The 72,089-nt window shown below is 35.5% G+C and overlaps 1 pseudogene; it reads left to right on the top strand.

Annotated features, from left to right (window-relative positions):
- The first annotated feature begins 11,247 nt into the window (after window positions 1-11,247).
- On the top strand, window positions 11,248-50,052 carry LOC143555302 (large ribosomal subunit protein eL8y-like; annotated as a pseudogene).
- The last annotated feature ends 22,037 nt before the right edge of the window (window positions 50,053-72,089 follow it).

Raw genomic sequence — 72,089 nt, forward strand, 5'->3', positions numbered from 1 at the left:
GGCTCATCTGGGGACTGAATATTTGATTCAAACTCGAACTCGTGAGAAATATCATCAAAAATCTGGTCTTAAGTTTGATGTTCAGCAGTAGACGGACTTGCATCAACGTGAGCTTGAGGAGTTTCATGCTCATGTTCCTTTTGTTGGCTTGAAGGTGTAGTTTCAGTAACCAGCACACCCGGTCTCGGATCATTCTTTCTCCTTTTCATGGAATGAGATCGGTGGCTGGTTTTCTGTAAGATCTTCATCTTGTGTCACAATGATTAATTTAGGAGGTTTCAATGCAATCGACTGGAGCTGATCTTTAAACATCTCAAAGTCTTTCAACTGATCAGCAGTGGGTACAATATGTTCATCTTGGTGCTCAATCTCCATGTTTTGTGATGGAGAACTATTTGGCTCATCATCATCAGAAATAGTCTCATAAGATGCACTGAACCTCTGAGCAGGTGTCACGTGCTCATCAACAATCGAAGAACTGGCAATAGCAGAAGCAGCCTCAGTTTCAGCAAACATTCCAAACTTGACAAGTTTGTGAAGTCCTTTGCATACAACTTTCGCCCCCTTATGTGACTGCTTCATCAACCCAAATGTGTTGGGACCCATAGATTTCAAATCGAGCGTTTCTACATATTTGAAAAGGTCAGGATACTATGAGTCGAATATCATCTATAGAAACCTCGGGTGCCTCAGAAAGATCTCTTTCTTCTTTCCATTAAGGTTGCTCATCATCTCATCGAGCACGAACTTGGAGTAGTTATAGTTTAGTCCATGATCAGAGCAACCACAACAGACATCTGAATGTGGCTTATCTCGTTTGAACCCCATTTTCGTCCTGAGACACACGTGAAGAATGTGTGAATCAAGAACCTCCAGTAAGGATGGAATAGTTTCTTGATGGATGGAGGGTTGGAGCTTTCATATCCCATTCTTAGAGCGATTTCAGCAACAACAACATCAGTGGAATATTCAGTTGGGTAGTCGGGTTGATCACCAAACAATAGAACTTCATGAATAATAGCCTCTAATATGACAGCATGCTTTTTCTGAATCTTTGAAGCTATTGTCACAGCTCCACCCCTTTGGCTAATGGAAGCATTGTTCCAAAACTCCGTCACCATATTCTTGCAAATGACAGTGGTTTCTCGTATAGCATGAGAAATCCTACACGTGTTAAGCCCCACTATCATGGACTTGAACTCTTTGTGTACAAGAGGTGGATAATATAAGCATCCGGTAATATTGTGAGTATCCACAAATTTCAATGGTGCTTGATCACCCATGACTGCAACACACAAGTCAAGTTAATAGTGTGTTCACTTAACTGGATATTCACTTAGTATTATAGATAAAGTTGACAACTAGGCTAAAGAACAAGGACCAAAAATGCAAATTTAGATAATAATAGTCCTTATTTGTAAATTAATGTCAATTTTAATATATAATAAGTGGTTTTCGGTCCGTAAATTGAGTTTTCTATCAATAAATGGAGGTCCGGTACAAAAGGGAGTTTTCTGTCCAGCACTGTTCATTTAAAAAACCCTGTATTACCGAGAACATGAGTTCTCGGTCACGAATGTTGGTTCTCGATCAAACCTTGACCGAGACCTCTAAGGATCTTAAACTTTCCAGTCACTCATCCCGAGAACCCAAGATACCGAGATCTATAAAGATCTCGGCCTTGAAAACCCTTGGATTCCATCTCGAAATACGTGTTATCTTCACCAAATCACCAAAACCACCATTGAAATCAAAACCTGCAACGTTAAACACTCATAACATATTAAAACACAACCCACAAACATCATTATTCCTTTTTATCCTAAGAAATATCCACAACATGATTATCAAAAGGATCCAACTGTTAGTTCCATCCATAGAACATCCACAGTGACCTGAAACCCCCTTTCTCAAGTTTTCATTTACCTATTTATCAACGTAGATCACGTTAGTTCTTGAAGAAAGCAAGAGTGAATAGCTTAGAGGCTAAGTAACTTGAGGGTTTTCGGCTTAGAGAGAAAATTACTGATTTGAGATTTAAAGTAAAGAGGCCAATAATGCAGATGTGAGCCTTTTAAACTTCAAAAATTTTAGATTGGGCCGAAAACCCCGATGGGCCGAAAACATGTGATGAATATGGGCCAAACATTAGATCAAATCGATGTTACATTCACCAAACCTTTTATAGGCCATACAGACATGGGCCGAAAACAGTTTTTCATGACCAAACATGGGCTTGTACCATGTTTTAAAAAACCGATCTCTTATAGCATTTGTTTTCAACAAGAGTAATCATGAGGTAAAAATAAAATTAATAACAACTAATGATAAAACAAAAATAAAGGTAGAAATAAAATTAATCACTCGGTCTTCTTGTAATTTTACAAATTTTGGTATTTGATTTCAGTTTTGATAAACACGCAACCTCTTAAGAAAAGATCCGAACATGGAATCATATTGATTAAGATGCTTTCGCAATGATTCATGTTCAGCATTATTATGACCTAGAGATACAGATTGATAGCAGGTATAATAGACTTAGCATGATTTTCATTGCATCAGTGATACGCGTTATGTTCATTTAGGCATAAATCTCATATGGACTTCACTCATGGACCTGTGATGCCTCCTATCTTTTCTCAAAGCGTATTTGGTTTTCCCCAGATCACCTCAATTTAACTCCAACCCCCTAGTGCTTGATCAAAATGTATTCTATATATCAAAAAAAAATTTAAGCTTTAAGGTTGAACGTTGAACTTACATGCCTTCCATTCAAAGTGTTTAGGACTTATTTGAATACCCCACCCTTGTAGTTCTAGTTTGACCCTTTAAGCTTTTGAAAAAAACGAATTTTAGTAACACAATATTATATATTAAAATAAATAATTAATTTTTTTAATATATATTCAAAGGCATAATATTTTGGAGATCAATACACTAATGGGCTCGTGTATGACTGGGTAATTACTTTTCTGCCTATCATTCGGAGAGATATATTTGGAGACATGCACATTTCTTCAAAATGACTTTCCACAGTAAGTTTAGCAAATTTAGCTTATATCACTTCAACTTTTACGCATAATGGAAAGCTACATTCAAATCAATGGCTGTTCTAAAGCCTTTTAAAACAAGTAACTCCACAAGTTAGGCACACAGAATCAATTTTATTATCATTTTCCAAAGGTTGGATCAATTTTCATTTGAAAATATTTAAAGCTTCTAAAAAGCTCTTAACTGAACAATCGTATCACTTCCCAATTGAGTTACATAAGACAATTTTAAACTCAGTCGCCCAGTCACTTTTAGTTCTCAGGTAAATGGCTCTGCCGTATGTCTATAGATAGATAACAGGACTAAACACACATATAAATACATGTCCCTCAAACTTATAATAACCGACAAAAGTCTAAGCGAAAGAATTAAAACCAATAACATACCACAACTGCCCAATTGCTTTCAGTCTTAGGTGAATGGCTATCCTGTATGTCTATAAGTAGATGACAAGACCAAACATATACAAGTATATGTCCTTCAAACTTGAGTAACCGATGTAATTTTAAGCGAAAGTGTAAAAAATATTTTTCAAATATTAATTTTTTTATATTTAATTTTTTTAATAAAACACACACACACACTCTCTCTTTTTGAATTTTTTTAATTTTCTTCCCTGAAATTTGTGCAAACTTTCAAAGAAAATAAAAATAATTATGTACAAATTTAACCTTAAGAAGACTCAATCATCAAAACGAAGCATTTTAAGAAATCCCACAAGCACATTAAATCTGGAAGTTCCAACCGGTTTTGTAAATAAGTCCGCCACATTATTTTCAGTGTGAACTTGCTCAAGATGAATCAATTTACGGTCGTAACAGTCACGAATAAAATGAATTTTAATGTCAATGTGCTTGGTTTTTGAATGCTAAACAGGATTTTTAACAATAGCAATCGAATCATCATTATCACAAAAGATTGGGGTATTAAGAAATTCCAAACATTAATCCAACAATTGATGTTGCATCCAGATGACCTGTGAACAACAGACTGACGCAGCAACATATTCAGCCTCGGTAGTGGACGTAGACACCGTTTGTTGTTTCTTGCACTGCCATGAAATGAGTCTATCACCCAAGAATTTTCATCCAACAGATGTAAATTTCCTATCAATATAATCTCCACCATATTTGCTATCAGCAAAAGCATATAAATCAAAATCTTAGTTTTTGGGATACCAAAGACCTAGCTTCGGTTGCCATTTCAGATATCTAAAAATACGTTTAACAGCAATTAAATGAGAGAGTTTAGGAGTAGCCTGGAACCGGGCGCATTGAAAGACATCAAACATGTTATCAGTGCGACTGGCGGTGAGATACATCAGGGATCCGATCATTGATCGATAGTAAGTTTGATATACGGGATTCCCTTCCGGATCGAATGAAAGAAGATGCCTTTCTGCCATAAAATTTGTCGCGCTCTTAGAATATTGAAATTCGAACATTGCAAGCATGTCTTTGACATATTGTCCTTGATGCAACAAAATTCCCATTGAACTCTGACGAACTAGGAATCCCAGAAAAGTTTTCATCTCCCCCAACGAACTCATTTCAAATCTTTTCTTCATCACTTCTTCAAATTCAGTACATAGAGTTGGACTAGTAGACCCGAAGATGATGTCATCCACATAGATCTGAAAAAGGATCAAATCTTATACAACAGTTTTAAGAAACAATGTCTGATCAATGGTTCCTCTCTTTTAGCCATGCCCCAGTAGGTGAGCCGTCAAGGTAGCATACCATCCCCGTGGGCTTGGTGAAGACCGTAAAGGGCCTTGTCTAGCTTGTAAACATGAGTTGGATGTTTTGAATCAACAAACCCTAGTGGCTGATCCACATAAATCTCCTACTTTACTTCCCCATAAAAAAACGTTGTTTTGACATCCATCTGGTAAATTGTGAATCCGATGTAGGAAGAATACGCCAGAAAAATCCGAATGGCCTCAAGTCGAGCCACAGGCTCATACACTTCAGTGTAGTCAAAGCCTTCAACCTAACGAAAACCACGAACTACGAGCCACGCTTTATTTCAAACAATAACACCAGCATCTTCTTGCTTGTTACGGAAAACCCATCTTGTATCGAACGCTTTCTTTTTGACTGGCAATTCAACCAATCTCTAAATCTTGAGTTTCTCAAACGGATTCAACTCCTCATGCATGGAATCCACCCAACTTGGCCCTTGCAGCGCCATTTCAACTGACATAGGCTCTATATGAGAAATGAAACAGGAAAATAAATAGCTGTTGATGTGTCCGGTCTGACTTCCGGTTAACACGCATGTTTCCAGAGGACCCATGATATTTTCAATTGGATGATCTCATTGAATTCTTGTTGGAATATAATGCTCTAGAATATAGCTGGTGGATGGCAAATTAGTTGGATCTTCAAGAATTTCAGAGAGTGGATTCTTCCATCTAGATGTCGTCGTACTGTGTGAGTACGAAGTACTGGCAATGTATTCGTTTGGTATGACATCTGGGAATAGTGTGCTTCCAAATATTTGACAAATCGTACTCTCCCCCTCAACTGATGGAGCATCGACTGTAGGTGCTGGTGAAGATATAGTTTCGGTAACATTTTCTTGTTGACTAGCTGACAATGGCTGAGTGGTATCCAATGATTCTGAAGGATCAATACCCAGCAGTAGAGACATATGAGATTCAGAAGGTATGTCTTCTTCGTCATCAACAGAATTTGAAGCACCAGCGCCCGGAATTTCTGTATCGACAGCTGGAAACACATTAAAAGGCTTGAAAAGTACAGTATAATCAAATAACCAGTCAGAACCGACCCGAGCATCAGTCTCATTCTCTTCTAGCCAGCGCACGTCATAAGATTTCACTATCTTCTTCGTTGACTTGTTGTAAACTCTGCAGGCGGTACGACCAGCATATCCAACAAAATAGCAATCGTCAGCTTTGGTTCCAAACTTTCGTGTCGTTTCAAGATTCAGCAGAGTACAAGGACACCCGAAAGCTCGAAAATGTGCAATCGTGGGCTTGTGACCATATACTATCTCATATGGAGTCTTCATATGAGATTTGTTGATCAGCACTCGATTTTTGACATAACATGCCGTATGAACAGCCTCTACCCAGAAGAACAAGGGCAGCTTTTAATCACACCACATAGTTCTTGCCGCCTCAATAAGAGTCATGTTCCATCTTTCAGCAAATCCATTTTGTTGTGGTATCCGAGCTTAACTGTAGTGTCAAAGCACCCCCCTTCTCGGCACAGAAATAATTCAGTGTTAAGTTGAATTTCGTGCCATTGTCACAACGAATACCCTTCATCTTTAAATTGAGTTGATTCTTCATGAGCACCACGAAGAGTTTTATCAATTCTGCAGTCTCACTCTTATTTGACAAGAAAAACTGGACCGAACAAATCCATATGCAGCAATTGAAAAACTGATGAAATGGTATTAACAAGTTTTGGCTTGTGATATTTACAATTGTGTATACCCAAAGCACAAGCCACACATTTTTCAATAGTAACAAAATCTTTGATAGGTAAACCACGCACCAAGTCGTTTTTAGCAAACGGTTTTAATTTTTATTGTTTGCATGACCTAGACGACGATGCCAAAGCATGGCGTTATGACACATTTGAAAACAAAGACGTGATTTCATCATGAACATTTTTGTTCATATCAATCACAGAAGCATTATCTTTTCTTTGTGATCTAACAAGAACCCAATCTTTTGGTATGATGATACCAGGTTTTAAAATCAACAATTCTTTGTTTGTAAAATGAGTTAAAAAAACCTTTATCGCAAATATGCAAGACACTAAGCAGACTGTGCTTCAACTCAGGAACGAATTTAACATTTTCAAATTTGAGCACACCATTACTTACAGTACCCTTTTATGTAATCTTCCCCTTTTCTCCTACGCACAGGAAACATACCCACCGTTAAAGATTGAATGTAGTGTAGTTGGGAGATGTCTCCTGTCATGTTCCTGGAACAGCCATTATCAACATACCAAGGTCTGATGATATTCCTCCATAGTTGTTCCTGCATGATGTGGGAGATCAGTTAGTTTTTGGTACCCAGTCCATAGTAACAATGGGTAAACCTGATTTGTCCAAACTAGTCATGGGTTGCTATGACATGTCTTCCCGATTATCTAAGATGGAACTTGATAGCTTGATTACCGAAGATTTAGGCAACCATTCATATCTTGTTTTAGAAGTTTTGTCATTTATATGAATGGATGACTTAATCTCTGGTGTCTGAGTTGGAGACACAAAGAGCTTTGACTTATGACCTTGTTTTGGTTCAGAAACTGACTTAGTTCTTGGGACCGAAGCATGGTTTCTATCATTTTTCGAAATGTGTTAGGCTTGGTCTGATAAGGATTAAACCTGTCAGCCTTGTTTCTTTTACAATCACCGTTAGAGGGATTTTCCTTATGATACCTTGATTCTTTTGAGGGGTATTTCGAGGCATATTCCTCTGATAATATCCATAATATGGGTCATATGGATGGTGTGGACAGTTTCTAGCGATATGACCAGGAATTCCACAATTAAAACATGTTTGACGTTTTATGTAAAATTCAATGTGGTCTATTCCTGGTCCAGACCTGTTGTGTGAGCTAGTATGCTTTACTTGGCATCTACCACCTGACTTATAACTTGATTTATCACAATTTTGGCCATTTGAACTTCCTTATTTGATAAACTTAGGTGATAAGTATTTATGAGAGCTCTTATTTTTATCAAATTTATTCAAAGACACACCACTAGATTTCAAAGTTTTAGAGGAATCAACTACACAATTGTCTTTGCTATTAAAAACAGAGCCCACACAAACATTTGAAGTCACAGAATTCAAAGTAAGTAAATTTAAAGAAATATGACAATTAAAGTCTTTATTATTCAAAACAAGAAAATTATGATCCTCATCAGTCCAATCCTCGACAATTACTAAATCTGCACGTAAAGTAAACACATTAGTATCATTCACCCCTGAGGTTGATTCAGTAGCTTTTACTGAACCAAGGGCACTTTTGCCATTCTCAGCAGATTTACAATACTGCATGGTTTTGACCTTTTCTTCCTGCTCCTTGGTAAGAGGAGGACCAATGTAGTTGTCGTTATATGGAGGGGGTACGACACTATACCATATACCCTCACTTGAGTTTTCTTTCCACCATAATTGATTTTCAATAATGTAGTTAACAACAACACTGGAGCCATCGAATTTCTTAAAGTATAATACAGCTCTTTCAAATTTATTAGTTAAATTTATGGTCTCTAACTAGAGGCTTCCCGTTCAGAAGTTAATTTAGCAATTTGCAATTTGGCATCTAAGTGATGACAACATTTTATGCAAAAATCAAATTGAAGTTTAGAAAAATCCCTTTTCTGTGCCTCAATTTTATTTTTGAAAGCTTTCTCAGTTTTCTTAAGAGTAAAATTTTCAGATTTTATTCCTTTCATTTCTCTAAGAAAATTACTATTGTGGGATTTGTATAAATCTACTTTATTGGAACTTACCTCATGAATGCAAATTGAAGTTCCTTCACTTGTTCCTCAGCAGCATTCTCTTCTTTAACAACTTCAATTTGGGCAAAATTTGCAGTCTAATTATTGATGTTGAGAGCGGCCATCTGATCATTCCAAGAGAATAGTTGAGCTACCAAACCTCGCTCAACTTCACCCGTACCTGCTACATTTTCTCCTCTAGCATTTCCCACTAGGACCATCGCTTTTTCTCAGTTTCTTTCCTTAGCTGGGTTAGTGTACTCACGAGCAAAATGACCCGGTTCGTGACAGTTGTAGCACCTCGGAGTATCTTTGTTAAATCCCACTTTCTGATTAGCTGGCACATTCTAGTTCTTTCTGCCCGTTCACTTTGTAAACTTCTTCGCACGAAAAACTGCCATGGTTATTGGTCAAGAGATATCAATTTCCTCCACAACATCAGGATGGATTTTATCCATCTTAGCAGCTACAACTGGTTGAACTATATCTCCAGCAAGAAAAGCGTTGTATCAATTCATGAATCCTATCATTAAGGCGATGTTTTCTTAAGTCTCCATTTCTATAGAGGGAACTTGGTTTGGAGACTGACTGGAAGATGCAGCAGATGGCTGGGACTTTGCAGCTGAAGCAGTTTGTTGAGCAGGTTGAGGAAAGAACACGGGAGTTGGTTGTGGTGGTGCCTGTGAGAATTGACCCTAAGTAGACTTAAAAATAGAAAAGTTATTTTAAGACTGCGGAATGTACTGCCACTGAGAGACTTAAACATTGAAAAGTTGCCTTGCGAGATGAGGGCATTGTTAGAATCAACACTATAGTCGGCTACATTGTAGGAGTTTGCATGATTTATGGCACACTGCTTGTCATCCATGTCACAAGCCTTGATGATTGCCATGACTTCTGCCAGAGTTAACCTGTTGAGATCCTTCGTCTTCTTGATCACTGCAACATTCATATCTCAGCTTTGTGGCAGGGAATTGAACAGTTTATTGTTTGTCTCAACTGTTGTCAGATCCATATTAGCATATCTCATCTAAGTCACAAGAGATATAAATATCTGCAGCTGTTTTTCCAAAGGTTCACCCAGAACATGATTAAACATATTGACTTCCATCGTAAGTGATCTTGACGGCTTCTCCTCATGTCCTCATTACCTTCATACACCTCAATCAGGGCTTCCCATAATGCCTTAGAAAACTGTAATTCTCTGAATCCAAAGGCGATTTCGGGTGAAAGTGTCATGGTTAAAGTAGCAAGCACCTTGTCGTCATCTTCAACATTTTCAAGTCTGCATTGTCATACAGTTCAACAGGCTTCACAACTACTTCTTTAGAGTTTTCACGTTAATAAGTGATAGCTTGAGGGCCTCGAACAATACTTCTCCAAATATTGGCATCTTTCATCTTCACATACTTTTCAAATCTAAACTTCCACTTAGCAAACCCCCCATGAGACAACAAACATGGTACACGAGTAGCAGTTCCCATTATGGAATCCAGTTCTTGATGAAGTGCAACATTTGATGAGCAATTGGTTATTTGGTCTATTTTGGATAAAAAGTTAATGGTCTGGTCCAGAAAGTAAGTTTCAAATAATTTATCAGTTTTCTTAAGGCCCAATAAGAATAGGCCCAGATGTATAATCACAGCCGAGAACTAACGTTGACCGAAAACCAAGAAAGTCAACCGAGAACTCTCTTAGTTGACCGTGAACAGCCAAAAGTCAACAGAGAAAACCAAACAGTGACCGAGAACAATCCATAACCACCGAGAACACTTGAATTTTGCGAAGAAAACACAAATTTCACCGAGAACGAACAAAATTCACTGAGAACGACCAGGTTATGGCCGAAAACGATGAAAATTTCCCGAGAACTTCCAAGAATACCAAAGAAGCTTTGACCAGGTAACTTTGGTAACAAATCAAATCCCGAAATCTCTGGGATTTGAATTTTAACCAAGATTAAGTCAAGCTTCAAACCAATAAAACTTTTATCCTTCTCCGACGATAGTATCACCGGAAAAGCAACCACTGCAGCCACAAAAACAACCAGAATAATACAATACTTGAATCTATGATTTAACAACCGAGCCTAGAATAGGTCAATAGGCTCTGATACCAATTGTAAGTCCTTTAAACGGTTCTTTCAATGTGATATCACACGATCTCATGATTATGCGGAAACTAACACGAGATGATTCAGTATTATGTAAAAACACACTTGGAGAACACAAAGAATAAGCTTCAAAACACATGTATATTAAACGTCTAGTTCTTAGCACAACTGGTTATACAAACATACCAATATATATCTCGTCTATATTATGAACGACCAACCTATAATAAACCTAAACACATTGTTTATATAGGTAGTACACAGAAGCCAAAAACAACTCAAAAGCCTATCGAGATCCTATAGATATCGGTTTACATTATGAGCCCAATAACAAGTACAAACCATATAATACTAGCCCAACATAACCCCCTTTGATAAGAAACTTCTATTTAAATTGAAGAGAAGACAATTTCCGGTTGAAGTGTCAGTCTTTGGCAAGATTTGGTATATATCTCAAAGACCCGGTGTTTACACCTTGACAACTTTATGTAGCTTTATCAAGAGTGAATAGTAGAACAATGTTAAAATGTTTATATTAGACAAGAAAGGTAAAGTTACAGATAAAACAAAAAATATGGTTTATAAGGATGTCTTTTGTAGTTTATGAATTATACATTTTATAATAATAATAATAATAATAATAATAATAATAATAATAATAATTGTATTTGCAACAGCATGATAATGATAAGAATGAATATGTTTTGAAGAATGGATTGTAGGAGAAGGTAGTGAACCCGTTGTTCGAGAAGAGGCCGAAGCAGTTCGGAATCGGTGGAGCATTGCCATTGAATAAGGATGTGCACAGGTTTGTCAGATGACCGCTGGTTGTTCGTATTCAGAGGAAGAAGAGGACCCTCGAGCAGAGATTGAAGGTCCTACTAGCTTTGAACCAGTTCACCAAAACCCTTGACAAAAATCTTGGTAATCTTTTTTTAATATATATAATTTATTGTGCTTGAATTATTATATAATGTTTCGTTCTTTAATTGTAGCAACCAATTTGTTCAAGATGCTCCTCAAGTACATGCCTAAGGACAAAGCAGCAAAGATAGAACGCCTAATAAAATGAGCTGAGGCTGAAGTTCATCGAAAGAAAGTGGAAGAAAAGAAGCCCATTGTTGTGAAATACAGCCTCAATCATGTCACATGTCTCATTGAGCAGGTTAACTTTCAAATTTAATTTTTTACACATCTATTAATTGGTCACAAAACTAATAAACTTTTTATACCATTTTATAACAAAGCACAATTGGTTAACATTGATGTGCACAGGTTTGTCAAATGACCGCATGCTATTTGTATTCAGAGGAAGAAGAGGACCCTCAAGCAGAGGTTGAAGGTCTCACCAGCTTTTAAACCAGTTCACCAAAACTGTTGACAAAAATCTTGGTAATCTTTTTTTAATAAGTATAATTTATTATGCTTGAATTCTTATAAAAAGTTTCATTCTTTAATTGTAGCAACCAATTTGTTCAAGATGCTCCTCAAGTACATGCCTGAGGACAAAGCAGCAAAGATAGAACGCCTAATAAAATGAGCTGAGGCTGAAGTTCATCGAAAGAAAGTGGAAGAAAAGAAGCCCATTATTGTGAAATACAGCCTCAATCATGTCACATATCTCATTGAGCAGGTTAACTTTCAGATTTATTTTTTTACACCACATCTATTAATTTTGTCACAAAACTAATAACCATTTTATACCATTCCAGAACAAAGCACAATTGGTTACCATTGCTCATGATGTGGACCCCATTGAGCTGGTAGTCTGGCTTCCCGCATCTTACTACATTGTCAAGGGAAAATTTCAACTTGTAGCTGTAAGTTGTTTTAATCCGCAACTTAGTGGTAGAGGTAGTATTCATGGGGTTGGTCTGGGTAGGTTTTGGGAGTTTTTAAAATTTTTGGTTTTGGGTTTTTTGGTTTTACCTTTTGGGCGTGAGAATGTAACACCAAATAAACTTAAAAATGAAACATTTGGTTTTTGGATCAAACAAAATAAAAAATCAGTGGCTCAGTTTTTGAGTTTTTGAAAATTGTTTGTTTTGGGTGGGTTTCCTTTGGTTTTATTTAGTGTAAAGCTCCGGCACCGGTGCCCTATTTTGGTGTTAGATTTACATTGATGGGATGAGAAAATACCTAAAGAAGATTTAAATCTTCTCACCCTCTCTGAAAATGGCTAAGTATGGAAACCGAGCAAACTCAGACATTCCAACAAGCTTTTACTTAATCTAGCAAGGTATTTTGCTTTCCCAGCAAGGTTATCTTCTAGAATTTCTCTTAAGTAATAGAACGAGCAAGTTTCACTTTGTCTAGAAAGGTTGTTCTTCTAGTCAAGCAAGGTTTGTTTCATAGCAAACTCTTAACTAAACCAAGCTAAAACCAAGTCTTATGAAAGATCTAGCAAGGTTTATAAATAAATAGTGGTCCCAGCAAGCTTGAAGGAAGTTGATGAAGAATTTACTTAACGAATTCTTACGAGCAAGGTTCAACCTCGAGCAAGCTACAAAGCACACTTGGGTTTGTTCAAATAAGTTAAGTTAACAAAAGGTTGAAGGGATCTCTGAAGAACAAGTTTGCTCGTAGGACTTTATCGAGCAAAGTTTGATATGGTCAAGAGGATTGAAGTATGCTAGATGAATATTTTCTAAGGAAAATATTCTAGGTAAAGTTTGCCCGGAGAACTGTTCCCTAGCACACTTAATGGTTACCAGGTCTGCTCGATAATGACAAAAAACTGCAAAGTTTGCTCGAATACCTGTTTACACTTAGAATCTTTTGTAATATGTTTTGAATATGTTTCTATCAATAGGGTTTCTATAAAAGGAATAATTTAGGGCACACCTAAGACAACGACGTGACAACGATAATATTGTGATTTGACGGCTGTCTCACTCACGTACGGAAAGCTGCCATAAATCCAAACATTCCACCTAGAAATTGATTTTCATTGTATCTTTCGCAATATTTATGATAATCTTTTGAGTTACTTTGTGTGTTTGTTACTTTCATGTCCGTTGAGCAACATTTAGATTATTATTGATTCCACCTTTAATATTCTATTGTTCTTTATCAAAAATAGTAAGTCATTAACCTTCATGTCAACACTTATGTGTGGGTTACGACAATGAGTGAGTGATCTATTGAGTGAGCTATACGGAACCGAAAAGTGGTATCAGAGCTTGTTTCAACTATTTTTGTGAAGAACTATTGCTGATTGTGAAGATGAAGAGTGACGTCAACTGATAATTGTTACCTTGGTTTGTGACGTCAGTTGCCCTGTTTTTTTATTTTTATCAGATCTACAATATTTTTGAGGTTTAAAAGTGTCTTCTTACTTAGATCTATCTTAAATTTCTTATCATTATTATAGATCATGCTTAAATCCGTCCAGATATATCAGATTTGAGAAGTTTGTACACAGATTTGATTATTTTTAAAAAAAAATCTTAAGTTTTATTTAAGTTTGTTAAGTTTACATATTTCGTAGTACCTAATAATAATAATAATAATAATAATAATAATAAGTTATATGAAGTAAATTTTGATTGGACAATACAAGAAACCATCAAAACTTTACTGTTGATGCCAGTGATCATTATTTTTGGTGTTCTCTTCGTTCAGATCATTATTTTGACTAGAAGATATTTTGAACTCATCGCCATTATTATATGAACCATTTATTATATAAATCAAGGCATGCTTCTGTTAGCCATACAACTTCTTCGCCTCAACTTCCATGTATCCTCTGGCCTTCCTCTTTACAAGCAGCAAAGTGAAAAGTAAAACCAAAACAAGCCCGTCTCCACTTCCCTTCACTATGCACCGCTACTCTCCACACTTCTAGTGACCGTGACAGACTTTTTTGCCAATTTCCTTTCACACGCTTAACTCAAAACTTACATCACCATTTGTCACCCCTATTCCATGACACCAAACGCAACCATAAGAACAGGTGCACGTTCCCTCACAAGCACTACATGCGTTTTTCAAGTGTCAATAACATCACCTCTGGCTAACTCTATCGTTGCGTGCATTAAACGCAAAACCAAACACACATTCGTTCGTCTCCATCCCCTACTTTTGTCCGCTGACCATCAGCATCGTCGTAGTTTATGATATGGCAGCAGCGAACCATATGTAACTTAAAACTGAGGTAATCCACATGCGGGCTCCTAAATATTTACCCACGTTATATACCGTTGTACACATCTAACTTTTGATAACCCATAAATCAAATTATATGTCATATGTAGTATACTTCAAGAACCGGTAAAATATAAAATATAGGTAGGAGGAGGACAACTAGTCTATCTTTTGTGTACTAACGTCAATAACAATAAATGAATAAAAAAATTAAAAAAATGAAATTGTAAAGAGAAAAAGAAATTTGATTACAAGGTTATAAACCAAAGAGTAGAGTGGATCAATGTGGTTCCGTAATGAAATAAGAAACTTCATTTAGATATGTAGATAAAAAGTAGCTTACATTACTAACCTATATATATTATATCTCATAAACTAACATGTAATTTAGATAATCTCGAAACGAAGTAATTAAATAACCACTAATAATTAAATTCACATAAAAATCAACAACTATAAACTTTGTAACTTTAAAAACTTACGTTTCTGGATTAGTACACATGTAAACATGCACGCGACTCCAAACATTAGAAGCATATATCTCATCAAAATGTAAATTTCTTGTAGGATATTGTGAACTATTCCTTCATGTACGGATCCTTACCCCCTCCTTTGTTATCTGGTTCGATTTGTGATAACCACTATGACTAAGACCCTGAACTCTTGACGTCTTATTTGGCTTTCCGTTCATTTCATGTTTCTTACGATTATTTTGTTTCTTTGCAACAAGACATTTTAAAACTTGTGTGATCAAGGGAAGTAATATGAATTTCGAACATCATGGGAAACCAAACTTTGATCACATGTCTGGGTGTGGTGGATACGATGCGGTATTTCATATCTATAAACACTCGGCTATATTATCACAATATTGTTAAGCAAGAATGTGGGATTCAACTTACGCTCAGTTTTTCTGATATGTTATATTTGGGTCTATAATACGTTAATTGTCTGTTACGTTTTAACAAAAACAAGCATGCGATAGATTTAAATTAATTTTGCTCATTACCTTATGTTTTGTACTGAATTTTTAAATGCTTCAAAAATATACTTTTTTATGCTCTATTACCCTGAGTGCTATGCTTCTCGAGGAGTGTCCCACGAGCATGTTGTTGTGGCACCGAAAACATGTGCTCCTTCCGTGACGGAGAGATTAGTTCACGGCGTCCCTAGGCACAGGTGTGGTACAAAGCTACTAGGAGGCGCATGGGTCGATCCTAGCTCTGTTTCAGCTTCTCTTTGGATGTTGGTGTGACAACCTGCCCCATTCCATGTGATTGGTATACAGGAATGACCCCCTGTATATCGTCACCTCTGTTTCTGTTACTGTTCGGCTCATGGGTACATCCGTATGATATGAACTATGTGTGCCTGTTTAAATTATCTATTTTTATTATGAAATATTTGTACCGTTATGAATCATCTGTTACCGTTCTGAATTATCTGTTACTATTCTGACTCAGAAGTTATTATTTTGAGCTATCCGAAAGTGTTCCGGCTTACTGTTTCTTTTGTTACTGAAAATTGTTTTGCTATCGCCATCGTAAACTATATTTAACCTTACTGTTTTACTGAAAACATTTTAATACTCGAGCCTATTATTCCGTACCGGGCATTCGGCTCTTTCCATAAAGTTTTCCCTCATACTGGTTCACAAGTTACTTTGGGCGGGATGGAGAGAGTGAAATAAATGTTAGGATGCCTATTAAGATTTCTAAGTAATGGACTTATGTACTCTATCTCTGTATACCTCCGTAAAAAGTGACACGTCAGCCCTTTTCGGGTTGGGGTGTTACATAGCACCCATGGGAAATTTGTCCACGAAAAATCAACAATAGATTCCCATCATTGAAGAACCAAGTGAATATGGTGAAGACACACCATGGGGGTTTGTTGCTGGTAATGCAAGAAATCATGGTGGGCAATCCAGATTTAATGTCCAATTGGTTGATGACAATGATACATCTTCTATGGCCAGTGGACATGCTCCTTATGATGGTGGAAATGCTAACCAAGGAAATGAATATCAAGCCTTATTCTCAATGTTTACTAAGTCATGCAATGCCTTTGTGCCTAAAAATATGATTCACACCAGTGTGGTTCATGAATATCTAGAGAAAATCGATGCAGATGACTTAGAAGACATGGATTCGAAATGGCAGGCTGCTATGCTAGCCTTGAGAAGAAAGAGATTTTTTAATAGAACTGGAAGGTCCCTTGTGTCTGGTCCAAACGACAGGATAGGATTTGATAAATCAAAAGCAATTTGCTACAACTGTTGACAGGCAGGACACTTTGCAAAGGAATGCAATCAACCTAGAAGTTTTCAAAACAATCAGTTTGCTCAACCAAGAAATCAATATCAATACCAAAACCAGAATCAAGGCCAACAGAGAAACTTCAACAACAACTACAACAACCAACAACCACAGAATCACTAGCAAGTAATTCCCCAACATCAGAATTTTCAAAGAAATAATCAAAGCCCTCCACAAGCTCCTTCAAACCCTAACAGAAACAATGTCAACCAACCAAGAAACCAAGGGAATGTTGCATTAGCTGCACAACAAAAGGTGATTTTGATTGGAGCAATCATGCTAATGACATTGAAAAAGCAAATGTAGCATTCATGACTAAAATAGAGAGTGAAGTTGAATCTTCTTCATCTTAGGTACATTCAAATTCCTCAAAACTTGAATTACTTGAAATGATTGAATCATTAAGAATTACTGTGGGAAAGTTACAAAGTGAGTGTTTTAAAAAGCAAAGTATGATCAATGTATATGAGGCAAGTGACTTGGCTTATGAAGAAAGAATCAAAAGTCTTGAACAAGAATGTGTGGAAAGCTATATGAAACAGTCTAGATATGTCACTAAAATAGAAGAATTGAAGAAGATGTTTTTTTATGAAAAGCTGAAGAATACTACTCTTCAAGTTGAAAATGGTTATATAAAAAATTTAGTTTCAACTGAAAATATTTGTGGGAATTGAACAAGATCAAGGAGGAAGATAAATACAAGGTTATTTATTCCTCTACCTTTCAATGACAATTACTCATTGAAGGTTGATAAGGGAAAGAGAAATGCATTCCTTGATCAGTTTAGGGAAGTGTTCAAAGAAAGGGAGAGTTCATTGAAAATTATAAGTTCGTTGAAGTTGATAACAAGGGTGAGTGTGTAATGAAAGAAGAAGTTAAAGAAGAAAAGAATGCTGAGATTTCTATTGGTGTGCGAGTGTCTAAAGATAATTTTGATGAAGACTGTTTGAACAGAGATGACTTTAAGTGACTCAAGTGATAAATGTTCAAGTGATAATGATTCAAAGGACTAAATAAAGGGCAAACCATGCTCAATTGACAAACTTCCTTTGGTACCAAAGATCACACCCAAGATGAGAAAACATCATCAACAAATGAGAAAAGAACATGTGTCATTTGACATATGTGGTGGATCAAAAGTTTACTATAATTTTGTGAAGCCTCAAGCAAAGAAGCATTAAAGGAGAAAAAGGTTAAGAACAAGAAGAAGACTGAAGAAACTGTGAACAGTAATCAGCTTATTCATGAATACCCTATTTTCTCAAGTCAATAATTATTTGATGTTGGTGAAGTAGAAAGTGTGGAAGAATATGAAAGAAGACAATCAATGTTTAGAGATAATTCAGATGATGAGCCAATTAATTTGGAAAGGATAAGAGTTAAATGGAAATACAAGACATAAGGATTGAAGAATTTGTACCTTTCTCAATTGACCTTGATGGTCTCAAAACTCAAAAGACCATTGGAGTTGACCCCCCAAGACCAAGTGAAAGATTTAAAAAAGGAAAGTCAAGTGAAAACTTTAAAGGAAAATTTTGGTGCAAACATTGTGATGTGTATGGACATCACATTTATTCTTGTCATGAAAGATTTACATTCAAGCCATTTCACGTTCCAGATACAACCAAGTTTAGGCAAGACTTTGGTCGTTACAAGAAGAAGTATGATGAATACCTGGGCAAGGGCAAGAAGCCATCTGATGGTACTAAGAAAGGAGCTGAAGTAAACAAAAAAAATTATAGTTGTTGACAAGAACGAAAAGAAAATAGTTGAAGAACAAAAGGGCTCCAATGATCCTGTTAGAATAAATCCTGTTAAGGTTGTTAAGAGTGAGAAATCTGTTGACCAAGGGAAGTCAACAGAGGGTGAAGAAAAAGTTAAATGAGAGGTATTTAGGAGAAAGAAATCAAGAGAGTTAAATGGTGATGAGAAATACCTTTTAAAACATGGGTTTGAACCTCAAGGATTTCATTGGAAACCAAGAAATGAAACAAAAGTGACATGTGAAACAGTAGTGACAACCATGAAGAGAGAATTTCTCATTGAAGAATGCACAAGCATAGTTCTATATGTGGGAATTCCATAAGAAACTGGCTATGAATCAGATAATTCAAATGAGTCATGTGAAGTTGTTTATGAAGATCCCAAACCCAATGCAACAATTGTTAACGTTGCTGATGATTTGCAAGTTGTTCCAGCTGGTATTTCATCCATGAACTGATCCTTTTCTTTGATTTGTGCAGGAACAGTCCACCAGTCAATGATGTATGGTACATGGACAGTGGATGTTCCAGGCACATGACATGTGACACAAGGCCACTAGTAAACTATGAAGAGAAGTTTTAAGGACCTGTTGCATTTCGTAGTGATGAAAATGGAGGGAAGATGGTGGGGAAAGGTATTCTAACCGATGGCAAAGTGCCATTTGACAAATGTGAGATAAAGGTTATAAGGTTGGATTTGATGATTCTCACTGTTTCATTCTCAAACCTGAATTTGTCATTTCTCCATATATGATTATGATGATAGCTCCTAGAAACGGAAACTTGTATGAATTAAATATGAAGGATGTAGTTTCTAGGGGTGGATCTTGTTTTGTGTCAAAGGCCACTAAAAATGAAACCAAATGTGGCACATAAAGCTTTGTCATGTTAATTTAAAGAACATGAACAGGAGAGTTCAACCTTGATGACAAATGCATTTCATGTCAAAAAGGTAAGCAGCACAAGTCATCACACAAAGCAAAGCTTTTAAACTCAATTGAACAAGTACTGGAAATGCTTCATATCTTCATATGGATCTTCATATAGGGAAGAAAAGATATTGCTTGGTGATCATTGACGACTTTTCAAGATATACTTGGGTTTATTTTCTGAATTCCAAAGATGAAGCTGCTGAATTGATCATGAGTTGTGTTACAAGGATTGAGAACCAACTAGATGTGAGGGTGAAAGTAATGAGAAGTGACAATGGGACTGAATTCAAGAATGAAGTAATGACTGAATTCTGTCTTGCAAAAGGAATTCTACAACAATTCAGTGCTCCTAGAACTCCTGAACAAAATGGTGTAGCTGAAAGAAGAAACATAACGCTCATTGAAGCTGCAAGAACCATGTTAGCAGATGCCTATTTGCTTGTTACATTTTGTGCAGAAGCTATCAACACTGCTTGTTATGTTTAGAACAGGGTTCTTCTCAACAAAAGTCAAGACAAGACTCCTTATGAGATTTTGTTCAAAAGGAAACCCTACATCAAGTTTCTCAAGCCTTTTGAATACAAGTGCTCATTGTTAAATACCAAAGACTACTTTAACAAGTTTCAATCAGAATCTTTATATTGTTTCTTTGTTGGATACTCCACACACTCAAAAGCTTATAAAGTATATGTGAAAGATCACTTGAGTGTGATTGAATATTCTGATGTGATATTCAATGAAAACCAGTTCAATACTGTGGGTGGTGCAACATGGTTGTTTGATCTTTTAGAAATTAATCAAGTCTTTCAAGATTTATCCTAAAGACTTTGATGAAACTTTGTATAGAACAAGTGTCCAAGAAGAAAAGTCAAAAAAGAAGGTTGATTTGGACAAATTGTGGTCAATGGTGGCAGACAAGAATGATGAATACTCCTTTGCTAAAAATGCTTCTGATTATGAACTAGAGATTGAGCAAAATGACAATCTTGAGCAACCACTTGTTTAAGAAGACCCTATCATGGTTGAGGAGCAAACAGATGATCAAAATGTTCAAGAGCAAGCTGTCAACAATGAAGTGCAACCTAATGACCTGTTTTATCAAGAACAAGATGAAAAACAACCAGACATTGAAACTTTATTTCAAAATTTGAACATTGAAAATAATGTTTCTTCAACTTCACAACAGTTTGCTGAAGAATCACCTGGAGTAAACGATGCAACAATAGATACAATCATTGAGGAACTTGATCTCAATGATACAAATCTGGATTCAAATATGTCTACTGATCTACTTGTGAAAACTTCCTTTGTTGAAAGAAGTCATCCACATGAAAACATCATTGGGAACATAAATGAAAGATTTACAAGAAGTGCATCTGAATCTGCAGAACATTTATTTGTACTCCTGCTTCCTGTCCCAAGTAGAACCCAAGAACATTGTTCAAGCCTTAGAAGATAATAGTTGGGTGAAAGCAATGCAAGAGGAGTTGGCTCAATTCAGAGATCTACAAGTTTGGGAACTTGTAGATAAGCCAAGAAATAAGTATGCCATTGGAACCAAATGTGTTTTCAGAAACAAAAGGGATGAGAGAGGGATTGTTATAAAAAAAACAAAGAAAGACTAGTTATACTAGGATGCTTACAAGAAGAAGGAATTGACTTTGAGGAAGTTTTTGCACCAGTGGAAAGGCTAGAAACAATAAGAATCTTCTTAGATTATGTTGCTTCAAAGAATATTACGGTATTTCAATTGGATGTCAAATCTGCTTTCTTAAATGGAAAGATTGAAGAGGAGGTGTACGTGACTCAACCTCCAGATTTTGAGGATCCTGATTTTCCAAATAAAGTCTAAAAGTTGAGCAAAGCTATACATGGATTACATCAAGCTCCAAGAGCTTGGTATGATGAGTTATCAAACCACTTGCTTGTGAATGGTTTTCAAAGTGGAGCCATTGATAAGACCCTCTTTTACAAGAAAAGAGGAAGAAATTTGCTCCTTCTACAATGTATGTAGATGATATCATCTATGGGTCAACAAATGAACAAATGTGTTTGGAGTTTGAGGAAGTAATGAAGTCAATATACTGCATGAGCTCTATGGGTGAAATGAATTTCTTTCAAGGATTGCAAGTTCAATAAAAGAAGGAAGGTATATTCATTTTGCCAATCAAAGTATGTGAAGGACATTCTAAACAAGTTCAAATGTCAAGATCTCAAGACTTCTTCTACTCCAATGAACATTCATGAAAAGATGATTGTTGATGATAAGGGCGAGCTTGTCGATGAACTTGAATACAGAGCTAAAATTGGATCTCTAATGTACCTGACTGCTTCAAGGCCAGACATTATGTTTGTTGTTTGTGTGTGTTCAAGATTCCAATCAAGTCCAAAGATGTCTCACATGATTGTTGTCAAGAGAATTTTTAGATATTTGAAGGGGAAGCCTGATTTGGGGATATGGTATCGAAAGGACCATGCCTTTGATCTAATTGCCTACACTGATAGTGACTATGATGGCTGCAACATCAGTAGGAAATCTACTTCTGGAGGCTGTCAATTTCTGAGAGACAGGCTGGTGTCATGGCAATGCAAGAAGCAAACTATTGTGTCAATCTCTACTGCTGAAGCTGAGTACATTGCTGCATCGGCTTGCTGTGCACAAGTCCTTTGGATTCAAAATTAACTGTTGGACTATGGTTTGAATTTCTTGAACACTCCTATCTTTATTGACAATACTTCTACTTTGTTCATTGTTAGGAACCTAGTCCAACACTCTAAGACTGTTCATTCTTAGGAACCTAGTCCAACACTCTAAGACCAAGCACATTGAAATCAGGCATCATTTCAATAGAGATTGTAGTGAGAAAGGACTAATTGAAATGAAAAGAGTTGATACTAGTGACAACTTGGCTGACTTATTCACCAAGCCACTGGATAAAACCAAATTTCACTTTCTCCTGAAAGCATTGGGAATGATCAACTCTGATGAGATCTGATTGATGATGTGTGCTCACTATGCTAACTGATTATCCTTGATGGTCTTGCAAGTAATAGTTGTGATAATCTGCTTATTTATGTAAATGGTATTTGCTTATGTGTTTCGAATGACAATTTATGTGACTTAGGTGTCTATGACACTTAGGTTTGTTAAGTGAATGCTGATAACATCTAGATGAGTGTATTTACTTATGATTTGAAATGATAAATCTATGTGCTTATCTGATATTTTTGATTATTTGGATAATATGAACTAATGATGTGATTAGGATAGGATAGCCTTTGCATAATCTGTCGTGGATGTACATGATGTTAAGTTTGCTTGTTTAAAATGTGTCATTGATGTTTTGATTATTCATGAATATGTTACCTACTGCTTGTGTCAAAACTGAGTTTTTGTGTCAAACTTGTATGCTCAAATGAATATTTTGCAAAAGAAGTTTTTCCAAGAAAATTGTTTTTGACAAAGTGAGCAAGTTGTATGGTGCAGAGATATGATAAGATTATTCAGTTCAAAGCTTTATAGAAGCTTAAAAGGTTTTCTATGAAAATTGATCCAACCAATGGGAAATGATAGTACATTGATTATTTATGCCAATCATATGGATTTCATAGGCTAAAAAGACAATTGGTACAATCATTAATATATATGGTTGTTTTCCATGATGTGTAAAAACTGAGGTGATATAAACATAATGAAAATGCTAAACTTAATGTGGAGATACATTGTTGAATATGCATGTTTCAAGATAAATCTCTCCGAATGATCGGCAGAAAAGTGATTACCCACTCATACACGAGCTTGTTAGTATTTGGTCACCAAAAATGAATTATCTTATACATATGACACAGAACAAATGTGAACAAAATTTTTATATTCAACCAAAGTTGATCTACGTTCACAAATTTTGAAAGAAAATGCAAACATGAGGGTTAATAATAGAACTACAGAGGTGGAGCCAATAAAATAAGTCATTTAACATCTCGAATGAAAGGCATGCAAGTCTGAACTACGTGGCATGTATGTCCAATGTTCAACCTCAATATGTTTGAAGTTTAGAAAAGAAAATTACAATAAATTTATATATTCTGTCATGAAAAAATATTTTGACCAAATATCAGGGGGTTGAAGTCAAATTGGAGTGATCTAAGGAAAGCCAAATAAGCTTTGAGAAGAGATATGGGACATCATAGTGCAATAAGTGTTATCCATTTTTATATTATGCAAAGTAATTGAACCTTAAGAATATCACCAATATGTAATGAAATTCATGCTAAGTCTAAACCTGCTATTAACCTGTCTGATCTATCACAATAATTTTGAGAATGAAGTATTGAAAGGTGACTTAATCAATATGATCCCATGTTGAGATCTTTTCATAAAAAAGAGAAAAAGTATTTTTTTTTTAAAATAACTGAAATTTGATCTCATTATGCACCATTTGCTCTTAAAACTTTGAACCTTAATGATAAAACTGTTTGAAATATGGTTTAAGTCAAAAAGAGTTGAATTTAACTTGAATATGTCTGAATATGTATTTTTGGGAAATCTTTGATGTTTTTAAACTTTCTAGCAAACTTAGGTGTTTTTCTTTAATGTTTAACTCATTCGAGCAAGCTTGATGCTTATCTGTGCTTAAGAGAATTATTCATGTATTATCAGTTAGACTTTAATAATTTTATACTTTCGAGTAAACTTGGATGTACAAAAAGTGGTTTTTTCAAGCACACTTGACAATTATGTGAAACATGTATGAATATGCTTTGCATGTCTGTTTCGAGTAAACTTGAATGTTTTAGTTGAAATTTTTATTTGTTTAGAAAACTTCATAGTTTTAGTGTCATTCTCTAAAATTACAAGGTTTTCTAGTAAACTTTGTTTACCGAGCAAACTTCATGTTTAGAGTACACTTGTAATATGGTAATTCATTCCAAGTGTTATACTAGCATACTTGTTTATCTCAGAAAATTTCTAGCAAACTTCACTTTTCGAGTACACTTTATGCTTAGAGCGTACTTGTATATCAAAGGAAAACAAGTATTCTCTAGCACACTTTGCACTCTTGAAGTATTTTCGAGCATTCTTTGCCTGTAGTATACTTGAATGAATATTTGTTAATTGTTTTCTTTTATAAGGGTAATCGAGTAAGGTTTGTGAAATTCAGATTTTCGAGCAAGGTTGACAAATTAGAAATATCTCTAAGTTATTATTTTGGATTCCTTATTGATTCCGAGTAAGGTTGCCTATTTGATGAACTATCTTGTGATTTATTTCTCGAGCAATCTTTTATATTCGAGTAAGCCACCTTCATCTTATCCACTTAATTTTATTTTTAATAACTTTAAAATTTCTGAACAAACTCTGGGATGAGCAATATTTTTGAAAATGAACTTTACCTAGCGATCTTTTGAAAATGAACTTTAACTAGCAAGCTTTGCAAATAAACTTTAACGAGCAAGCTTTATGCTAAATTTTTTAAGAAATGAAATTTTGGCACTATTCCTTAGCAAAACAACAAATGCATTTAAAACCCACGTTCAAAAACGTATATAAGGGGGACTTAGAGAATTTTACATTTCACTTTTCTCCCTCTTTCCAATATTGCATTATTTCCAGTTCACTCGCTCCCAGAATTTCAATCGTTTATTCTTAATCCTAACCCAAAATTGTTAGCCCACTAAATCCGACTCGGTAAGCATCAATAGATTGTTTTCTGACACTGATTGTACGAATTTGGGGCTTTAATTTCATCTTCACTAACATCTCTGATTTTTGTGTAGGTTAACAATTTTTCGAAGAACAGGTTCTTAAAGAAAATCTTTTATTTCTTCTTCAAATTATGACTTATTACATGTCAAAGTTGTGAACTTTATGACTCATTTTCACTTTGAATGTGTTTTCGTCGGTGTTTATACAGTTATGAATTATCAATTCGAGAAGAATCACATGTTCACTCTACTCCAGGTGATAGATGACAACTGACCGGTGGAACTCATGATACGGTGGATGCAACGGTCAAATCTCCATTTTTCTCTGACGGAAAGCCTAGTCATTTACAGAAATCACCAACTGGATTTCTGGAAATATGCCGAACTTATTGATGACGAACTTGGTAGGAGGATTGAGGCTACTTTTGCAAGGCAAGATGTGATTATAACAGAGCACCATATCAGGGCCAGCTTGCAATTGAAAGATGTTGTTGAAGCCCCTATACATTTCTCCACCAACCGATTATTGAGAATATTTCAGGAGACTATGGGATATCAGGGAGATGTCCACGAAGGACAATTCAAAAAGGGCATGTTCCCTAATCTGTATAGATTTTTGATTCATCACATTGTATAGGGTTTTACACTAGGGAGGGGTTCTTGGACCCTGATGAGTAGGGACATCGCAAATGCCACCGTGGCTATTATCTACAACCAACAATTCAATTTTTCAAAATTAATATTTGACGGTTTGGTTACCAATCTGGGAAAGGATGAGAAAGATAGATTTTTGGTTTACCCAAGATTTTTGCAGATCATCTTCAACATGGTTTTTCCTGATTTACCAACCTTGGGAATAACTCATGCACTGCAAGATCCTAATATCTATAGAAGGATAGCAAGGTTGGCAACAACAAGCAACTTTAATCTGGAAGTAGAATTTGATGTCCTTCCATAGTTGCTTGATAGTGAGTTGGAGATTATGGAGGTTCCATAATTACCTACGGTGACTTCTGAGGAGGAAGTGAGTGATGATGAAGATGATTCTGATTCTGATTCTGATGGAGACGATGGTGTAGATGGTGGCGATGATGATAACAATAATGATGACGGAGGAGGTGATCATGCGGTTGTAGAGGAGATTGTTGAAGAGGATGTTGAGGCTCAGGGGTAGAATATAAACCAACCCATTCCTACACCACCAACCTTACCCCAAAACCAACCCTTAACCCAAAACCTATCACCACCCCAACCCCAATACCAAGACCATGAACCATACATCCCATCCCCATCAACATCACCACAAAACCAAACCCAAACACCAACCCAATCACCAAACCAAAACCAAACCCAAAGCCCAATCCAACACCTAGATCAAACTCAAACCCAAACCCCAACCCAAACCCAAAACCTAAACCAGCCATTAGCCCAAACCCAAGAATAGCCTATACATGAACCATGCATACCTCAACATGTCCCAGCCTGCCTAATAAACCAGCCAAACACACCATATCAATCACCAACCCACTCACAAAATACAGACCAACCCAATATCCAAAACTTTGAAATCATTCACACTTTTACACCAATAATCATATCCATTATTCCATTACCCTCTACAGGCACAAACATTATAGAAAGCCCACCCCATGAACTCAATCAACCCCAAACCAATATATTGACCCATTCACAACTTCACCTATCCATTCCCCTTCCCATGGTTCCTATTTATTTGCGAGACACTTGGATGTTTTGGTTGAAAATGTTGATTTAAAAAGGGAGAATGAGGTCCTAAAGAAAATAAATAATTAATTAGAATCTTTGTTGGCACATGCATAACAACGGATTCAATCCCTAGTCACTGAAGTTGAGAAGACCTCAACTGTACCAAAACAGGGGGAGAAGCCACCTGTGGTCAATGTGATAAGGGATAATATAAATGTGATGGAGGATGATACTTTGAAAAATTTGTGTGATATGTATAGAAGAAGTGGTGATGAAGATGATGAGGATGAGGAGGGTGGATATGATTCTGATGAGTATGATGGTGGTGAGCAAGACTATGATGTAAATGGTGAAGTGTTGGAGGAGAATGTGGTTGATAAGATAGAGAAGGAGGTTGAGAAAGTGGTGGATGATGAAACTACTAATAAAAATGTGGCTGATATTCATAATGTGTTAACTGAGCCCTTGGTAACTGAGGCTATATTGACTAAGCCACAAACTGATGTGATTATTGAAGAAGGAGGTGAAACTGAGGAGATTGTGATATCTGGTGAGAATGATGATGAAATAACTTCTGAGCTCAAGAAGGGAGATAATGTTGAAAAAGGAAAATGATGAAGAGCTAGAAGATTTATTTACTGAAATTGACAACTTTCCCAGTGAACCAATCTTGGTGAGGGAAATTGGTACATCTAGGCCTGTCGAGTAGAAGAAGAAAAGAGAAGATAAAAAGGAAAGGCCATTGTTGAAACTGAAGATCATTTACAACCTCTTGAAACCAACAAAGTGAAATCAAGTGTTGAGGTTTTAATGGCTGATGAAAATGTTGAACAAGCTGCCAAAAGGCATGATGAAATTATCACTAAGTGGATGCAAAGGGAGATGATATCAAGATTCCTATCTGACAAGGAACTTGAGGAGCAAAGGATTTTATTAGAGGAGACTAAACTGAAGAAAAATTTGAATGAAGATCAGGGGAGGTGGACCAAGAGGTAATTGAAAGCTTGTTAAAGCTTTAACAGATTGAAGAGGTTGACAACTCCTTGGCCCTATTCATCTACAATTTCAAACAAACAAAAACAAAAACACCTGAGCAAGCCACTAATGAGACTAAAAAGGAACATAATGAGAAGCAGGTGGTTCCTGATGAATACAATACTAAAATCATGGTTCAAATATTGAGTGAAAAATGGAAACAGCTGGCTATGGATGATATAGATAAGAATCCAGAAGAATGGGATCATGGATATGAGGTCAAATATGGAAAGAAATATCAAAGAAAGAGGAAGAGGGACGATTAAAGTAAAAAAAATATGATGAACTAGTTCCATAGAAAAGGCAAAGTCCAATCAAGCCATACCACTTCAAGCGATCAAACTTGATGTTGTGATTAAGCCTGAATTAAATGAACCAAGGATTGATGCACTTGAAGGTCTTTCGAAAGAAGAAAATGATGATATTGTTAACTCACCAAATGTTGATATGACTGATGAGCAAAGAGAAAACATTCAGACTATGTTGAATGAGGCCAAAAAGAATGATCCAAAAATATTGTGCTTGATAAATCATGCTTATAAGTTTGAAACCCTGGATCCTATGACTGATGAAGAGTTGCATGAACTGATTGATGGAGAAGTGAGAGATATGAAGAAAATGATGAAAAAGAAGAACAAGGAAACTCAAAAATTCCTTGCATATCTAAGACTTCATGGCTTTTCTGAAAAGCAATTGAGCCATATGAAGTTTGAAGAGTTAGAAACCACCTACAAAACAAAAATTGAAGCTGTGAAGAAAGAAGAACTTGAAAGGATGAAGATGAAAGCCACTAATCAGCAAGAAAAAATTGAAAAACTATATAGCAATTATGGTGGGAAGTGTAAGTTTTTTATTGATCATGGCATATCAATTGAAGTGGTGGATAGTCTGAGCAAGCAACAAGTTGAAACATACTTCAAGAGGATCTCAAGGAGAGTAGATTTTGAAAAATCCACAAAGAAGCCAAGACTGATGACTCTGGCTGAAAAAGAAAATATGAAATGGGAGGATGAACATGTGAGATTGTTTGACAGTTTGATGGAGGCTAGGGTTAAAGGAAAAGAAACAAAGAACTTGAGAAGAAAAGATAAATTATCTAAGTATGAGTCTAAAAAAAGTCAAATTTGAGCAAGAAAAATATAAATCATCTAATGCTCCTCCCTTGGTGATTGTGAAGGAAGAACCTACAGGGCCTGTAGAGCCAGTTGAGACCTGGAATGATGAGAAAAAGATCAATACCTTAAAGGGTTTGATGCTAAGAAAGGGCATGGCTGAAGGTGTCTTTGATAATCTGGTTAAAGGACAACTAAAAGAACTATTCTACTCTGAGAAGGTAGAATGGGAGAAGGTGGAAGCTGAACAGAGGAGGTTATTGCAATTTCAATGTGGACACAGGGGAGAACCTATTCGAGAACAAAGATCTGTACCTGCTGGTCCAACTGATGAGGAAATCATGGGCATGATCACTACATTGGCCCAGAAAGGAGAAAATTATTTAAGTTTGATCATGTCTCCCAAGGAGAAGATTATTAACTTTTAAGTTTCATAGGTGAGCGCATGCTAGAGAGAGAAACCAATTAGGGTTTCTTGGATTATTGCTGCATGATCTTGATCTAATCCTTGGTTCTGATTGCTTAGTAGGTTTGTTATTGATCACGGCTATTTGATATAGTTTAGTTAGATCGATCCAATCCTATTAACTGATTGAGGATCTTGTGGTTAATCAAGATTAGGATTATTAAGTTCTTGGCCGTTCAAGAGAGATAGGAGAAAACCTATTAGGGTTTGTGGGGATCTTGGCGCCGTTTCTTGGTTGTTTGCTGCATGATCTTGATCTAATCCTTGGCTGATTGTTTAGTAGATTAGGATTTCTTCTTGGTGCAGCCGCTTTTAAATAGTACTAGGGTTTCAAACAGCCGATTTCAAGATTAGGGTTTCCAGCCGTTCTTGATCTAATCCTTGGCTGATCTTGGTTTGTTTGGAATTTTGGTTCTTGTTCTTGGGTGTTATTTGTTGATTAGGGTTTCTATCAGCCGATCTTGGTTCTTGTTCAAGATTAGGGTTTTCAAACAGCCGTTCTTGGTTCTTGTTCATGGGTGTTATTTTCGTTCTAGGGTTTTGCATGGAGCAGAAGGGTGGTAATGGATTTGTTGATCGTATCAAGCAAGGGTTTTCAGCCAATCGAGTCACGAACATTGATGGGGTTCTTCCTTGTAGGGGGGCTCTGAAAACTGTTTCGTTTGCTGCAAACACAACATTCAATGTTCCTTTAAATGATGTAATCAACAAAGATGGTGGTTGTTCAGCCGTGGCTTCTAATGATAACAAGGTTCTTGGATCTGATTCGTTAACTATTCAACAAGATGGAGGTTTTTCAGCCTTTGGTTCGGATGATAACAAGGTTTTTGGATCTGAGTCTTTAAATATTCAAAGGGATGAAGGAATGGAGAAACATATGGAAAATTCTAAGCCTTCGTATGTGAGTGTTGCCCAACTTGAAAACAAGACAACTAAGGTAACATTAAGAAAATTAAATGTGGAGTCAACAATGGAAGGAGTTGTGACCGATCAGGTGTGGTGTGATTTCATTCTTGGGTTTCCATGAAGCATAAGGGTGGTAATGGTTTTGTTGATAGTGTTATGCAAGGGTTTTCAGCTAATCGAGTAACGAACATTGATGGGGTTCTCCCTCGTAGGGGGGGCTCTGAAAACTGGTTCATCGGGAAACCCTAATGCTACGGGTTCGTCTGTTTCGTTTGCTGCAAACACTACATTCATTGCTCCTTTAAATGATGTTAGAAACAAAGATGGTGGATGTTCAGCCATGGGGAACAAAGATAGTGGGTGTTCGAGCGATAAAAAGGCTATTGGATCAGATTCGTTAAATATTCAACAAGATGAAGGTTTTTCAGCCTTTGTCTCGGACGACAAAAAGGTGTTTGGATCTGAATCTTCTAATATTCAGAGGGATGTAGGGAAGGAAAAACATATGGAAAATTCTAAGCGTTCGTATGTGAGTGTTGTGCAACTTGAAAACAAGACATCGAAGGTAACATTAAGAAAATTAAATGTGGAGTCAACAATGGAAGGAGTTGATGTGGTTATCCCGGTTGAATCTGTCAAGAAAGTTAAAGAAAGGTTTAATAAAACTTTGTTTGGCTATTTTTTGGGTAATAGACTTCCTTTTCCGGTTGTTGAGGATTTTGCTAAGAAAAATTGGAACAAATATGGGCTTACGAGACTTATGATGAATGCGAAAGGGTTTTTCTTTTTCAAGTTTCATACGGAAGCTGGGATGATGAAGTTGATTGAAGATGGTCCTTGGATGATTAGGAATGTCCCCATTATTCTTCATATTTGGACTATGGAGTCAGATTTGGAGAAGGAGGATGTACGGTCTGTTCCGGTTTGGGTCAAATTACAGAACATTCCCCTGGGTGCTTTTACTGAGGAGGGTCTAAGTATGCTCGCGTTAAGAATTGGGGATCCGATAAGTATGGATTCTTATACTGCCAATATGTGTAAGGAATCGTGGGGAAGAAGTAGTTTTGCTAGAGTCCAGGTTGAGCTTCAGGCAAATCAGGATATTAAAAGGAAGCTTGTTGTTGCTGTTCCGGATACGTGGGGGGAGACAAATAAGATCTCGGAGATTAAGATTGAATATGATTGGGAGCCCCCCGGATGTTCTTTATGTGAGGTGTTTGGCCATTCGAACACTCAATGCCCGAAACAAGTTCATGATAAAAAGTTAAATGATGAACCAACGAAAGTCACTAATGATGATGGTTTCCAGAGGGTGAAGGGAAAGAAAAAAGTTAATACGCAAGTCAAAAAACATAATCTTGTCTATCGACCGGTGGTTAAACCTGCTGTGTCACAACCTATAAATAAACCATCCGCTCAAGGACAAGACAATAATTATCCTGTGGGTAAACCTACAACTCCTATGGCTGTGGGGGTCCAGTTAAAGGAAAAGCATGCTGTCCAAACCAGTAACCGGTTTGGTAATTTGGCGGACGAATCGGAAAGTAATGAAGATGATGATGATGTGGAGGAGCTGTTTACGGATGTGGCTAAAGCTATGAAAGCGGATATTGGTTCTGAGGGTGCAAGCACACCCGGTGAATTGGGTGTTTAATGGGTACCATCGCCACTTGGAATATAAGAGGGTTGAACCGCCCTCTTAAACAAAAAGAGGTTCGTAAGGTAATCCAAGAGAATAATATTCAGGTGTGTGCTATTCTTGAGTCTCACGTCAAATTAAACGCGGTTTTTGATGTTTGTAAGAAGATTTGTAAAAATTGGGATTGGACCAGCAATGGTAGTGTTTGTGATAAAGGTACTCGGATTATTGTGGGGTGGAATACGGTTTTGGTTGATCTTATAGTTATTGATTATTCGAACCAGGTTCTTCACGTTCAGTTAAAGTTTAAGCTGGATAGCAAGGTGATGTATGGTTCTTTTGTGTATGCTGAGAATTGTTATTTGAAAAGAAGGGAGTTATGGCATAATCTTGCTGTTCATAATCAATTCACTCGTGGTAAACCTTGGGCTTTACTAGGAGATTTTAATTGTGCTCTTAATTTGGAAGACAGCTTACATGGTTCTTCCAAAATTTCCACTGGGATGCTTGATTTTCGTGATTGTGTTAAGAACATTGAAGTTGAGGATATAAATGGGGTCGGACTCCAATTCACTTGGAGCAATAAACCGAAAACGGGTATGGGTCTTTTCAAAAAGCTTGATAGGGTGATGGGAAACTCTAAATTCATGGAGATTTTTAATGATTCTTCGGCGGTGTTCCTTCCGTACCGGATTTCAGACCACTCTCCATGTCTATTGAAATTCCCCTCTCTTATTAAAGGTAAGCCTAAACCGTTTAAATTCCCTAATTTCTTGATTGGAAAACCGGGTTATAATGATATTATTGCTAACGGCTGGAATATTGAGGTGAATGGTTATCACATGTTTCGCGTGGTAAAGAAACTCCAAAACTTAAAACATCCTATCCGTTCTTTGCTGCACCGGCAAGGTAATCTCCACAAGAAAGTTAATGATCTTAGAACCCTTCTGGATGCTTGTCAAACCCGTCTCGACATGGACCCTACTAATTTGGAGTTGATTCGGGAGCAGAGTAGTTATCTTAAGGCTTATCATGAGGCGGCTAAAGATGAGGAAGAATTCATTAAACAGAAGGCTAAAGTTGATTGGTTAAAGCTTGGTGACTCTAACACTGCGTACTTTCACAATTCCTTGAAAATGCGAAACCATAGGGGTCGTATTGATATTATAAGTGATGCTCAGGGCCGTTTATTTGAGGGGTTGGATGTTCCTTCGGTGTTTGTTAATCATTTTACGAACATTTTTGGTTCAGATTTGCAACCATTGAGAAAACCGGATAATCAGATTTTTACTACTAAGCTCACGGCCTCTCAGGCGGAGCTTATGGTTAGACCTATATCCGATTTGGAAATCAAGGATGCGTTTTTCTCTATTGGGAATTCCAAAGCGCCGGGTCCTGATGGTTTTTCCTCGGCCTTCTTCAAAAGTTCTTGGGATATTGTTGGGAAAGATGTTTGTTTGGCGGTTCATGAATTTTTCAGAAAAGGAAGTCTCCTTAAACAGGTAAACCACACTATTATTGCCCTTATTCCCAAAGTGACCAACATTGTGACTCCTAATGATTTTCGCCCCATCTCGTGCTGCAACACTTTATATAAATGCATTACCAAGATTATCTCGGTTCGTATGATGAAGGGTTTGGAGTCGTTAATTGATATCAATCAGTCTGCGTTTGTGCCTGGGCGTAGGATTTCTGATAACATCCTTTTGACCCAAGAGTTAATGCATAATTATCACACTAATAAGGGTCCGCCTAGATGTGCTTTTAAAGTTGATATCCAGAAAGCTTACGATACGGTCAGTTGGGACTTCATTCGTGATATTCTTTTTGGTTATGGTTTCCACGATAGGATGATTAATTGGATAATGGAGTGCATAACCACTTCTTCCTTTTCGATATCCGTTAATGGGAACTTACACGGGTTCTTTAGTGGTAAAAGAGGTCTAAGACAGGGTGATCCGATGTCCCCTTATATTTTCACGCTGGTTATGCAAGCTCTCACGTTAATTTTGCATCGAAAGGTTCGTATTGAAGGCTCGTTCCGTTTTCATCGTTATTGTGAAAAATTAAATATTATCAATATTTGCTTTGCGGATGATTTGTTCCTGTTTGCTCGAGGTGATGTGAATTCTGCTAAAACCATTATGGGGGCTCTAAATGATTTCAAAGATATGTCCGGGCTTACTCCGAGTGTTCCGAAAAGTACCGCGTTTTTCTGTAATGTCCCGGACCGCGTTAAAAGTGGTATTTTGAATATTATGCCCTTCGTTGAAGGAAGGCTCCCGGTTAAATACTTGGGAGTTCCGCTTATTTCCACGAGGTTAATTACCGTGATTGTAAGAGGTTGCTGGATTGTATGGATAGTCGGATTGGAGATTGGAAGAATAAAACTTTATCTTTTGCGGGTAAACTGCAGCTGGTCAGGTCTGTTCTGTCGTCCTTATATATTTATTGGTCTGCTGTGTTTTCACTCCCTTCTAGACTTATTGCTGATCTTGAGAAACGGATTAAAAATTTCCTTTGGGACTATGGTCACAATAAGGGAAAGCATAAAGTCTCTTGGGATATTGTGTGTCGGCCGAAATGTGAAGGTGGTTTGGGTATCCGGCGTATCCGGGATGTCAATAACTCTCTTCTGGTTTATCATATTTGGAGCTTAATCAATGTGCGTAATTCGTTGTGGGTTAAATGGATTCATGAGTATAAAATGAAGGGGCGAAATTTTTGGAGCTTGCAGATTCCTAACTCGTGTACTTGGGGGTAGAGGAAAATTATTCAGTTTCGTCCCCATATTAGACAGTTTATATGGCATGAAATTGGTAATGGGAGATCTACTTCAGTTTGGTACGATAAATGGGATGATCTTTGTCCTTTAATTGATTATATCAACCCTAGAGCTATACATCGGGCTGGATTGTCTTTAGAGACCTGTGTCATTGATGTGGTTCATCATAATAACTGGGGTTGGCCGCCTGATTGGTTTTTGAGATACCCAATTCTTTCGAACTTAAAAGAGGTAAGTATTTGTCCGGATAAGAGGGACAAGATAGTGGTAATGGATGAGAATGGGACTTCAATGAGTTTCTCGGCTTCAGGTATATGGCATCTTCTTCGGAGACCGGCTGATAAGGTGTCTTGGGTGCATGTTGTTTGGTTCTCTCAATGTGTTCCAAAACACTCCTTTATGTTGTGGACTGTGATTCATGACAGGTTGAGCACGCAGAATCGTATTATGGGGTGGAAGATTGGTGGGTATCCAAATCATAACTTGTATTGCTGCCTTCTTTGTAATGGAGAGCCGGATTCTCGTAATCATCTCTTCTTTGATTGTAAGTTCTCTTCTGAGGTTTGGAGTATTGTAAAAATGAAAGGGAAGTTTCAGGGGTGCAGAAATGGTTGGGCGAATATTCTTCAATATGTGTCTCAATGTGGAATGTCCAACTCTATTGATAATGTTGTTAATCGGCTGTTATTTGGGGCTTCGGTGTACATTATTTGGAAGGAGCGAAATAACCAGCTTTTCAGGAACTCTTTGAAGACTCCTACGACTGTTGCTGACGAAATCATTAGGGGTACTCGCCTAAAGCTTATGTCTCTAAAGTTCAAGAATTCTGAACGGGTTAATCGGGTTCTCGAGGATTGGCACTTTCCGCGGGGAGTTTCCCATCAAATTGATGATAATGGTTGATTTGTTTTTTGTTTTGTTTTTTCCTTGGTTCTTGTGTAAGCTTTAGCTGTGTTTACCAGTTTTTGGTGGTTTGGTTTGTCTACTCTTGTATGGCATATCATACTTGAGAACCAATATGGCACTCTGTCATATTACTTGTATTTTTTTGGCTGTGTGAATGCATTTAACCGGGTGAATCCCTTTACCCAAAAAAACAATGGAAGGAGTTGATGTGGTTATCCCGGTTGAATCTGTCAAGAAAGTTAACGATAGGTTTACTAATACTTTGTTTGGTTATTTTTTGGGTAATAGACTTCCTTTTCCGGTTGTTGAGTATTTTGCTAAGAAAAATTGGAACAAATATGGGCTTACGAGACTTATGATGAATGCGAAAGGGTTTTTCTTTTTCAAGTTTCATTCGGAAGTTGGGATGATGCAGCTGATTGAGGATGGTCCTTGGATGATTAGGAATGTCCCCATTATTCTTAATATTTGGACTATGGAGTCAGATTTGGAAAGGGAGGATATACGGTCTGTTCTGGTTTGGGTCAGATTACAGAATATTCCTCTGGGTGCCTTTACTGAGGATGGTCTAATTTTGCTCGCTTCAAGAATTGGGGATCCGATAAGTGTTGATTCTTACACTGCCAATATGTGTAAGGAATAGTGGGGAAGAAGTAGTTTTGCTAGAGTTCAAGTTGAACTTCATGCAAATCAGGACATTAAAAGGAAGCTGGTTGTTGCTGTTCCGGATACGTGGGGGGAGACAAACAAGATCTCGGAGATTAAGATTGAATATGATTGGGATCCCCCCAGATGTTCCTTATAGTGTTTGGCCATTCGAACACTCAATGCCCGAAACAAGTTCATGATAAAAAGTTAAATGAAGAACCAATGAAAGTCACTAATGATGATGGTTTCCAGAGGGTGAAGGGAAAGAAAAAAGTTATTACGCAAGTCAAGAAACATAATCTTGTCTATCGACCGGTAGTTAAACCTGTTGTGACACAACCTGTAAATAAACCATCCTCTCAAAGACAAGATACTAATCATCCCGTGGGTAAACCTACAACTTCTATGGCTGTGGGGGTTGAGTCAAAGGAAAAGCATTATGTCCAAACTAGTAACCGGTTTGGTAGTTTGGTGGATGAACCAGAAAGTGATGAAGATGAGGATGATGTGGAGGAGCTTTTTACGGATGTGACTAACAGTATGAAAGCGGATAATGGTTCTGAGGGTGCAAGCACACCCGGTGAATTGGGTGTTTAATGGGTACTATTGCTACATGGAATATAAGAGGGTTGAACCGCCCTCTTAAACAAAAAGAGGTTCGTAAGGTAATCCAAGATAATAATATTTAGGTGTGTGCTATTCTTGAGTCTCACGTACAATTAAATTCGGTTTTTGATGTTTGTAAGAAGATTTGTAACACTTGGGATTGGACTAGCAATGGTAGTGTGTGTGATAAAGGTACTCGGATTATTGTGGGGTGGAATACGGATTTGGTTGATCTAATGGTTATTGATTATTCGAACCAGGTTCTTCACGTTCAGTTAAAGTTTAAGTTGGATAATAAGGCGATGTATTGTTCTTTCGTGTATGCTGAAAATTGTTATTTGAAAAGAAGGGAGTTATGGCATAATCTTGCAGTTCATAAACAATTCACTCGTGGTAAACCTTGGGCTTTACTTGGAGATTTTAATTGTGCTCTTAATTTGGAAGACAGCTTACATGGTTCTTCCAAAATATCCACTGGGATGCTTGATTTTCGTGCTTGTGTTAACAACATTGAAGTTGAGGATATAAATGGGGTCGGGCTCCAATTCACTTGGAACAATAAACCGAGAACGGGTATGGGTCTTTTCAAAAAGCTTGATAGGGTGATGGGAAACTCTAAATTCATGGATATTTTTAATGATTCAACGGCGGTGTTCCTTCCATACCGGATTTCAGACCACTCTCCATGTTTATTGAAATTCCCCTCTCTTATTAAAGGTAAGCCTAAACAGTTTAAATTCCCTAATTTCTTAATTGGTAAACCGGGCTATAATGATATTATTGCTAACGGCTGGAAAATTGAGGTGAATGGTTATTACATGTTTCGCGTGGTAAAGAAACTCCAAAACTTAAAACAGCCAATCCGTTCTTTGTTGCACCGACAAGGCAATCTACACAAGAAAGTTAATGATCTAAGAACCCTTCTTGATGCTTGTCAAACCCGTCTTGACATTGACCCTACTAATTTGGAGTTGATTCGGGAGCAGAGTAGTTATCTTAAGGCTTATCATGAGGCAACTAAAGATGAGGAAGAATTCCTAAAACAAAAGGCTAAAGTCGATTGGTTAAAGCTTGGTGATTCTAACACTGCGTATTTTCACAATTCCTTGAAAATGCGAAACCATAGATGTCGTATTGATACTATAAGTGATGTTCAGGGCCAATTATATGAGGGATCGGATGTTCCTTCGGTGTTTGTTAATCATTTTATAAACATTTTTGGTTCGGATATGCAACCATTGAGAAAACCAGATAATCAGATTTTTACTACTAAGCTCTCGGCCTCTCAGGCGGAGCTAATGGTTAGACCTATATCCGATTTGGAAATCAAGGAAGCTTTTTTCTCTATTGGGAATAAAAAAGCGCCGGGACCTGATGGTTTTTCCTAGGCCTTCTTTAAAAGTTCTTGGGATATTGTTGGGAAAGATGTTTGTTTGGCGGTTCATGAATTTTTCAGAAAAGGAAGTCTCCTTAAACAGGTTAACCACACTATTATTGCCCTTATTCCCAAAGTGACCACCACTTTTACTCCTAATGATTTTCGTCCCATCTCGTGCTGCAACACTTTATATAAATGCATTACCAAGATTATCTCGGTGCGTATGATGAAGGGTTTGGAGTCGTTAATTGATATCAATCAGTCTGCGTTTGTTCCTGGGCGTAGAATTTCTGATAACATCCTTTTGACACAAGAATTAATGCATAATTATCACACTAATAACGGACCGCCTAGATGTGCTTTTAAAGTTGATATTCAGAAAGCTTACGATACGGTCAGTTGGGACTTCATTCGGGATATTCTTTATGGATATGGTTTCCACGATAGGATGATCCATTGGATAATGGAATGCATAACCACTTCTTCCTTTTCGATATCCATAAATGGGAACTTACACGGGTTCTTTAGTGGTAAAAGAGGTCTAAGACAGGGTGATCCGATGTCTCCTTATATTTTCACGCAGGTTATGCAAGTTCTTACGTTGATTCTGCATCGAAAGGTTCGTATTGAACGCTCGTTTCGTTTTCATCGTCATTGTGAAAAATTAAATATTATCAATATTTGCTTTGCGGATGATTTGTTCCTGTTTGCTCGAGGCGATGTGGATTCCGCTAAAACTATTATGGGGGCTCTGAATAATTTCAAAGATATGTCCGGGCTTACTCCTAGTGTACCGAAAAGTACCGCGTTTTTCTGTAATGTTTCGGATCGCGTTAAAAGTGGGATTTTGAATATTATACCCTTCGTTGAAGGTAGGCTCCCGGTTAAATACTTGGGAGTTCCTCTTATTTCTACGAGGCTAAATTACCGTGATTGTAAGAGGTTGCTGGATCGTATGGATAATCGGATTGGAGATTGGAAGAATAAAACTTTATCTTTTGCGGGTAAACTTCAGCTGGTCAGGTCTGTTCTGTCGTCCTTATATATTTACTGGTCTGCTGTTTTCTCACTTCCTTCTAGACTTATTGCTGATCTTGAAAAATGGATTAAAAATTTCCTTTGGGACTTTGGAAATAAAAAGGGAAAGCATAAAGTTTCTTGGGATATTGTTTGTCAGCCGAAAAGTGAAGGTGGTTTGGGTATCCAGCGTATCCGGGATGTCAATAACTCTCTTCTGGTTTATCATATTTGGAGTTTAATCAATGATCGTAAGTCGTTGTGGGTTAAATGGATGCATGAGTATAAAATGAGGGGGCGAAATTTTTGGAGCTTGCATATTCCTAACTCTTGTACATGGGGGTGGAGGAAAATTCTTCAGTTTCGTCCCCGTATTAGACATTTTATATGGCATGAAATCGGTAATGGGATATCTACTTCAGTTTGGTATGATAAATGGGATGATTTATGTCCTTTAAGTGATTATATTAACCCGAGAGCTATACATGGGGCTGGGTTGACTTTAGAAACCTGTGTCAGTGATGTTGTTCTTCATAATAACTGGGGATGGCCGCCTGATTGGATTTCGAGATTCCCAATTCTTTTGAACTTAAAGGGGGTGAGTATTTATCTGGAAAAGAGGGACAAGATCGTGGTAATGGATGAGAATGGGACTTCAATGAATTTCTCGGCTTCAGGAATATGGCAACTTCTTCGAATACCGGCTGATAAGGTTTCTTGGATGCATGTTGTTTGGTTCTCTCAATGTGTTCCAAAACACTCCTTTATGTTGTGGATTGTGCTTCATGATAGGTTGAGCACGCAGAATCGTATAATGGGGTGGAATATTGGTGGGTATCCAAATCATAACTTGTATTGCTGCCTTTTATGTAATGGAGAGCCGGATTCTCGTAATCATCTCTTCTTTGAGTGTAAGTTCTCTGCTGAGGTTTGGAGTATTGTCAAAATGAAAGGTAAGTTTCAGGGATGCATGAATGGTTGGGCGAATATTCTTCAATATGTGTCTCAATTTGGAATGTCCAACTCTATTTATAATGTTATTAATCGGCTGTTACTTCGGGCTTCGGTTTACGTAATTTGGAAGGAACGAAATAACAGGCTTTTCAGGAACTCTTTGAAGACTCCAAAGATTGTTACTGATGAAATCATTAAGGGTACTCGCCTAAAGCTAATGACTCTAAAGTTCAAGAATTCTGAACGGGTCAATCGGGTTCTTGAAGATTGGCACTTTCCGAGAGGAGTTTCACACCAAATTGATGATAATGGTTGATTTGTTTTTGTTATGTTTGTTTTTTTGGTTCTTGTGTAGGCTTTAGCAGTGTTTACCATTGTTTGGTGGTTTTGGTTTTGTTTACTCTTGTATGGCATGTCATACATGAGAACTAGTATGGCACTTTGTCATATTACTTGTTCTTTGTTGGTTGTGTGGAATGAATTTAACCGGGTAGAACCCTTTACCCAAAAAAAAAGGAGAAGATTATTGAAATGTTTGTGAACTCTGGGCATATGAGGGTACCTATACCTAAAAATATGTATACTTCTAGATCCTTCACTGTAAGTGTCCCAATCCCAACCACCAGAGCTTCACAACAAAGACAACAAAGGCCACCAACCGATGTGGACCTACCAAAGAAGCTATACTTCGATGCAAGAACTGAATCTTTGAAAGTCATAATGACTGGTGGTGAGTTGAGGCATATAATATTCAAAGATGATTTCATGGACTTCAAAAAGGAGCAGTTGGAAGAGATGACTAGAAGTATACTTGGAGAAGCCTTCAATTAATCTCCTATAATAGCCAGCAAACCCTAAGAAGCTGCGTATATAAGTCGGGTTTTGCGGAGTCTTCCAATTCATTATCGCCTCAATCTTAGCTGGGTCCACAGTAATTCCTTCAGGATTGATTACATGACCTAGAAACTATACCTCACGCAACCCGAATGCACACTTTGAAAACTTAGCATATAGTTTCTCTTCCTTCAAAATCTCCAATACTTCTCTTAGATGCTCAACGTGATCAGACTCGCTCTTTGAATATATCAATATATCATCAATGAACATGATAACTGAATTATCTAACATCGTCCGACATACCCTATTCATCATGTCCATAAATGTTGCTAGAGCATTCGTTAGACCGAATGACATCACGAGAAACTCGTAGTGTCCATACCGCGTCCGAAACGCTGTCTTAGGGATGTTTGCCTCTTTCACCTTCAACTGATGAAAGCCTGATCTAAGGTCTATTCGTGATAACCAACTCGAACCTTGTAGTTGATCAAACAAATCATCAGTTCATGGCAATGGATATCTGTTCTTAACCGTAAGTTTATTCAACTCGCGATACACTATACACATTCTCATACTTCCATCCTTTTTCTTTGCAAACAACACCGGTGCGCCACACGGGGAAACCCTCGGTCTTATAAAACATTTTACGAGGAGTTCTTTTAGTTGAGACATCAATTCTTTTATCTCGGATGGCGCTAGGCGGTAAGGTGCTTTTGTGACGGGTTGTGCTCCTGGTATTAAGTCTATCTGGAATTCTACCTCTCGCTCCGGTGACAATCCCGGAAGATCCTCAGGAAACACTTCTGGTTAATCGCGCACAACAGAACATCTTTCACTTCTTTCGTCTTGGTCGTAGCTTTGACAACGTACGCCAGGTAGGTACCGCACCCACGCTTTGATAATCCTTTGGCTTTTATCATTGAAATGACAATAAGCCCTGAACTTTATTTATCACCATAAACCGTCACTGTTCCACCATCCATTGACTTTAACCTTATGAACGTACTCTTACACACTTTCTGAGCCTGAAACTCAGATAGCCAATCCATTCCCAAAACCACATCGAATCCTCCTAAGGTCATGACATATAGGGTAACAGGGAACTCACGTCCCTTTAACTCTATCTTAAAATCCTTAACCATTCTCAATATCCTAACCGAGGTCTCACTAGCGGTTTCTACTGTAAAAGTCTCAGGCACACGACAACATTTCGTTTTTGCCAACTTAATATATGTCGTAGCTACAAAACTTCTATTTTCACCAGAATCAAACAATACAGAAGCGGAAATACCGTTTACTAGAAACGTACCTGTCACAATATCCGGAATCTGCTTGGCCTACTCCCGAGTCAGTATGTAGGCTCTGGTCCTTAGCCTAAACTGGTCATCATCCTTCTTTCTACTTCCTCCGACTTCGGCAGATTCCCTTGCCATATGACCCTTCTTACCACACTTGCAACACGTGGCCTTGACGTTGCATTCATAAGTGTAATGCTCCACCTTCCAACAATTGTAACAGGCATTTGACCATAGCCTGCACTCTCCACTATGAGATTTCCCACACTTGTGGAACACATCAGAGCCAGTACCCCACTTGCATTCACCACCATGCATCTTCCCGCAAGTCTTACACGACCTCTTCTCCCACATCTTCTTCTTCTTATCTCTAAAGTTCCACATCTGAGTATCGGGCCACTTAGCAGGAGCAACCCATTTCTTTTCTTTCTTCTCCTCTTCCACTACATCCACAGCCAGGTCGTCGTAAACCATCACTGCGAGTTCAACAACAAAGTCAAAATTTGCAGGTTTACTAGCCATGACTAAGGTGGGACGTTATTTGGAAGTCCTCTGACGTAGGACTTGATCCTTTTCGCTTCAGTGTTCACCATATCAGGAACCAATCTAGACATGTGGCTGAATTCGGTAGTGTACTCGCGGTTGTCATTTTACCCGCCCTCAGATTTAGAAACTTCATCTCAGCCCTCTCAACCTCAACATCAACACAAAACCGCTTCAAACCAGTTCCTTCAAATCATCCCAACTCATTTCCTTAATCTCATCTTGAGTCTTTCTCTGCTCCACTGTCTCCCACCAGAACATAGCTTCATCACCAAATGACTGGGTGGAATAACCCACCACTTGTTCAGGATGACACTCGCTAATTCGGATAACCTTGTCCATTGAGGTTATCCAACGAAGAGTAGCGACTGCATCCCTTAAACCAGTCAACTTTGGTGGGTCACAATCTTTAAACGACTTGTAGTTACACCCACCTCGGCCCCTCCTTCCCTCACCAACATTCATAGACCTAACCTCACTTGAGTCACCTTTCTCATTCTCATCAACCTTCTTACCACTCCCCCCCCCCCCATTTCCTCTTAGTGATCCTTGTATGGCTTTCAGCAGACTTACTAGGATGCAGATTCTTCACTGCAGCAGCTACAACTTGAGCAATGGCAGCTTGAACAGCATGATCAAGTTGATACCCTTAATTGTTGCTCTAATATCGCACAGTTTCACTTCCTTCCTCTCTTGAGTTAGTAATTGGTTCTTCAGAAGGTTCCCAGACAATACTTTGCCTACCACGACGTCCAGTACGACCTCCTTGAGCAACAACCTTCCTTGCTCCAGCCATTCGTATTCTATAAGGTAACACAAACGTCATTACTCAAGGAACTATTTAGTACAAGTATAGTAAGGCTAACAGGAAATAACAATGGTCAGTTGTGATAATCTGATCATGTTACTTTCCGTGTCCTATACACTTCCCTTTTTGAGTCCACTTGTGCTAGTTCTACTTTTAATAGTTAGACAATCAAACAGTTCATATAATTATATACTCTTATATCTAGCAACTAAGCTAACTTCCTTACACATTCTTACATTACACGTGAAATTATTCATGCATTTTACCTTTACCAAGCTTGCTTGAGTGACACATGGCTTTCTTGAATTGACATCTTCTATCTAGAGATGTTCAAAACGGTTTGGGACTAGGAACCGGAACCGGTTCCTAGCCGGTTCCTATATTCAAAACCCCATTTTAAACCGGTTCCAGGCTCGAACCGGTTAGGGAACCGAACCGGTTCTCCCACCCTCGGACCCCTAACCTATCTAACCGGTTCTTACCGGTTCCTAAACCGGTTCCTGTACTGTAACCGGTTCCAACCGGTTACAGTGTAAAAATTTTTATTTTTTTTTCGTTTTTCGTTTGCGATTTGGATTCTAAACTACGATTCGTATTTGTATAACATGAAAAATAAAAAAAAACAATTAACATAAAATTCATTTTATTTACTTTAAGAAGTTCAAAAAAAAAAGGTTACATGTTTTAAAATCTTCAAAAACAAACTAACAAAACATTAAACTTATAAATATAAAGTTGTGACATATTATTTCTAGAAAAGCTTTCTTGTTCGTCGTAATTATTGAGCGGCGACTTCTTCCTCGGAATTACTTGTAGAAATGCCTTCTTGTTCGTCGTGCACTCGAACATCAAGTGGTGTTTCATCTTCGAGAGTGGTTACGTGTTGAATACGATCGATTGAGTCCAAGTGATCCTTTAAGCAAATGCACATCTCCACCGACTCCGAATTTAGTCTTGTTCTTCTCACCGATATTACCCTGCCACTAAGAGAAAAAGCGGATTCCGAAGCTACCGTAGAAGCTTGGACGGTTAGTAAATCACGGGCCATGGTGGCAAAAATCAGAAACTCGGTTTCCTTTACCTTCCACCAAGCCAAAACATCAAAAGTGCCATATTCCTCTTCGGATAAACCGGTAGAGTAATCATTTGCACTATACCTTCCTAGTTCGCTTGAAGGGGTGTTACCCCTTTGTTTTTTAGCCGTTACGTTGCGAACGGTGTTCATAAGGCTAATCATGGGATCTCGTACTCTAGTAGCACTTGAACTTGATGAAGACCCCCCGGCATAGGCATGTGTATGTTTGACCCATATTTATTTAAATAAAAGTCATACATAAATTTAAAATTCATGTTAAAATAATTTTTTGCCTCTGTTGAAAAGTTTGGGTCAACTTCATGCATATCTAAGGCTGAAAAAATTTCGTCTATCACACATTCAACCCCCGTAACATTTAACATTGGGTTTAAAGCGGCGGCGCAAGTAAAAACCGGTGGCAATTCAAGAAAGTATTTTTTTAATTTAAACTTCATTGGTAATATGATGTTTGAAAACATTGGACTTTTATTTTCAAATTCTTTAAGATTGTTAACCATTAAAAATAACTCCGAAAGAACCAAGGGACTTGTCGGATAATACATTCCCGATAGTTTCGTAGTTGATGTTTTAAAAACTTCAAGAAAAGTCGATAAGTCATTGATAATTTCCCATTTCTCATTTGAAAAGGGGATTGCCAAATCATTCTCGGCAAGACTAGAATGAAACATTTGTAAAGTTTCTCTTTGTTCTAAAGCACTTTGAAACATTATGCAAGTGGAATTCCATCGATGAGGTACATCCCAATTAGCTCCCAAAGCTTTTCTTCCCGTATCTTTACAAAATTTTCTATATTCCATTTGTCTTTTTTTACTTTTCTTAAAAACTTCATGTATCATTAGTCTAAAATCGTTTATAACCGATGTAACCTCATCCGAAGCAAGTCCGTCTTGCACGATTAAATTAATGATATGTGCAACACACCTTGAGTGAAAAAATACACCATTGCAAATCGGCGTATATTTTAATTTTAATTTATCAACCGCCGATGTATTATTCGACGCGTTATCAAATGCCATTGAAAATATTTTATTTTCTAGTTTATAAGTTTTTATAACATAATCTAAAATTTCAAACAAATTATCTCCTGTATGTGGATACTCAAAGAGTTCGAAAGCAATGGTGCGTTTCATCATTTCCCACGATGACGGGTCTACCCAATGAGCGGTGACACAAAAATAAGATTCGGGTAGACCATGTGGAGCCGACCAAACATCACTAGTTAAGTTTATTCCCGTATTTATATTTTCAAAATATGCAATTAGTACCTCTTTGGCCTTCTTCCACAATTTTAAACAATAACGCTTAAGAGTATGACGACTTACGTGAGTGTATTGTGGTTGAAGCGTATCTCGAATCATGGCGGTTAAGCGAGGGTTGTCGAAGTGGCTAAACGGCAAAGCTTCTTGAATCACAAACTTCGCCATACGATCTTGAACTCGATCAATTTGGTATGTAAATATTCCGCCTTCACTATCCATTTGCGTTTGTTGCGAATCGACGTTCTTTTTCAACGCCTTGCAATACGGTTTTTCGATGTGTTTCTTCAAATTTGAATTCGAAAGTGGGTTTAAATAAACCCCACAAAACTTGCACCGAGCCTTCAATGAATGGTCACTCAATTCAACCAAATCCCAATTGCACCAAATCTCTTGATTACGATTATGAGGTACAATACGAACAAAACTTGGTTCGGCGTTGGAACCTTGACCAACCGATGATTGTGAGGCAGCCATAACAACAAATATGAATATAGAAGAAGAGAAAACAAGAGATTAGAGAACTCAAAACGTTGTAATAGCGTTTTTTTGTATTTTTTTGCGTTCGGGTTTGCGTTTTGAGTGTTGTGATGAACCCATGACACCAAATACCTATTTATACTAGTAGTGGGGTGCTTGGGGGAGCCAAAAAACGGCTATTTTTGTCCCCAACGGTCAAAAAACGGCCAAAAAAATGATTTCCAACGGCTATACTCGATCCAACGGCTAGAACCGGTTAGGAACCGGTTCCGGTTCGGTTCCGGTTCCTACCCGCCCCCACTCAGAAATGCAAGAACCGGTCACGGATCATCGGGTTGAATCAGATAGGGTCCGGTTCCTACAAAAAACGGGTAGGAACCGGTTCGGTTCCGGTTCGGGTCCACCGGTTCGGTTCCAGGAACCGGTTTATTTGATCATTTCTACTTCTATCATTTCTTACTTAACTCTCATTTTCTCTTCTAGACTAAGCATATAGGATGCTTATTTCTCTCGAACTTATGCTCTGATACCAACTTGTAAAGCCCTGGTCCCGGTGCCCAACTTTGGTGTTGGATTTACTCATAAACGCAGTTCTAAATATTAGACTTAATTAAAACTTTTCGCGGAATAGATAAATGTCAACCATATATTACATAAGTCTTAAAATTTAAACAATATAAAACATGTCATTTAAGTTCAAAAATCATAAATTAAGTCTTCAGGTGCCAACCTCTTTATGCTTCTGCCATGTGCCCCTCTTCAAGCCAGCTGTCTCATCCTACTCACCTACGTGCATACAAAAAGTCAGCTACGCTGAGTGATTCTAGTTAATCAGGCAATCATACATTTCATGCCCTTACTTACATATCCGCATCCGGAGATACATATTATATACTTTACATGTTTACCTTTCTTTCTTACATACATATATTCATACATACATTCTTTCATACTTTCATATTTTATCTTACTTTACATACATACTTACACATTTTAAAGAGCCTTTCGCCCTATAACCTCATAGATATTATTAGGGTTTGCCACCCTCCTTCACATATATCATTAGGGTCTGCCACCCTCTTACCATACAACCATACATTACTTTCTTTATATTTATTCATATTCTTTCATACATACTCTTAATCTTTTCTATATCATTCATATATCATTCGTACATCATTCATAAAACAATCACATGTCATACACTTACCACTTAAGGTAAGTGTATCAATTAATCACATCAAGTACGCACACAACCCTGAAAACATAACAAGTAAATGAGGCTAAAAACTCACCTGTGTCTTGTGCTTCTCATAGTTAACTATAATACCCCTATTTTGTTGTGCACGACTAACTGTGTAATAATTATAAGTTAACTATCTCTAACTTTATCATACTTCTATGCTAGTGTAACCCCTAGCTAACGGGGGTCCGGGACAGCTCCCCTGGCAGTGGGGTCTAGGGGCAGCAGCCCCTAGCATAGTCCAAGAGGTAGAACCCCTGGCTGGGGTCGAGCTGGAAATTCATTAGAAAAACTTAATCAGAAATTGATTAGAAAAACTTAAGTTTGAACTAACCTAATCGAATGACCATTCTAATCGGGTGAAATTATAATCGAATGACAGGTTTTAATCGAATGACATATTCTAATCGAATGACCATTCGATTCGATTACTTTTTCTATTCGATTCGATTACTTTGTCTATTCGATTCGAATACTTTTTCTATTTGATTAGATTACTTTATCAACTCATTTCGATTACTTTTTTTCTATTCGATTTGATTACTTTATCAATTCAAATTGATTACTTTATCAACTCGATTCGATTACTTTATCAACTCGATTTGATTACTTTGTCTGCTGAATCAGGTTTCTTAAGGACTCGATTCATATGTGGTTTCCATTCTTATCACTTTCCAGCCTGTCCTTTCGACTCGTTTTGCCCGTCTTGCATAGGAAACGAGCCTTGGTCTATAACCACATCGTTTTCTTGCATTGACCCAGTCCAAACGTTACCCGTTTGTCTCGTTTCATTACAAACATCTCGTGTACGTTCAAGTTTACAATTTTCTTACATAATAAGGCCCGATTTGCCTTAGTATCAAATCTTAGGGCAACCCGACCTCAAAAAGTAAACCTTTACATCTAAAACGTACCTTGTAGGCTTGGTTTTGCTTCGGCTTGGATCCAATATGTGGATCTGGACAATTTTATCTTGTTGTATGATGATATTGAACACGAGATTCAACCTTTCATCAACTAGGATCTAGGTCCAAAATGGGGAAAGTGTTTGTGTGTGTTTTTAAGTGTGTAGGGAGGCTAGAAGATGGAAAAGAGTGTTTTATGAAGGTTTAAGGGGATTTATATACCCTTAAGTCCATGGACATAAGGCCCATCACTATCCCTTATTTCATCTTTTATTGTCCAAGCTCACACTCTATTATTTTTATTTTAACTTAGTTTAATAATAACACACCATCAAACAAACGAAATTTTTTTAGTTATTATTATTAAAAGTATGATGTTACATTTAGATTTGAAACATGAAATGTTTGGGGCTGAACAAAAGTTTGGTACAACATAATAAATTTGGCCTTAATTTCTTTTGTTAGTTAATGGTTAATTTTTTTGTTAGTTTCTTTAACATTAAAAAAGCATTTGATTCATACTTTTGTTATGGATCCGTTTTGGGTTATAACCAAACAAAAATTGAAAGTTTGGTTATGAGCTCTTGAAAACGTTTGATTTTGGTTTTTTCGGTTGTGCTAATAATTGATTATTATACATTCGGGTATAAATTACTTAACATTCAAAACTAAAAATGAATATTGTCACCTTGAATTTGGTTTGGTTTTAGTTGCGTGCAAAATCGAAATTGAACCAAAACGTTTTTACAATATTGTAAAAACAGTTGGTTCAATGACAAGTATGATGAGTACAGGAAGAAATGGGATGGTGGAATTATGGGTTCCAAGTCTAAAGCAAAGGCAAAGGAGAGGGTTTGGCTAAAGAAGCTGTTCAAATGATGAATTAGACAGTTATTTCATCATGTGTTGTTTTCATTTGAATTTATGGGAATGTTTTGTTTTTAGTGTTTTATTTTGTTGCTTTAAATTTTTGGAAGTTATATTGTATGGTTATCTTAATACTAACTTAATTCAGTTTTGTTTAAGTATTTTCTTAGCTTTTGATTGTAGATGTTGTTTTTTAATTTTATTGTTATGGTTATTACCTATACTAGCTTTTTAACTCGTGTAATACACGAAATTTATCAAATAAAAATAATTAATACAGTTCAATATTTGAAATAAAGTCACAAATTTAAAGGTAAAACATCAATTAAATATATAATAAAATTACATTCATATGGTAAACACGTAAACGAATAAATGTTGCTATGAGTTTGAATACGCAGTAAAAACGAATTCAAATAGATTCAAAATAATAATAAAACCAAAAAAATTAGAAGTATATAAAATGGTTCGGTAGTTGTTGAAACCGAGATTATTTCTTTTGTTGAAACTGATTATGTAATAAATTTATGAAACAATAATAAAAATTGATGGTTTTCAAAAAATAGACCAAAGAATTTTTAATTACTTTTCGAAAAAAAACATGAATTATAGTATTCCAATTTTTAGGTATAATTAATAATTATTTTAATGTTTAAATTTTTTTCCGAACGATTATGTTTAGAAATTTAAATTAAAGATTCAAAATTGAATAATCACATTATTTGAAAATTTAAATAACGTAGCACGACTAAAACTTTATATATATGAAGTGAGAACCTTTGCATAAAACTGAATTCACAAGTCCTTATATATATTGTTAAAAGTTGTTAACATATTAAATAAAAATTAAGGTTTACATTAAACATAATTATACTTTAGGGATTAAATTGTTGTAAATGATCATTAATGCGTACATAATATTTTGAAATATATTGAAAATGTTGTAATTCATGGGTTAAACCATTTTCACCCATAACCCATGGATAATATGGATTAAAGAGAAGAGAGATTAGAAGATTAAGAGAGGACTTTATGCTAAAATTGAATGTGATTATGACAACTAAGCATCATTATTTTTGTTTATTAGTATAGTAAGTTAAGATGTCATTACCTTTTCTTTTACCTAACGGACTTGATCATTCATTAAAGAACACAAAGATTTTAAATCACATAGGTTTGTGAGGTATTGCGTTCAAGTCCCTCAAGCTGACGACGAGTTTTAATTAAAAAAATTCACAGTTAAGTAAAATTAGTTCATTCTTTATAAGAGAAACTTTATAAAGTAGTAACAAACTTTCACCATTGCACCAATTAGGTTACTGAAACTTTTTTTGTTTCAGTTATGTTACTCGCAAACCTTTTTTTTGTCTCAACTAGGTTACTCACAATTTTTTTTTGTTTCATTTAGATCAGTCAAATTTCAACTATGTACTAATTATACGGTTTATTTATCATTTAGATAGATAATTATGCGTGACGTGACATATTTTTCATTTCAAAAATTTTGTAAACCTAATGTGGGCCGATGATATGAAATTTAAAATTAGTGACATGGATTTTATTAATTAAAGAAATTGATAAATTAAAAAAAAACATTTTTTTTAATTATTAAAATATAAAAAAGTTAGGTGTGTTTGTTTTCTCCAAAAACACCATATTTCAATTTTGTTATTATTAGAAATAACTTTTTTATTAAAATATTTTTAGTTTTTAAATTTCATACACTAATTAACTTTTTATCATTTAAGCTTAAACGTATGGTTAGAATTCTAAAAAAAATAAATATAATTCATCTAACATTAATTTAGTCAAATGATATAATAATTAGCCGTTCAAAAAAATAATATGATAATTCAAAAAGATAACAAGTAATTCATCATATATTCTAATTAAGACAAAATAAATAAATAAATAAATAAATAAACGTATGTGAGTAACCTAATTGAGGCATAAAAAGTTGGTGAGTAACCTAATTGAAACATATAAAGTTAGAGTAACCTAATTGGTATAATAGTTAAAGTTTGTTAATATTTTATGAAGATTTTCATTATAAATAAATACAAGGTTGTTTGTTCTTAAATTAACGTCTAAATAGGGCTGTAAACGAACCGAACTAACACGAACAATGTCTTGTTCGCTCGTTAAGGAAATAATGTGTTCACGAACACATACTGAATGAGATTTTATGTTCGTGTTCGTTTATTAAGGAAATGAATGTGTTAACAAACGGTTCACGAACACAAGTGAACTCAAATAAAATCATCAGAGCCTAAAGATTAAGACCAACGTATTCATCAATGTGAATAATGAATGCATGTAAACGAAGCACAAACACAACAAGGGCATGTTCGTGTTCACTCATTTAACTTTAAACGAATACGAACACTTAATCGAACAAATATTTATGTTCATTTTCGTTTATTTAAAAAGAATGAACATTTGTGTACATTTATGTTCGTTTGTTTATAATCTAAACGAACATAGCTGAACAAAGATAAACAAACATACATGAACATAGATGAACAAAGTAAATAAACACAACAAACATAAACGAAGATAAATGAAAACACTTAAATGAGCACAAGTTCAAAAATATAAAACCTTTAATTAAATGACTCATCCATATAATAAATAATTATTCTCTATTAATACATAAATAAACAGTCAAACAGACATAAACAAACATAAATAAACAGTCAAACAGACATAAACAAACATAAATAAACGAACATAAATGAACAAACGATACATGTTTTCATGTTCGTTCGTTTAATGAAACGAACACAAATATTTTGTTCGTGTTAGTTCGTTTATTAAATAAACACAAACGAACTTTCCACCGAACGATTTACGAACAGTTCACCGAACGTTTGGTTTTTTTTACATGACTACGTCTAAATAATGAAAACTTAAATACATGTCTAAACAATGGCAATTTTTATTACTGTATTTTATTAAACAGAGACTTAAATATATGAAATATCTTTCAAACTCACAACATAAGTAACTGGTGGTTAGCGGCTTGTCACTGGTGTAATTTATTTAACTTGGTACAGAGTAAAGGTACACAAAATACCTGGTTCTGGGTCGGCCACATAGGGTCGCTTATATTATAGTGGGGTGGCTTCGCTTATATTATAGTGGGGTGGCTTGTGGTTGACAGATTTTAGTAATAAATAACACTATATATTATTTGTGAACCATAACTCGTACACAAGTTACTTTGTGTAATTCAAACGTGATATGTGTAATCCACAATTGATCAATAAAAAACATAAGAAAATTATGGTTTGTAATCAAAGTAATAACATATATGATTAATACTACATAATGTATGATCACTAGTTCACTACATCAATAAAACATAATTGACATTGCACACTGTGAACACAGTTGGTCACTTAACCTTATTCTTTTGTTGTGACTAATAAGGTATGATCTTAATCCTATTTACTCTAGTAATTGAAAAAGTCTGTAGATGAGTAGATTTTCGTTATAGATGTGAATTGTGATATCTAGTAAGTATAGTGGAGTACTTATACCATGCACATGCATATCAAAAATGTTGTTTAAAACTATGTATAGATTGGTACACCAACTGTTGGATCACGTGAGTATACGCGCCAACATAATACAATACTTCTAGTGAAGTTGATCCACTAAGGCCACACAGCGAGTAACCTGATGAATCACTTAATTGAGATTAAACATTTAAGCGAATCACAGCTGTGAGTTGTATAGAATAATATATTTTTATGGAGATAATAGTTATTATTTATAATTTAATCAATTAAAATAAACGTAATATGACAAAAGGCGTTTGAATCATTCATAAATGGTTTATTGATTATTTGTATAACTGAGATCATATACCTAATTAATTATTAAATACTTATTTTGTCCTTAAGTTTTACAGGCGTTACTTTTAATTTATATTCTTTAAGGTATTGCAAATATATAATTTTTCATTTAGGACGTGTTCAAGTATTAAAATTAAAGGTTACATGACCCGTCATAATGTTGTTCATATAAAAAAAGGGGAAAAAGCTTGGTTGGTCCAGTTATATTGTATACTAGAAGTTAATACTATGAAAAACGCATAAAAAATTAAGACAAAATTACAATTTTGTGCTTTAAACATAGTCAATTTATAAATTAAGTCGTTTAAAATGCTTACTTTCACTTTTTATCATTTAAATGACAACTAACATCGCTTTTTGTCCTTTAACTTAATATCCATCCTAAAAGTCAGTTAACTCGTGGCATGTGCCATGCACGTGAGGACAAAATAGTAATTTCCACTTCTTGTTATTTTAAATAATAATTTTAATATATATTCTTGGTTCAACTATCTCCATTTTAAAACAGAAATACAAAAGCAATAACTAAAATTACAAATATTAAAATGTTGAGACCTACAAACTTACCTATCTTCTTCATTAGATCAATTCACGATTTCATCTTTAAATTTAACCTACCATCCTACCAAACCAAAATCCGTCATTGAACCACTCTCAATAATCTACTTTTCTCGTTCAATCAGTCAACATATCACAATATACCACAAATGAGTTTTCGGCAAGACGCCTTTAATGGCGAGCCCACTTCACCTAACGGATCTGAGCAGAACTGAATGATTTTCCGGCGAGACTACATCTTCATCTGCTGCCCATATTCCATCATCTCTTAAAGATCTGAAACACCCTTACCTACCCCAATTCGCTTGTACCCACTATACCACAATAATAATCAAATCAACCCCCAAATCATGCATCTGCACACTTATTATGGCGTTCCAGATTGACCTTTCCTTTCCCCTCTGTTAACCCTAATCAAACCTTGATTTTGGATCTAATTTTCGGTTTCTTCCTGATCTTCGAACGAATCAAACTGTCAAAAGCGGCCGGTTTTGGTCCAATTCCATAGATTCAGTTGAAGGAGTAGGAGATGATGGTGTTTCTGGCAACGGTTGTAGGAGAGGAATTGGCGTTGGAGTGGTGGCGGTGGCTTCAGCCCGACGAAAAACTAACAGTGGTGGTGGTTGTTTCCAGATTCGGGTAAGGTGGCTGCTGTAACCGTTTTTTTAAAAGATATGGAAGTGGTAATGGAGATGGTTTGATTGTAGGATTTGATAATGCAGATGGTTTAATTGTGGGATTTGATAACGTAAGTGAAGAGAGTTGGGATGAAGATGATGATGGTGTGTGGATTATAATTTATTTTATTTTTATAAATAATTAATATAATGAGGGACTTTTATTTTATAGGGTGAAATTACCATTTTACCATCAGATGCATGACACATGCGTGAGTTAACTGGCATTTTGGATGGACGTTAAGTTAAATGACAAAAAATTGAGATAAGTTGTCACTTAAAGGAAAAAGAGTGAAAGTAAACATTTTAAAGGACTTGATCCATAAAATGACTATATTTAAAAGACAAAATTGTAATTCTGTCATAAATGAATTAATACATAACAAACAAAGTATACATAGGAAAAGGAACTCTAGGTCTTTGGCAACCGTACTATCGGCTTCCTTGTTTTTATGTTCTAGTGCTTCACTTTCAAACATTTGGATTCTTCGTGATTGAACTTGGGTTTGGACTTTGACCAACAACTGCGTCTGTTTCATGGCACTAACGGTTTGTCTTTTCACATTTTGGCCTCTCACAACTCCTTGCGGCCTCACAAGATCCCTAAAAGCGTGGTAACTCCTCTTCGCCTATATCACACACACACACACACCCTAATTACTTGTGAAATACTTAACAAATAACCAGCCACCCAAAACCTATGGGCGTGCACGAAACTAAAATGTAAGGCCCCATTATCGGTGCCTCACATTTGAACGTTGGATTTACTCATAAACGCAGTTCATTATATCATAGATAATTAAAACATTTCGCAGAAGTAATAAAACTTAAAACATCCGTTACAATCATCTAGAATCTTGTCTTTTTTTTAAAACATAACATAAATATATAGTAATAGATATCATAACAAGGAATGGGGCTAGAAACTCACCTGAATCCTGTTACGCTCTCCGTTAATCGTTATTCCCTTCTTGAGCTGCGCACGGCTAACTGTATAATATTTACATGTATCAATTAACTACTATTACGCATATCGTATTTCTATCTTTATATAACCCACAACGAACGGGGGTCCGGGGGCAGCGCCACTGGCAGCGGGGTTCTAGGGGCGGCAGGCCCTAGGGGGTCCAAGGGGCAGAGCCCCTGGCTGGGGTTAAGCTAGTTTCTAAGTTGGGCTTATTTGCTAAGTCTAAGATAATGGGCTGGTTTGTTTTAAATTAGATATGGGCTTAGCATCATGTGGGCTTAGTTAATTCTGGCCCAACAGTCCACTATCTGAGCCCAAAACCCAACCGAGAACTGGGTGGCCGAAAACATGGCCGAAAACCCCTGTTGACCGAAATCCCAGGTTTGACCGAGAACTCGTGTTTGGCCGAGATCTCTTAACTTGACCGAAAACCCATGTTAAGACGAGATCACTGACAGAGAACCCTTGGTTGACCGAAAACTCTAATCGACCGAGAACACGTGTTGACCGATTTCTCGCGTTGACCGAGAACTCAAGATGGAGGCTCAGGTCACCGAGAACCCTCAGGTTAGGTGTGTTCAGCTCACCTTTCTATTTATATAACTTTTACCTAGCTCAGCAAATGTTTTATGGTTCATATCATGAACTTTAACTGCCCCTTTCTATTCATACTAACCGTTTTTACACCCGTCACTATATCATTATCTAGATCTAACCCGTTTTAGGCATAAAGCTTAGACCTTTATAGATATAAAACGTTATAGGCTAGATCTATGGTTTCCTCTAAGAACCGTTCATACCCATGAGTCCATTTCGTCCATTTTAGTCATCAAGCTTGCATTTTTATGATGTATCTAGACCCGATCTACTCTAGGTTTGAGTTTCATGATTATTCGTTCATAAAAACGCAACCTTTAACGTAAAGAACATACCTTTAGACGTTTGTTAGGTCACGGCTAGCTTGGTTATGAACTTGAATCGTGTATCTAGCTTGGATATCTAAGATCTATCAACAAAAGGTTTGATTTTGGTCTTGGGTCTTCCTTCTCTTCTTGCGGCCATAAGTTGTAAGAGAGGTGTGTGTGTGTTTTGAAGGTGTAGAGAGAATAAGATGGATGAAAATGGAAAGGATTAGGGTTTAAGGGGGTATTTATACTCCCTTAAGCCCATGGACCTAAGCCCATCTTTTCTTTTTAGTCCATGATTAATTCCATTTAATTAGCCTACTTATCTTTCCCTTTTACCATTTTACTATATATTTATTAACTCAAGTAAAATTTTCCGTCATAACGAGTCAATATACATTATTATTATTCGAAATTTTCTTCATACATATGTATTTTAGAGCTGAGGGTCTCTCTGAAAGCCACCTCTCTATCCATGTGGATAGAGGTACGGTGTGCTTACATCCCACCCTCCCCAGACCCTACTTATAGCTATACTATTGGTGGGACTTCACTGGGTATGATTGATTGAGTGATTGATATTCGAAATTTTGGGATGTTACATAAAATAACCGAACCGTAGAAACCGACCTAACTGAAGGTTTCATTTTTTAACGTATTATTGTTTTGATTAAATACATATATATTAATTTGTTACGTTCATTATATTTTTTAACATATGGGCTCTTTCAATTGAGATGTGTAGGGTTTTTAGATCTTTAATGAATTAACATAAACGAACGCGAACATGATAATTTTTATAAATGAACAAACATGAACACAAATATTTGTTTTATGTAAAAGAGGCGATTAATTTAGGTGAAGGTGGTGGCTGATGCATGAGAGGGGAGGTTGGCGATGGTGGGTGGTAATGAAGTTAACCAGTGATGGAAATGATAAACCGGCAACGGAGAATATGTAGAAGAGAGAAATTAAATTAGGTTTTATGATGAAAAGTTTCACAAATAAATGAGATTTTATAACATGTTTAAGGGTTATCTGGGTTTGGTGAGACCCATGACCCGTGAAATATTTATGATAATTTAGGGGTTATTTCACAAATAAATTGAGATGTTATAACTCGTTTAAGAGCTATTCGGGGTATGGTGAGACTCATGACCCATGAAAATTATTGTTTGATTATGAAAGTATTTCATAAATAAATGATATGTTATAAACCATTTAAGGACTATTCGGGTTTGCTTAGATTCATACTCACGAATTCGAGTCACACGCATGAGAAGTCTTAAATCAAAAATCAAGTAATCTAGCAACTTAAAAGAGGGTGAATAGTAATCATAGAGTGAGACTTAGGCCCTGTTTGATTGGATGGAATCCAAGGGATTTTATTGGAATTGGAATCTAAATACCATTCCTTATTGTGTTTGGTTGGCTAGTTAAAGGATTTGAAATTGAAATTTATTCTAACCAAATACCACAATTGATGGAATTCAAATTCCTCTAATGCTTTGAAGGATTTCATAGGATTGCTTTTTAATGTTGTGAATACCCCTGGTCTCCACCACCTGACCCAATCCGCCGCCACACTATTCAACATGTCGGTCGAATCCACCGATCCCCGTTACTAACCAACGCGGTTTCCACGTCACCGGCTGCGGAACCTCCGGCCACTCAACGATGATGCTGCTCGTAGTTGTAGATGCCACCATCACCGATCACCACCCCACCTGCTAGTGACCGTCACCTTTGCCACCACCACCACCCACCGACTACCGCCCCCACCGACCCATGAGTTTTATTGTGTTCAACCATTACTCACCAATTACTGTTGCCACCACCGACCCATGAGTTTTATTGTGTGTATCATTTGTGTGCATTTGTAATTTTAGAACTCTGTATATATTATGTGTGTACCACTGAGTGTGTGAAGTAATGTATGTATCAACAACCAAAAGTGTGCTTTGTCTTTGTTTATATTTGTTTAAGGGTTAATTTTGTCTTTTTGTATATTTTTAAATTCCAATTCCATAACAAATGAATCAAACCAAACACATTATGTATTTAAAAGGAATCCATTCGATTCCAATTCAAATTTCGTTCCAATTCCTATTCCAATTCCAAGAAATTCCACGAACCAAACACTCCCTTAAGATTTTTTGTAGGCATTTATTTATACAGAGAGATATATAGTACGGATTTTTTATCATCTTATTAGTTTTTTATTTTATTATTTTATTAAAGGTTGTCTCTAAAAAGATGCCATAAAAAAACCCAATTTTTATCACATGGTAAAATATTAGCAGACAAGTTTATTACCCGACGCGTTGCGTCGGGGTATCTTTTAATGTACCAGTCATGTTGTGGTAGCGCACTAATATGGGTTTAGTTGGTATGGGTTATGTGTGACACCCGGCTAAAAATTAGCCTAAGCCGCGACTAAATAATCTCGATTAGCAATAAAATTCCGTCATTATGAGAAAAACCTCCTTTATTAGTGATCTAGACATTTCAAAGTCAACAAAAAGTGTAAAAATTGCCACCTAACGAGCCTGACGTGGAATAACCTCGGGTAACGAGTCAAAAAGTAAATAAATCCTTAAAGAGGCCAAATGATCTCGAAAAATTAAAATACATATTAAAGTAGTCGAGACAATGTATAAACTTAATTTTAGAATGCTCGAATCGCAAAAATTGCAAAATAAGTAACTCGAGTGTCGGTGGACGACCCGATAAGGACTCAACATCAACAATTTCCGAAAATTAGTTTCTTACGCTTGTATTATCAAGAATCCAATTTCGTACAAAGTCTGACAAAAATTATTAGAAATGGGATTCTTTTGATTAGCTAAAATTCGTTAGACGTCAAAACGGAAACTTAAGATTATTGTTTAAAACCCATATTTTTCCCACCCTTTCCCCTTTGGACTGGCCCCACTCCTAACACCTCACCAAAACCACCTCCCAAATGCTCCAATGACATGCTTCCATATCAAGTTGACAATCATTACATACCTTTTATAAGTAAGACACTTGTAATAACATCATCCATCCACCAATCACCCTACTAGCTTATTCACCACTCTACCTCCTCTCTTTCTCTCTTTAAATCCACGGCCAAACACACACACATCACACACACTCATTCACATTTCAAAATTTACATCACACACATACATTTAAGTTAGATAAAAATCAAGATGGTGATTAGTTTCTATGAGGAAGGATTAAGAGAAAGGAGGCACCACACATATTCATCTCATTCATATCATCATCTTAGGATCCTCAAAACCCAAGTAAGTTACAATTATGAATTGATTTCTATGATTGAATGGGTTAGATTATGTGTTATTGGGTTGAGATTGATTGGAAATTATGGATGCTTGTGTGTGTGTATATGAGCCGTGAGTATGTGTGTATGTGTAAAGGGAGGTATTGAACCCACCCATACATGCATACATTCATCATAAATGTTAAATTTTGATTGTTAAGATTGATTAGAAATCTTGTTGGATTACTTGATAGTGAATCATAGATAAAATTGTTGTTAGAATGAAATTTGGATTGATTATTGATCATTAGCTTGTTAATATGGACTTGAATTATTGAAAAATTGTTGTTAGAGATAAACAAAACAAGAGTTTGTTCATAAGTGAAAAATTGGGGATTTTTGGGTTTTGGATTAATTAAGGATTTTTGATGGATTGTTTAATCAAGAAATGATATGGAATAATCTAATTGAAAATAAGATAGGTTATATGCTAGAATTAATAGTTGGAACTTGAAGATTAACAAAGATTGTTAAAATTACTAACTAAGGAAACTTTAATTTAAGAAAAGTTGAAATTTGAATTTTGATATAAATACTTGTAATGAACGAAATCAATATGTGATTAATAACAACTTAAAATAAGATAAGATGTATAATTTGAAACTTGGATTAGTTAACACATGGTTAAAATAAACAACAACTTACTAAATATGGAAACTTTGTTAAATGATAAATATAAAGTATAAAATGGAAATAGAATACTAGGATGCATGAACCCTAACAACTTTAATGAATGAATTAAATCTAGAATTACAATTAATCAAAGTGGAAGAATTAGATTAATTAGAATTACAAATATTAAAAGTTACTAAAATAAGAAACTTTGTTAACACAACACTTCAAAAATTTATAAAAATCTATGATTTGAAAGATTGATTAAAAGGTTGATAAAGATGGAAATGATATAAATGTGACTAGTTACACAGGTATAGAAACTTCTAAAAAAAACTAAAACATAATGATATTAAAAAGAATAATACTTGGATCATGAACACATGAATTCTTTTAAAAAGAAATTGAGAATTTTGTTTAATAAGTAATAATTTGGAATTATTAGGAACTTATGAAATAAGTTAAAATCTGGATTTTTAGGATATTTAAAAATAATTGTATATAAATAAATAACAAGTTAAACTAGTAACATTGTTAAGGAAAACTAAAAGACGAACTAGGAACCGAAAAACTCGATTAAACGTGTCTTATGAATAAATATAGTCAAAACTGCAATTTATGGTAAATTATATGTTATTATATGTGTGTTTACTTCATAGAATGATTAATATAGACTTGTGCAAATTATCTGACTCGTCGGTGACTTAAACAGTCGAAAAATCGGCTTTTTAAACAAAACCGACACAACTATTAGGGACTGTTTTAGAACAGCCCCTAAATTATAAAATACTCATATATAACATAAGTTAATATATGGGAAAAAGGACAAGATGATAAAACTTAGTCCTAAACGATTCGTGTCGCTAATAAACCGACACGAAAAACGTTAAATAGTTGCTATTTTAAGAAAATATTAACAAAAATGAAAATAATATATTTTCACAAGTTAACTTGTAAAACTTGAGTAATATATATGTAACAAGTATTTTCCATGATTTATAAGTTACACTTTAAACGAAAAACCGAAACGTTTCATTTTAAACATAAAACCGACAAAAGCGACGAAGCTGACAAAACCGACAAGAATTATGAAAAATAAAAGATTAATATTTTCTTGAAAAATTCTAGAAACTGAATCTTAAGTTATTTTCTTATATTTTATTTTTTAATTAATTAATTTTATTAATTAATAGCTAAACAGAAAACTGAACTATGTGTACTCGCTTATGTGTTTATGTGTTTATGTGAATACTAGAATAAGACTTATAAAATTAAAAGGAGTTTTGTATAAAAACTAAAATCAAGTTTTTATTAACAAAACTTGTTCTAATATAGGACACGGGATTTTCGGCTACAAGAAAGTGAGTTTCTCTATCGAACCCCCTCGGATTTTAACTAGAAATGTTTTCAAAATGATATTATTGTGTTTTGGGGAAAAGCATATTCTTTATTTCATATTATTTTCGTTGATGTTTTCTTTAAAAGGCATTTTGTTTTACAATTTGGTGTATAATGAGGGATGAGTCTAGTTGGCTAAATAACAGTTAACCCTAGAAAGGGGCATAGAAATATTAGTAGATCTATTGGGGTGACGCCCCCCCCCCCCCCCACTTCCAATCGCTTTGGGTTAAAAGTAGGAATATTTTGAGTATGGTATGTATTGGGTTATCAACTATGATAGTCATACGTAATGTTGTATTCCTTGCTCGTCTACAACAGCTCAATTTGTTTAAGAAATAAAATGCCTACTGTTTTGTGATGTAATGACGGTAGATCATTACACACGGTTGGTGATATAATGGCGGTAGACCATTATACACTGGATATTTTGGATATAATTCGGGGTGCAGTGACGATTACACACGAATTGATATCGGGCTTGTTAATTAAATGGATTGTGTTTTTGACTCATATATATATATATATATATATATATATATATGAACTATTTTGATATAAAGGGAAACTCACCAACACATTGTGTTGATCGATATTTTAATATGCTTTTCAGGTAATTAACTGAAATATGGAAGCTTCGCGAAGAGCTCGGAAAATAGTGGCGTGTGTTTGAATGGAAAATGTTGACTTTATGTTGAACTTGTAATTTGCATTAAAATCGTGTAATATGACACGTGTGATAACTCTGATGGTCAAATAAAGTTCAACCTTCGTTTGGAATGTATACTTAAATGTGATTGGCAGAGACGGTGTCTGTCACTACCCGAAAGACTTGGTCAAAGTCTTCCGCTATTTAAATTAAGATTTTCGGGGTGTGACATTATGTTCATCAAAATACCGACATAAACTAGGGGCAATTTCACATATACCCCTGCAAACTTGTAAAATATCGTTTATACCCATGTAAAAATGAAAATATCATATATACCCTTAAAAAGTAGCTAAAATATCATATGTAAAACATATGTAAAATATTAGGGGGTGGTGTGAAAATATCAATTTCACACCACCCCCTAATATGAGAAACAAGCCCAGCGTGACTTGCTAATGTTGATCAATTTCTCATGGTGATAATGGAAAACATGATAATATGATAAACCCATTAATCACATGCGTACCTGCTATAGCATGGAGAGTAGTAACCGCATCGGAGAAGGATGTAGACGACATAGTTGTCAGCTTGAGAGGAACCCGATTTAGGAGAGATGATGCACACAAAATTGTATGTTTGTGAGATTATGTTATGATGTTAATATTTAACTCTCTTTATATACACCTAAGGGGAAACCCTTTATTAGTTAATTAAAGGTAATATAACCCATCAACAATTACCAAACTAATATATAATAAGGTATAATTAATATTTTGATATGATATTATATAAATGATAATGATGGTCATATATATATATATATTATTACATTCTCCCACTTGGCCGAACAATCATTTATTATGAGTATTAGATTAGTCTGATCAGAAGTTAATACTCATTTTAGCTTTAAACTCAAACTGGAGCAAAGAAATACAGTCATTGAATTGAACATCAGCTCAAGACCCCCATTAATCATACTGCAGTCCTTATTTAAAACCTAAGTGGTTTTGATCAAAATTTTCATGTAAGCCCTTCAAACGTTTGATTTGTATAAAGATTTCATCACATTTTGATGTTTGCATTAATCCATATATGGATTTTATTGACTTACAAAGTAAATGTTCTTTAACCTTTAGTTAATAACTTTTAGTTTTGTTTTATGAACATATAAAAATGTAAGCCGGTTAAAGTTTGTTTTAATGTTCATCTAATGTATCTCTTAACTATTATAAGCTACTAGGTAAGAAGATTCCTGGTTTCTCCTTGAATATAACCTTTAACAATTAATTGTGCTTCTTAGTGTCTTAACTATTTTTTTTTTTGGGATTTAGTTTAGTTATGAGCAGTCTTAGGTGGTTCAGCCAAATCTCAAGTGTTATTTTGACTTATGGAGTAAATTTTGCTAATAATAGCTTTATTTCATTTAGAAGATTGATTGATATTAATGGTTTAATTAAAAGAGGTGTGATTAGTAAACTTTCCAACATCCATTTCAACTTAGTTAAGGAGGTTACATGATTATCAAAGTTAGTTGGTTATAAAACCTAGATGACCTCCTGAGTTGATTATTGGGTTTATTAGAAGTTTCCATTTTATGAATTAGCTCTTGGTTAAGTTGCTATTATTTTTAGGATTCTAAGTGTGTAAGATTTGGTGCAGTATGGTGTACAAGAGGTGTAATTGGAGATAAATTTGGAGTAAAATTTAATGACTCTCTTCCCCGCTGCCTCTTGTACTTTTATCAAGTCATTATAAGGGCTTTTACTGCTCCCACTGACCTTAGAAACCTTTAGGAAATTAGCATGCTTAGGGTCAATATTTAAATACCGATAGATTCTAACAGAGAAACAAGTTAATAATATAAGTTGTTGCGGTTTCTCTTAGTGAGGATTAGTTTAGTAAGAAATCTGAATTTTGCCCATGTTTAAGAAACAGTGAAACTTTTGTAAGAGTAGTTGTAAATTCTAAGGAGATAAGTTTTGATGGAATAGTGTTGTGATGGATTAGTGTCTTGTACAAGATGTGTAATTGAGATAATATCAAGTTTTCACTCCACCACCTCTTGCAAATATTGTAAGTTATGATTGACACACTTAAGGCTCTCACTAATCTTTAATATCTCTAGGAGAACTACATAAAGAGTTTCAATGATGTACATGATGTGGGAATTTGTCATACATACGTTAGACTTGATTTGCTTTCCTTTATATGTCATAAGAAACTTATGGACACATTTAGAAGAAATCGTATTAAGTATATATGAATGGATCTCTTTAAAACCATGGACCATAGAAGTCAGATTAGATACAAGTAAATAGCCTTTTAAATGATAAATAATTATGTCTGAATATTTTGTTTTAATAAGTTCCATGAATGTAAGTGAAATATAACTTCTTGTGGGCCCATACTTATTTCTTAAGTCAAGTAATGTTTAGAGCATCTAACACATGATTTAAAATCACTAAGAATGAGATTATGAAAAATCACCCTCATCAACCATATCATGATTTCTCATGAAATTTGGTTTTAATGGATGAATTTTTATTTGTCTCGTTTGTCTTTTGTTAAATTTTTATTTACATGATAACAAAATTTGTGAAAGTATATAGTATCATCTAGTTATATTTTATAAATGTTTCAATCCAGATATTGATAACAAATAATATGAGAGTTTCAGGGAAGAGTGACTTTATGTTGGCTATGCAAACCTCATTACTGTCATAATGTAGCTTAAGTATTGAAACTAAATTATAATTAATCTCCAGATATTTAAGGTATCATAAAGCGTAATTATAAGACAGTTTTTCATTGTTTCTAATAACCTTAACATTTAAGTTTGTCACTTACACTCATGTTAGTTATTTGTTGATTTCGGGTAAACATATAGAAGTAGACTCAACAAATCATGTGTTAATGGGAATATTAGGATTAACATACTTAAATATCATTAATATTATACAACTATCAGTTTTAGCCAGCTGTTTTTTCTAATTATGGATAGTCTTGTTGCTTATGCCTAATCTAATGGCATATGTTTGCAATGAGACTTCTCCTTAGAGAACTTAAAGATGGAAGTAATACATGTATTTTGTCTATGAACCTTAGAATTATCTTCTTTAAGGTTTTAGTGATAGTGAGTTGAATAACATCTTATGTTCCGCTATCAGATTCTCTTCCTTTACATGTGTTGCTAATCGACACACTCATTTTCCTTTGGTACTTCTAAGTGTTATAGTTGATTTTTAAGGCAACAAATTTTACTAGTATAAAATTTAGTATGTAATGCATAAGAAAAGTGTACTTATTTCCATGTGTAATCCCTTAACTTTATGAGTCATGGTATTGTAAATTATGATGTATTCATTAATGTCGTTTAGCCTTATAGTTAGAATTTTTAAGAAACACATGCATCTTAGGAGTTATTTAATTATTTTATAGATATTAGATTAGTTTTAGGGAAAACTAAATCAAGAATAACTCTATTTGATAGCATGAGTTTATTGATTATCGTAAGAGACATTACATTTGACTCATCCATTTTTCATGTCTTTGAAGATAATAAACAAATGAGAAGAGCTAAAAGTTAATGAAACTCTTTATGAAGCAAAACATATTTGGGTTTGAGGTTAGAATGAATGATTTGAATGAGATAGTTATTTACAGAAAAAAATTATAGTAAGTAATGTTATGGAATATTAAAATAATACATATTAAATTTATGATCATTAGATTAATATAGGATCATCATCATCATCATCATCGTACTCAGTATATCCCACCAATAGCAAAGCTATGGTAGGGTCTGAGGAGGGTAAGATGTAGACAACCTTACCTCTATCCCATAGGGATAGAGAGGCTGCTTCTGTTGAGACCCCCGGCTCGATAATAGTTTTGCATCAAGCCTTGGACATAAGGCACATAGCACTCAGTCATCGGTACACCGGCTGATAGGTGCACGTACCCTTGTCTTTCGGCTATCAACGCCACCACATGATGCCTGATTAACCTTCTGTCACTTTTAACGTTGTTTTCCCAAGATTAGTAAAATAACGTCAAAATTAGTGCAATTTCACTTTTGTCCACCCGAGGGTTCACACATATATAAATTATATGTGCGCACCGCAAGCAGATGTACCGATCATTATATATTTTATTGAAGACGTGATATGTTTATTATTAACATCAAACTAATAAACTATAATTAAAAGTTATACTTGAACAAAAAATAAATCACCTTTGGGCAGAATTAAAATTTATTTAAGTATATGTGTGCAAAACAATTGTAACACATCACCTTTGGGCAGAAGTGAATGCACGAGTTAACTTTGCTGGATATAAATGTAACACATCACCTTTTGGTAGAAAAGAGGCATTTAAATCGTGAGGCAAAATTAACAAAGCTTTATAATTAGACTTGAATGAGGGGGTAGATGTAACACATCACCTTTGGGCAGAAGTGATACATCAAAATTCATTCAAGTAAAACTTTTATGTTTTGTAAAAGGTTTTTAAGTATTTACAAAACATTTAATTATTTAACAATAACCTGTTTAGTTTAGAAAAGTTTTGGTTTTCAGTTATGTAATGAGTTCTCGATTCTAGTAATGAGTTCTCGGTCAACACTTATGAGTTCTCGGTCAACACTTGAGTTCTCGGTTTTTTATTGGGTTTTTGGTTTTTAATAAGTTTTGGGTTTTTAATTGAATATCGGTTTTGATGAAACCTTCGTTTTGTGAGATTTCGGTTTAAGGAGATCTCGGTTTAACCAAGATTTCGGTAAGAACTAAAATCCAAAATTTTTTAAGGTAATAATATTTTGGTTTAAATTTTTTGGGATTAATTTTATCTCCAAGATTTGTTTAATTTTGAAATTTATATTCTTAATAATTATTCAAATTTCAAAAAATCGTTGGAGATTTGTTTGTCCAATTATTTTAGGAAAAACACAATCATAATCTGAATTTTAACCAAAATATGTATTATTTAAAAAAACACATGATGAACACGAAGAACATCACCGGAAAACCATAAATTTTTAATGTGAATTCGGGTTCTAAAAGTTTTAAACAGTATATATATAAACCGATTATAATAAGTACAAGCATAATTAAAATCAAAATTAGGGTTTATCAAGACTTTAGATTCAAGTCTTCTGGTTTTAATCAAGATTTAATGGAAAACCATGAAAAACCGATTAAACAACATTGTTCTTGATACCAAATGTTGATCAATTCCTCATGGTGATAATGGAAAACATGATAATATGATAAACCCATTAATCGCATGCGTACTTGATAGCATGGAGAGTAGTAACCACATCGGAGAAGGATGTAGCGACATAGTTGTCAGCTTGATCGAGTTCCCCTTTAGGATGTGTAGTTAAGGATGGTGTTAGGGTTCTAGAGAGGAACCCGATTTACGAGATATGAAGCACACAAAATTGTATGTTTGTGAGATTATGTTATGATGTTAATATTTATCTCTCTTTATATACACCCAATGGGAAACCCTTTAGTAGTTAATTAAAGGTAATATGGTACATCAACTACCAAACAAATATATAATAAGGTATAATTAATATTTTGATCTAATATTATATAAATGATAATGATGACCATATATATATATATATATATATATATATATTATATTCTTACAGCTAATTGCTAGAAAATGAGCCCATCGGAACCTGCAAATTGAAGATACTTAGGTCGGCTGACAAGGATGAACGGGCTTCTCGTGGGAAACCCTTCAGCCAGATCTTTCATTTACTAATATGGTCTAAGCTACCGCTGAAGGATGGTTGCGACGGAACGTTGTCTTCGAAGAGGCGAGTTCGAAAGGATGAATTTTTGGTGGGGGTGGGGTTTGATAAAGAAGGTTTAATTTTCATGCTATTTTTGTTGCTATTATTATTAGTATTATTATTTAAGAGGGGTAAAATTGCTATTAAGTTAAAAATAATTAAAAATGGAATATATGACATTTTCAAGTTTGGTTGGGTATACATGATATTTAGAAGATTTGTAAGGGTATATATGAAATTAATCCAAAAAACTAATAATCTATTAACGTTAAAAATAGTATCGACGCTCGTATAACTTATAATAAAAAAAATAAAACATTAAAAAATCCGTAATCGTAACGAATGATAATTCATTCGGTAATATCAAGCGACGTAGTGGCGAGTCAACTTGTACACGGTCTGTATTGGCTACGTTCATTACGGTACCGGAACTAAAATAGAAAATAAATTTGTCAAATTAACATATATAAACTAAATAAACAAAAAAAAGTAGCGGTGTAAAAAGAATTAATATATTTAAAACAATGTTGATTCGATCAGTAAAATCAGGGCGCGCGTTAAACCCGCCCTTTGCGGCAACGATTCGATGCGTAGTTGCTCGGTATTGGTTACGTTCATAATTGTACAAGAATTAAGCCCAAAAGATATTTTCGCCAAATTAGCATATAAAAAAATTAAAATATGTGAAATGAATTTAATTCGGCCAGTAAAATCCAAACGTTGGTGAAACCGGAGCGTTGTAGGTCCCTAGCGTTGAGATGGTGAGTCGACACGAATTCGGTCAGTTTCGCTTATGTTCATTACGATTCATGTATAAAAACAAAAATGTTAGTAAAATTCGGCCATTGGTAAAACCCGAGTGTCGTCTGTCCCGTATTTTGAGGTGATGAGTGTGCGAATTCGGTCGGTTTTCGTCATGTTCGTTACGGTATTGGAACTAAATAAAGAAAATAACATGATAAATCTACGTGAATTATAGTGGTTTCCATCACGTTTGTTCTGGTACCATAATATAAAAAAGTTGACGTTCAGTCGGTTTTCGTTAAATTCATTACACGGTAGCTGAACTTAGAAAAAAAATTATGAAACAATACAGTGCCGTCAAGATGTTTAATAGGGGCCTTGGCGGCAACAAAGCTCTTAACTATTATATAGTATAATTAGCAAAACTAAAAACAACAGAAGTCGAGAAGGAGTTGAAAGTCGAGAAGGAGTTGATATTTAAGAAGATGCAATTGTTGGTGATGACTTTGCGTAAATAAGTTATTGAACACCCATTAATATTTGAAAGAAAGTAATTAAAAAGAGAATGGTTAACAACATTTTGTTGGACTCGGTTTGCCTTAGACACATACAAAATTGATGTGGCTAGTACGTTATGATTCAAGTCGATCGGGTCATACTCAATAACAAGCTAGACAAACACCCACGATATTTATTTTAAGATATGATCTAATAAATAAATATTAACACTTAGAATATTTAGAAATTGGGTTTCTAAATATTTGCACTTGTGTAGTAATAAATTATATGGATAATTTATATTTTGAGAGAAGACATTTTATAATGTTATTTAAGTTGGTCAAATAACAATATAAAGATCTATGACATGACGCATGTTACCTACATTATACTATGTTACATTTTATGACATGTAACAAGTATAACATAAACATGATTGAGTTTAAAAATTTGGGAGGAAAAACTTTTGTCTCTCTCATCTTTTATTATTTCATAAGTTCCTTTAACATGCAAGTATTCTCATTGGGCTAAAAGGTGGTGCATTGGTTGTAAAAACTCCTCTCTCTCTCTCTCTCTCTATATATATATATATATATCAACTAATACACACAACTATCAAGTGCAAAAATTTCTCTCTTTTTCTCTCCCATTTTCGGCCAAGATCAAAGGAGGAGAAAGTATGAGTTTTAAGTGTAAATCCTAGCAAATCAAAAGGTATTTTGTTGTGGCTTGGGGGTATACAAGCTTGAGGGTTTTCTCCATTTGAAGACTAGCCTCTCAAGAACATCATCCTCTCCATCTTTCCTAGCAACTTGAATGTAGTTTTCTAAACACCCTATAGTTGTTTATTTTTATAGTATGTACTTTCGTATATGGATCCGGGTTTTGGGTTTTGTATATAAAATCGGTTTTATATTCTTCTAAATAACAAGTTCTGAAATAAATATATCCTTTGCGTTTTCATATAAATATGGTTATATGGCTTTGATAAACATGTTAAAAACCCAACAATGGCATCAAGAGCCGCTTATACGAATACATGCTTCAATAGATCTAAAATTTCCGTGTTTTTTTTTGTGGTTCACCATATGGCCGAAAATTTTAGTGCTTTTGGTTACCCCGTGATTTTAAAGATTTACTTTACATGCATGTGGTAATCTTGAAAAATTAAGTCATTTGGATGATTGGTTATTTTGTTTAGACAAAACCCGCAATTTTCGGTTTTCTTTAACCTTGGCCCAAAATTGTGAGGTTAAAAGGAGAACCATTTTGGACTTGTATTACTTGCATATTTTGATGTTCATAACCTAGCCATGACCTTGTGTTTGTGTTGTGGTTTATTTGGTTATTCGATATGGTTGTAATATTTATTTGGGTTTGTAATCTATTTATTTCATATTGGTATGTAATAATAGGTAGATTAGTTGTATATCTTTTACTAGAGAAAAACGTAATCGGATTTTTTTTCTTTGTAAAAGAAAATACACAAGAAATTGGGTTTTAGGTTTTGAGCCAATTTGGGACTTTATTGACCTCATAGTCCAAGATGGAATATTTTCCCAATAACCAAAAACCAATATGGAGGCCCAAGAGTGCTAGGAGATGAAGTTGGAACCCAAAAGAAAGCCGAAATAAAGTGGAGGAATCACACCACAAAGGTGGACACTTGAGGCATTTGGATGCGACATCAGGTGGGAGTTCACCGACACGAGCCTTGTGTCCTTTTCGTCCCTTAGGAGAGGCCTATGGGACACTTGTTTCGGTCAACAAGTTTTGTCTAGATTAGTTGTCTATAGTTATGAACTTGTGATTGTTTGTTTATGCTTGCTTGGTTGATTTATATTTTGTTTTATCTTATTAGGATATGGATAGTTAACAACTTAAAATCAACAACTTGCATAAAATTGGTTCCTTATAAATCATTAGGTAATAAAATTGGTTATATTAAAGGTTAATGATTTCACAATAAAACGAGTTTTAGTAAAAGGAACTTTGAAAATTGTTTCTCAACAAAGTACCATACATTTGAATGCATGCAAATTCAAGGCACAT

This window comes from Bidens hawaiensis, unplaced genomic scaffold (assembly GCF_021521415.1).
Source record: "Bidens hawaiensis isolate Kalapana, Puna unplaced genomic scaffold, B.hawaiensis_p1.1 tig00018037_1, whole genome shotgun sequence".
NCBI classification, from domain to species: Eukaryota; Viridiplantae; Streptophyta; class Magnoliopsida; order Asterales; family Asteraceae; genus Bidens; species Bidens hawaiensis.